Genomic DNA, 58,100 nt, shown 5'->3' with positions numbered 1-58,100 from the left:
AAGGTCTCCCGATCTGACCCCCTTAGACTTTTATCTTTGGGGTCATCTGAAGGCAATTGTCTATGCTGTGAAGATACGAGATGTGCAGCACCTGAAACTACGGATACTGGAAGCCTGTGCTAGCATTTCTTCTGCGGTGTTGCTATCAGTGTGTGAAGAGTGGGAGAAGAGGGTTGCATTGACAATCCAACACAATGGGCAGCACTTTGAACACATTTTATAAGTGGTCATAAACTTGTAAATAACTCATGAAAGAATAAAGTTACGTTAAAACCAAGCACATCATTGTTTTTCTTGTGAAATTCTCAATAAGTTTGATGTGTCACATGACCCTCTTCCTATTGAAAAAACTAAAGTTGGATCCAAAATGGCCGACTTCAAAATGGCCGCCATGGTCACCACCCATCTTGAAAAGTTTTCCCCCTCCCATATACTAATGTGCCACAAACAGGAAGTTAATATCACCAACCATTCCCATTTTATTTAGGTGTATCCATATAAATGGCCCACCCTGTATATTGTATTTGACATTGCAGTTTTCAAACTCATTTAGACTGGTTTACTGTGTTCATGCATACATGTTTGTTTTGAACATGATTGTGTACTTGTAATATTTAAGGGTTGCCTCAAACCATGTTTAAGCCTGCATCTCCTTAAGTATTTGCTCACATCAACAAATTAGTTTAATTTGAGTGGTATGGAAGAATGGTTCCCTAACTGTCTGCACAAAAAAACACTTTATTTAAAAGAACTCCTTCAGGTATCTCCTAAAAGTTGTCTAATGTACAACTACACGACACATTTATAAACAGTAGTCTTAAATATGGTTCTGATAGGCTCCTTAAACTGTTCCAGTTTATCTCAAAATTAACAGCACTCATAATGTTTGTGTTATGAAAATCAAGGTGGTTTCCTGGGATCCTGGATTCATCACTGTTTAAATCTGTATCAGTTTGAAGATAATGACTATTTTGCAAAAGGGACAATTACTTTCTTACAGCACTGTAGGGGCATTTGTATTACTGATTGTTACTAATTTGTTGCTATATACAATGTGCCACATCAGCTGCACTGTACAATGTAAAATGGATCATCACAGGAACATGAGTGATTGGGTATTATTTACTACACCAAATCAGAAAAACATATCATGAAATATTCTGGGTTCATACTGTCTGCAATTAAATAAAAGTCAACGTAAGAAACACTGTCCCAACTTGTTTAGGATGGCAATCCATTGCAGGGCCTCAGCCATCCCCTTCTCAAACAGAGCCAGCCATATCTGTATGTAGATGTCTGACCGCTGATAGCAGTGGAGGATATTTAAACCCAGGATCCCTACGGTAGTGATAATTTATTGCTGTGCCATAGAAACACCTCAGAAACTACTCAAAATACTACATAAAAACCCATCATATTCTTCTATGCAGAATGTTATGTTTTAACCCAGGAAAAAATGTACTGTGAAATTTCATAGTAAAACTGTGAAATATTTTACAGTTCTACTTTGAAATTTTGATGGTAATTTGGCCACTTCATGGTTCTACTGTGAAATTTTATAGTAATCTAGTTGACAGTTCCACTATCAACTTTCACAGTAAAACCATGAATTATTTCACAGTTTTACTATAAAAAAAAGTTCACAGTAAAACTGAATTATTTTACAGTTCTACTATGAATTGATGGTAATTTGGCCACTTCATGGTTCTACTGTGAAATTTTATAGTAATCTAGTTGACAGTTCCACTATCAACTTTCACAGTAAAACCATGAATTATTTCACAGTTTTACTATAAAAAAAAGTTCACAGTAAAACTGAATTATTTTACAGTTCTACTATGAATTGATGGTAATTTGGCCACTTCATGGTTCTACTGTGAAATTTTATAGTAATCTAGTTGACAGTTCCACTATCAACTTTCACAGTAAAACCATGAATTATTTCACAGTTTTACTATAAAAAAAAGTTCACAGTAAAACTGAATTATTTTACAGTTCTACTATGAATTGATGGTAATTTGGCCACTTCATGGTTCTACTGTGAACTTTCATAGTAATCTAGTTGACAGTTCCACTATCAACTTTCACAGTAAAACACTGAATTATTTCACAGTTCTACTATAAACAATTTCAAAGTAAAACTGTAAACCTGATTAATTATTTTACTGTGATGTTTAAAAGTTCCACTGTAAACTTGGTAAACAGTTTTACCCTGGACTTCACAGTTTACTTTGTAATTACTGTACTTTGACATTAATTATACAATACAATACAATACAATGTATAGATCTCACAACTCCATTTATTCAGCAACGGTATAATTTCAAACACGCACAAAAACAACTGGTAAGAATTCCTTCTAAATGGTAAACTGATAACACATGTACCAACTTGGCATTCTATAATGTAATGTTAAATGCATTAAAATAATAGTAATATAAAAAATAATGGTAATAGATTGTATTTGTTATATAATAACATAATTATATTACACTTAATAATTTATTTTACGATGGTAATTATACAATAATATAATTTTATTATACAGTAATATATACAATTATATAACTGAATAATGTATTGTGGTATAAATCTACAGTATATATAAACTCTATACATACATAATGAAAAATCTAATTCATAAGCATTCCTTATGCATTTAATTATGGCAGTATTGGGTGCTTGGATGTGTCCTATGTCTGAGTGTGTGTGGGGGTGTGAATTGTGACATGAATTACACCTCTTGTTTTCCTAGCTTGTCCACATTGTTGAATTTGCTGGTGAAGTACACTTTCTGGACCTCCTTCATGGGGAAAATCTGTTCGGCCACCTTTAAAAATGCAAAAAAAATAAAATAAATAAATAAATAAATAAAAATAATCAAACATTTGCCGCCATCACCTCTAAGCTACAGGGGCCCTAATATATTTCATCAGCAATGTCTTACATCTGATGTATCATAAGGCATATATTTGGTAAGCGTATCATTAATTACCATTAATTGTTATGGTGCAAAAAATATTTATTGCTGAAAAACATGACTTACCTTCATCTGCACTAAAGCACTGACGCAGACAGATCTTCTCTCTTTTTAATTTCATTATTTTAATAGCTCAGACTGCCTTAAGATGGATTGGCATGGCCCGTCTGATTCACTTTTTAATTTCATTATTTTAATAGCTCAGACTGCCTTAAGATGGATTGGCATGGCCCGTCTGATTCACTAGTTACTAGAAAAAGAATCAAACAATTAATATCAGCAGCTATGCAATCAGTACACAGTTTAGCATTTAGTAACACACCCAACAGAAGTTGAAAACAGTCAGGGCTTTAAGCATACAGTGTATCACAAAAGTGAGTACACCCCTCACATTTCTGCAGATATTTAAGTATATCTTTTCATGGGACAACACTGACAAAATGACACTTTGACACAATGAAAAGTAGTCTGTGTGCAGCTTATATAACAGTGTAAATTTATTCTTCCCTCAAAATAACTCAATATACAGCCATTAATGTCTAAACCACCGGCAACAAAAGTGAGTACGCCCCTAAGAGACTACACCCCTAAATGTCCAAATTGAGCACTGCTTGTCATTTTCCCTCCAAAATGTCATGTGATTTGTTAGTGTTACTAGGTCTCAGGTGTGCATAGGGAGCAGGTGTGTTCAATTTAGTAGTACAGCTCTCACACTCTCTCATACTGGTCACTGAAAGTTCCAACATGGCACCTCATGGCAAAGAACTCTCTGAGGATCTTAAAAGACGAATTGTTTCGCTACATGAAGATGGCCAAAGCTACAAGAAGATTGCCAACACCCTGAAACTGAGCTGCAGCACAGTGGCCAAGATCATCCAGCGTTTTAAAAGAGCAGGGTCCACTCAGAACAGACCTCGCGTTGGTCGTCCAAAGAAGCTGAGTGCACGTGCTCAGCGTCACATCCAACTGCTGTCTTTGAAAGATAGGCGCAGGAGTGCTGTCAGCATTGCTGCAGAGATTGAAAAGGTGGGGGGTCAGCCTGTCAGTGCTCAGACCATAAGCCACACACTACATCAAATTGGTCTGCATGGCTGTCACCCCAGAAGGAAGCCTCTTCTGAAGTCTCTACACAAGAAAGCCCGCAAACAGTTTGCTGAAGACATGTCAACAAAGGACATGGATTACTGGAACCATGTCCTACGGTCTGATGAGACCAAGATTAATTTGTTTGGTTCAGATGGTCTCAAGCATGTGTGGCGGCAATCAGGTGAGGAGTACAAAGATAAGTGTGTCATGCCTACAGTCAAGCATGGTGGTGGGAATGCCATGGTCTGGGGCTGCATGAGTGCAGCAGGTGTTGGGGAGTTACATTTCATTGAGGGACACATGAACTCCAATATGTACTGTCAAATACTGAAGCAGAGCATGATCCCCTCCCTCCGGAAACTGGGTCGCAGGGCAGTGTTCCAGCATGATAATGACCCCAAACACACCTCTAAGACGACCACTGCTTTATTGAAGAGGCTGAGGGTAAAGGTGATGGACTGGCCAAGCATGTCTCCAGACCTAAACCCAATAGAACATCTTTGGGGCATCCTCAAGCGGAAGGTGGAGGAGCGCAAAGTCTCGAATATCCGCCAGCTCTGTGATGTCGTCATGGAGGAGTGGAAAAGCATTCCAGTGGCAACCTGTGAAGCTCTGGTAAACTCCATGCCCAGGAGAGTTAAGGCAGTTCTGGGAAATAATGGTGGCCACACAAAATATTGACACTTCAGGAACTTTCACTAAGGGGTGTACTCACTTTTGTTGCCGGTGGTTTAGACATTAATGGCTGTATATTGAGTTATTTTGAGGGAAGAATAAATTTACACTGTTATATAAGCTGCACACAGACTACTTTTCATTGTGTCAAAGTGTCATTTTGTCAGTGTTGTCCCATGAAAAGATATACTTAAATATCTGCAGAAATGTGAGGGGTGTACTCACTTTTGTGATACACTGTATATAGATATGCAGGCGGGCACAAAGGTGGATGAATGGATGGATGAAAAGACATTGTCAGCACCAAAACTGTAAAGAAGTGAGTTGTTTTACATATTTTAACACAAATTTATTTTAAACACAATCTGTTTTTAAAAAATCAATTAGCACCTACTTTAAGTTTCCGAGATCCAGGCCTCCTTGTAATTTTCTCTTTTACATCATAGTCCTAGAATGAAATGATTTAGAATATGTAGTTATCTGAGTTATCTTCAAAAACAGTAACATTCTGTGGATGTGGTTGTAAAGCAATGTACTGAAACTTGCTGCTACTATCATGAACAAGAATATGAAAAACCCATCCTTATGTGCTGATGTAAATGTAGGCAGATACTGTTATCTACAATACCCGGGTCTTCTCTGTCGGACACTGAGACTCTCTCAACCTCAGCAGCCCTCCTTGACGTGGTCATTTTCCTGGAATAAAAATACTGTTTTTAATTTCATATTTAAAATCTGTAGTTAACAGAATGCTACAATAGCTTAAACACAGTGGCACAAACGCAGGGTTTTCCCTGGGTTGTTGGCAGGCTTACGTGGTGTGGTCACTGGGCTTGGGCTTAGGTGGTGCCCAAGTTTTATAGGGAGTAGGGAAAGAGTAGGGAAAACCTGAAATGTGTGTTAATAGACATTTCCTGAATAAATCATATAAACTTTGATCAACTGCCCCAGTTTCACAGCAATAATTTAAAGCACACATATCACCCATCATTCCAAAGAAAATGCTGGACCTCCACTATTTTAGGAGCAACTTGCAGGTTAACGTCCACATTTAATTAAGACGTGTATAAATAAGACATAAAAGGTGAATTGTCTTGTAGGAAATATTAAAAGCATTTATATTATCTGTACACTTAGAATTATAAAAAGTGATAGGTTTATTATAGTGCAGTTTAGCACTGTAACAACACTATAAACTAAGTAATTGTACCAGTCTTAACGCGTTGCAAGTATTACTACGCATTTAAAAAGAGCACAATCAATTACCGTCAGATAACAGACTGTTTATGCTAATGGTTTAGCTAACGTCCCAAGTAACTCATTTGAAGACATAGAATCCTGAGACCTGTGTTATTTTCGGCTTTCTAAAATGGCCATTTATTTTTAATAACATTTTAGGCATAGTAAATATATTATTGTGTATTATTATAAACTGTTTAAGTTAATGACTTACCATCGAACTTCAGGGTTTAGCAGGGCGCCGCTTCACCAACGTCTTTTTATCCATTTCTCACTTTCCAGGTAACAGTTTAGCCGTTGATGAGATTTTCCGTCGTCAGATTCTTGTCCTTTAATAAGTTCTGACTCAATAACACATGTGGCAGGAACTTTATCTTTAAGCAGATACACAGCGCGGACTTTAACAGACTCGTTTTTGAGAATTAAATCACTGAAACTGAAACAAAATTTGTATTTCGCGCGGTTCACCTGACGCGAAGCTCGAGACGCTTGGTTGAAATAACGGTCTCAAATCAAGTGCGCATGTGCGCATGCCCAGCTGTCCAGACTGACATGATGTCTGACATGATGTCTGTAGAAGAGAGGTTTGCGCAGAACAGGCATAATAAAAGGCGCTATAAAGTCATCTGTCTGATGTAATATTGATGTAATGTAATATTTGTCCTGTCTGCATGAGGTTATTTGTATTTTTGTAATATTATAAATATGTAAATCTGTGCTGTATTCTTTTTTTATTGGAATATTGTTAATCATCTATTTTTTTTTAGATGTACAGTGTATCACAAAAGTGAGTACACCCCTCACATTTCTGCAGATATTTAAGTATATCTTTTCATGGGACAACACTGACAAAATGACACTTTGACAAAATGAAAAGTAGTCTGTGTGCAGCTTATATAACAGTGTAAATGTATTCTTCCCTCAAAATAACTCAATATACAGCCATTAATGTCTAAACCACCGGCAACAAAAGTGAGTACACCCCTAAGAGACTACACCCCTAAATGTCCAAATTGAGCACTGCTTGTCATTTTCCCTCCAAAATGTCATGTGACTCGTTAGTGTTACTAGGTCTCAGGTGTGCATAGGGAGCAGGTGTGTTCAATTTAGTAGTACAGCTCTCATACTGGTCACTGAAAGTTCCAACATGGCACCTCATGGCAAAGAACTCTCTGAGGATCTTAAAAGACGAATTGTTGCACTACATGAAGATGGCCAAGGCTACAAGAAGATTGCCAACACCCTGAAACTGAGCTGCAGCACAGTGGCCAAGATCATCCAGCATTTTAAAAGAGCAGGGTCCACTCAGAACAGACCTCGCGTTGGTCGTCCAAAGAAGCTGAGTGCACGTGCTCAGCGTCACATCCAACTGCTGTCTTTGAAAGATAGACGCAGGAGTGCTGTCAGCATTGCTGCAGAGATTGAAAAGGTGGGGGGTCAGCCTGTCAGTGCTCAGACCATACGCCGCACACTACATCAAATTGGTCTGCATGGCTGTCACCCCAGAAGGAAGCCTTTTCTGAAGTCTCTACACAAGAAAGCCCGCAAACAGTTTGCTGAAGACATGTCAACAAAGGACATGGATTACTGGAACCATGTCCTATGGTCTGATGAGACCAAGATTAATTTGTTTGGTTCAGATGGTCTCAAGCATGTGTGGCGGCAATCAGGTGAGGAGTACAAAGATAAGTGTGTCATGCCTACAGTCAAGCATGGTGGTGGGAATGCCATGGTCTGGGGCTGCATGAGTGCAGCAGGTGTTGGGGAGTTACATTTCATTGAGGGACACATGAACTCCAATATGTACTGTGAAATACTGAAGCAGAGCATGATCCCCTCCCTCCGGAAACTGGGTCGCAGGGCAGTGTTCTAGCATGATAATGACCCCAAACACACCTCTAAGACGACCACTGCTTTATTGAAGAGGCTGAGGGTAAAGGTGATGGACTGGCCAAGCATGTCTCCAGACCTAAACCCAATAGAACATCTTTGGGGCATCCTCAAGCGGAAGGTGGAGGAGCGCAAAGTCTCGAATATCCACCAGCTCCGTGATGTCGTCATGGAGGAGTGGAAAAGCATTCCAGTGGCAACCTGTGAAGCTCTGGTAAACTCCATGCCCAGGAGAGTTAAGGCAGTTCTGGGAAATAATGGTGGCCACACAAAATATTGACACTTCAGGAACTTTCACTAAGGGGTGTACTCACTTTTGTTGCCGGTGGTTTAGACATTAATGGCTGTATATTGAGTTATTTTGAGGGAAGAATAAATTTACACTGTTATATAAGCTGCACACAGACTACTTTTCATTGTGTCAAAGTGTCATTTTGTCAGTGTTGTCCCATGAAAAGATATACTTAAATATCTGCAGAAATGTGAGGGGTGTACTCACTTTTGTGATACACTGTAAATAATGTCTTTTTGACATGTTTTTCATGTCATGTAATTAATTTACCCCCACACACATACATTTACACCCTTCATTCACATACCTACTTTAAATAATACATAAATATTATATACATTATTATTGTCTTGATATTTGTATCTTGTCGTTTACCTATATGGCCATAGTTAAACTGTAAATTACTGTAAACATCAAACATTAGAAGAGGTGACTATGAACTATTCCTAGTTGAACTTTAAACTGTAAGTTGACTGAATTTAACAATTCAACAATATCATGTTTACAGTTGAACTGTAAACTTCACAGTCAACAATATTAAACACCAGAGGAGGTGGCCATGAACTTCATGGTAACATGAGAGTTCACAGTTGTACTTATGGTCAAACTGTAAAAATGACAGTAGAACTGTGAACTATTATGGTTCAACTGTAAACTTAACAGTTTTACTGTAAACTTCACAGTCAATATTATTAAACACTGAAAAGGTTAGAATGAACTTCATAGTGACATGAGAGTTCACAGTTGTACTCATGGTCAAACTGTAAAAATGACAGTAGAACTGTGAACTTTTATGGGTGAACTGTAAACTTAACAGTTTTACTGTAAAACTTCACAGTACATTTTTTCCTGGGAAGCAAACCCAGCTTTACCAATATGTCGAAACATAGCTCTGGTCTAAACTGTTTGTGTACTTTACAGTAGGTGGCAATGTTCTCCTGCTGTAGTTGGCAACCTACCAATCAGTCCGGGAACAGAAGAAGACGTGTCTCGTACGTCAGCTTAAAGTGTGTGATTGTAATCCAGTATATAAACCATTGTTACCATCATGACCAAACCAAAAAACATTAAAAGGGAAAATATAAGTGTTGCGACTGAGGTGAGTCTCATATGCATCATACACTATTACTACTACTACTACTACTACTACTATTCATACATAGACCGATCAGCCATAACATTATAACCACCTCCTTGTTTCTACACACTGTCCATTTTATCAGCTCTACTTACCATAGAGAAGCACTTTGTAGTTCTACAATTACTGACTGTAGTCCATCTGTTTCTCTGCATGCTTTGTTAGCCCCCTTTTATGCTGTTCTTTAATGATCAGGACCCCCACAGAGCAGGTATTATTTGGGTGGTGGATCATTCTCAGCACTGCAGTGACACTGACATGGTGGTGGTGTGTTAGTGTGTGTTGTGCTGGTATGAGTGGATCAGACACAGCAATGTTGATGGAGTTTTTAAACACCTCACTGTCACTGCTGGACTGAGAATAGTCCACCAACCAAAAACATCCAGCCAACAGTGCCTTGTGGGCAGCGTCCTGTGACCACTGATGAAGGTCTAGAAGATGACCAACTCAAACAGCAGCAATAGATGAGCGATCGTGTCTGACTTTACATCTACAAGGTGGACCAACTAGGTAGGAGTGTCTAATAGAGTGGACAGTGAGTGGACACGCTGCTGTGTCTGATCCACTCATACCAGCACAACACACACTAACACACCACCACCATGTCAGTGTCACTGCAGTGCTTAGAATGATCCACCAAGTAAATAATACCTGCTCTGTGGGGGTCCTACAAAGTGCTCCTATATGGTAAGTGAAGCTGATAAAATGGACAGTGTAGAGTGTAGAAACAAGCAGGTGGTTTTAATATTATGGCTGATCAGTGTATGTTATACATGTATGTGTTTATATATAGACATACATACATACACAGATACACATATAAGTCATATTTGGCACATTTTGTATTATTTACTAAAAAACACAAAAAGTTAAAGAGCATTAATGTATGTTAAGGTTTTTATTTTTGTTCAGGTTTTTTGTACAGTAAGAATTATTTGATCTCAGTAAAGAGCAATGGAAGAAATCTTTGAAACTTATGAACTGAAATTTGTTTTATAGATTGATCGGATAGAAGAGCAGCGAACGCATATTCAGGACAGGCTGGAGATAGCAGAATTCAGACATCGTCGAGAGCAACTCTTAGATGAGGAAAGGTAAGAATACATGCTTAAACTAATAAATGATCTATAAACCTTTATAATTATGTAATAATAGTCATTTGTTAACAGGAAAGCCTTGGAGGATGAAATGGCAATCTTGAATGAGAGGATACAAAAATTTGGTAAATAATATTACTAAAACAAAACTAGTCACATGTCATTTTTGTGTGGAACATATACGCTTATAAATAATAAAAATGTGTCCTTCAGATAAGGAGCTTGGGATTCTCAGAGGGGAGAACAGAAGAAATATGATGCTCTCTGTAGCACTTTTGGCGATCAGTGCTCTGTTCTACTATGCCTTTGTTAACTGAGGACTGGTTTACTGCTCTATGAGTGCAATCCTGTATGCTTAAGCACATCTGCAAATTTAGCCACTTTTTGATGAGTGTCCTTTTGCCAAACAAACTACCATAACATAATTTTGACACGCTGTGCCATCCTTCCTTAATCCCAATTTCACAACACTATATGCTTAAATACTGCTTTTTACATGTTCTGTAATCACTGTGCTACAATTTAGGCGGGTAATCTATTTTATGTGAAACAACAAGGCAATGTAACTGTTAATTGTGAAATTTTGTTTGACACAGTACTCTTTTTTTTATTAAATGTTAAATTAAACGTACTTGCAAATTTCATGCATCATTACATCATACTATGTAGCAACTGTATTATAGATCACAATAAATGTGTATACATTTGATATTGTATTTACATTGTAATTTTTTGCCATTTTTCATATTTTGTTTATATGTGTACTGAGAAACATTTTGTATATATGTGTTAAATACTTAAATAAATATGCCCTAGACTATACGATTAAAACACAAACTTGTGGATATCGCTGGATATTGCTTTAGTGCACACTAGACTTTGTAATAAGTAAATATTGTTATTTAAAACAGTGTTTCCTACGGAGCCCCTTAGGGGTCACTAAGGAAAAAAAATATGTGAAGACAAAATCCGTACCCTCGGTTTAGTAAACCGTACCCTCGGTTTAGTAATCCGTACCCTCGGTTTAGTAAACCGTACGCACGGATTGTCTGCGCTACAAGTTTTACTGTGCGCCCACACCCCGTTTTACGGTAATACAGTTGCGAAGCATTGAAGAGAATAAAGCATCTTTTTACAGCTGGGGTGATGGGATAGCAAACTTATTAAAAAGTCAAATCAAAATCTTATCAAATGCCCCCCCACAATCATAAATAACACGAGTACTCAGCTTGTGATTTGAGAGTATTTTACCTTAGGAATTTAGAATAATAGGATTGCAAACTAACGTAAAGTGAAATGTACAGTATAAATGTCTGAGACTCATAAAGTCAGTAAGTAGAAGTATTCTTTAAGAGTCTGATGGGGTGATTTGATAATAATTTGATTTGCATTTTACTTTACGTTGGTTTGCAATCCTATTATTCTAAATTCCTAGGGTAAAATAGTCTCAAAATCACAAGATGAGTACTAGTGTTATTTATTGATTTATTTATTTATTGTTTATTTATTGTTATTGATTTGACTTTTTAATAAGTTTGCTATCCCATCACCCCAGATTACTACAGTAAAGATGTCTGAATTGTATTCCATTAATAAAAGAGTTAATGCTCTTAAAGAAAAAAGTGGAGTGCTCTGATAATAATTTGATTTGCTTATTTTAGACCTTTCAAATTGGTCTGTAACAATTCCACTTGTTTTAATGGAATTTTAAAATTTTACATTTGAATAATTTTACCATGGTATGTCTTTTGTTGCCTCTATATATATATGCAGCAAAACAGATGGACTACAGTCAGTAATTGTAGAACTACAAAGTGCTTCTATATGGTAAGTGGAGCTGATTATTATCTAACAGCTTCCACTATCCTGTAAAGGCTTTCCACATGATTTTAGAGTGTGTCTGTTGGAACAGATTGGCAATTCAATTCATAATGTGTTCAGTGGGGTTGAGGCCAGGGCTCTGTTTAGCCAACTGATCTCCTGCTCAATTGATCCAATGCACAGACTCTGAGTGGCTTTTCTTGCGCTTCATGTTTTCTTTTAGTTTTTTCCTGGGAGAGCAGCACTGGGGCTTTCAACTGCACGCCAGTTGAGTGGTGGATTAAGTAGCCTTTGACCATGGTTCCATATAGCATATACATCGATGAGGCATAACATTAAAACCACCTCCTTGTTTCTACACTTAAAATATTATCGGCTTCACTTACCATATAGGAGCACTTTGTAGTTCCACAATTACTGACTGTAGTCCATCTGTTTCTCTACATATTTTTTTAGCCTGCTTTCACCCTTTTCCTAAATGGTCAGGACCCCCACAGCAACACCACATAGCAGGTATTATTTAGGTGGTGGATCATTCTCAGCACTGCAGTGACTCTGACATGGTGTGTTAGTGTGTGTTGTGCTGGTATGAGTGGATCAGACACAGCAATGCTGGTGGAGTTTTTAAATCACTGTCACTGCTGGACTGAGAATAGTCCACCAACCAAAAATATCCAGCCAACAGCGCCCTGTGGGCATCGTCCTGTGACCACTGATGAAGGTCTAGAAAATGAGCAACTCAAACAGCAGCAATAGATGAGCGATCGTCTCTGACTTTACATCTACAAGGTTGACCAACTAGGTAGGAGTGTCTAATAGTGGACAGTGAGTGGACACGGTATTTAAAAACTCCAGCAGCACTGCTGTGTCTGATTCACTCATACCAACACAACACACACTAACACACCACCACCATGTCATTGTTACTGCAGAGCTGAGAATGATCCCCCACATAAATAATACCTGCTCTGTGGTGGTCCTGACCATTGAAGAACAGGGTGACAGCAGGCTAAAAAGATATGTAAAGACACAGATGGGCTACAGTCAGTAATTGTAGAACTACAAAGTGCTTCTATATGGTAAGTGGAGCTGATAAAATGGTCAGTGTGTGTAGAAACAAGGTGGTTTTAATGTTATGGCTGATCAGTGTATATATTGGTCGGTAGTAAGTGTCTAACTATGTCACAAGATGTCACTGTGTACCTCTCCACGCCAGTACAGTTGCTAAAATGTAGTAGAAAAGCTTCCTAAAGTGTCAGAAATGAAATTAATTACAAGTGTTCATGGAACCACAAGTCTTACCTAGATCAGTACACTACGTAATTAGAAAAGTGAGTGAGAAACCAGCAGTCATTAAAAAAATCGCAAGACAATCTAAAAATCCAGTGAACAACAACAAATGAATTTCACTGCAATCATCCATTTCTAAAATTCATCTAAGCACAGATGTCATGCATCATGGACTCACACCGTATAACTGTATTATGCCACAGACCACAAATGTGTGTTTTTTCTATGATAAAAGTGTAGATTAGAATGTAAAATATGATGCAACATACTTGTCCACAATCCATCCATTATGACCCGCCAGTTGAGAAACACTTGGCAGTACTGACGTTGGCTTCATTCCAGAGAGGTAATTTTTTCAAAATGGCAAAAAGTCTATTGAATGTATTTTGTCTCCAATTTTAGTGACCTCACTCACTCAGTGACTCCTGTTATTCGAGGTAAATGTTTATTGCATTTAACAGGACTCACATGCGCAGAGGAGAAGTGGGACAGAGGGGTTTATTTCATTCAAAAATATGATCCATCAAGAAAAAAAATCTAATCAGCACAGCCACAGTTCATATAACATTATTCCACGTCTCAACAACCACTTTATTTTACATTTTTTTCTTGCTATAATCAAAACAATCGATCAAAACATTAAACAGCCAGTGTAAATTCTGTTCAGCCTAATGGCAGGAGTTTTTGTAATTATTGTTGATGCAGTTACAAATATCTTCAAATCTGACTCTGGACACAAGTAATAAGCTGTTGTGCCACTGTAAACTACCACTACCACTACAAGGAGCCATTATACAGAGCTAAACTGCATTCAGGTGACAGAAATACAGGTGTTTTTACAAGTAGAAATCATTTGTACCAGTTCTTTAATACAATGAGTACTTCCAACATAACTAAAATAGATTCTGATTTTCACCTCAAAATAAATACTAAAGATAAAATACTCCAAAATGCATATTCCTTGTCAATAGGCCTGGTCGAATTTTGCATATCACATATCAACACTTGAAGGTGATGAAAACAGGTTATCAGTAATAACAGAAACAGATACAATACTAGCGTCTATACATCTGTTTATGTTACTGTACGTTCATTCATGTGTTTTCATAAGTGGTATGGCTATGAGCTAGACAACTAATACTTCCATGACACAGAGTAAGCCCAGGACCGGCCAGTGATATGTACCACACCAAAACATTATGTTTTTCCACAGAAAACATGACACACCTGTTTGGGTTTCCCACAAAACAGCAGCCAGGAAAACAAAAAGGAGCACACATCCACTGGTGCTGATGTACAATGATGCATCCATCAATACATATCTGTAGGTTTGTCTTTTTAAATATAGATTGGAAACATTACAATACACACACATATACAGAATCACTTTCACAGATTCTAGTACAACATTAGACAAATAGAGAGCAGAAGGGAGGAACGGCAACCCTGAGGCTACCAATCGGAGAAGAGAAATATCCACATCCATTTCCAGAGGGTCATAGTCGCTGACTTGCTATAATGCACACACACACACGGGTAAAATATTTTTAGTGCATTTTTAAAGTTAGATTATTTTTTAAACAATATTACTGCTGATAGGCAGATTGCTAATGCAATACAAGTGATCTTTTTAAAGTTTTAAGTGTATAGATCTACACATACATACAGTCAAGCTGGAAAGTCTGCACACCCCTTTCACCTTCTCCAAATTTTCCTACATTACAGACTCATTCTATAATAGACTGAGTAAATTTTTTGTCACAAAATTCTACACAAAATAGAATAGGGCAGTTGTAGCCTAGTGGTTAGGGTACCCTCAATTGCTTAGACTGTAAACTGTAAGTCGCTTTGGATAAAGGCGTCCGCTAAATGCTGAAAATGTAAATAGCCCACAATGACAAAGTGAAAGCAGGTTTTTAGACATTTGTGCAAATTTATTAAAAATCTAAAAGTAAAATATCATATGTACACAAGTGTGCACACTCTTTGATAAGACACCCAAAAGTGAGCTGAGGTGCATTTTGTTTTCACTGATACTGCTTGAGATGTTTCTACAGTCTTACCTGTGGTAGCCACTCCTTAGTAAAAGGCACATGACAGCCTGCTTGGAGTTTACCAAAAGGCACCTAGAGGACTCTCAAACCATGAGAAACAAGATCCTCTGGTCTGATGAAACCAAATTTAAACTTTTTGGCCTGAATACCAAGCGTCACGTCTGGAGGAAACCAGGCACCGCTCATCACCTGGCTAATGCCATTCCAAATTGGAGAAGGTGAAAAAGGTGTGCAGACTTTCTGGCTTGACTGTACATACATACATACATACATACATACATACATAAGTATAGATCCTGATGCTGGCTTATAGGAAGTCTTTGATGTTTAGGTCTGCAAGAGGATCCTTGGGAGGGGGAGGTTTTCTGGGACTCTGGGCCATTCCAGAAGACATCTTTATAAAGAGAGAAGAAACACAAGGTAAATTGTGTGTATGTGTGTGTGTGTGTGTGTAGGGGTTGCATCAGAATGGACATCCAGTTCAGAATGATCAACTGTGGTGACCTCTAAATACAGAAGCAGCAGAAATTCAATTAAAATATTGTGGCATGTCCTGCCTATGCTGGAAACCTATAAATTATTTCAGCTTCCTCCTTATTAACCAAAGTCTGGTCAGCAGCTACACAGATCCTACCTGGATACAAGGGTTAACATTTTTTCCAGCATGGACTGTGATTAAATAATAGTTTTAAAAAATGTATGTATTTTAAGGCACAATATTTAAAACAATTTTTATTATTTGAATAAAGATCTGGCCATATTTTATTAAGTAGCTTTGAAAAGGGGGTCAGGTTTCTATTGTCTCTGTGCTCTTCTGCATTGAGTGTATTTGTGTGTGTGTGTGTGTGTGTGTGTGTGTGTGTGTGTTTTACTGGCGCTGCAGATGCCCCCGCTGCAGGAAACTGTGGTCTCATCATAGGCTGCTGGGGGAACATCATGGTTGACCCAGGCATGGGTGCTGCTCCTGGCGCTCCCGGCTGTGTGTGACAGATAGAGCATGAGACACACGTTTGTACTTCCGCACACAAGTACTCACAAATACACACATACACACTCTTACCATGCCGAACGGCAGCTGAGACCCCATGAGATGAGAGACCCCAGAGGGAGCAGGCTACAAGGGTTGTGTATTATAGGGGGAAGGAAGGGGGGGATTAACACAACATAGACACACCCAAATCAATGTGCACAAACACTGACGAACAAATAGGGATCAAGCATCTCTACACATCTAAACCATTTATTCATATACTTAACTAATTAAGAGCAAGAGATTATTTATAAATATTTATAAACCCCATTTCCTGAAAAGTTGGGATGTAAAATACAATAAAAAGAAGAATCTGTGACTGGTTAATTCTCTTGAATCTTTATTTAACTGTTAAAGCTGGGAGTTGGGACAGAGCCGTGTTTACCCCCATGTTTCTTCACCTTTCCTATTAAGAAGATATTTTAATGGTTTGGGAACTGAGAAGACTTAATTGTTGTAGTTTTGCAAATGGAATTATTGTCCATTCTGGCTTGATATGAAACTTTAGCTTCTCAACAATCTGTAGTCACTGACGTGTGATTCTCATCTTCTTCCACAGGAGACAGATCTAGACTGCAGCCAGTCAAGCACACGTATTCTGTGTCTATGAAGCCATGCTGTTGCAGCACATGCAGAAATCTGGTTAAATTATTCATGGACTTCCTTTGTTTGTTTGTTTGTTTATTAGGATTTTAACGTCATGTTTTACACTTTGGTTACATTCCTGACAAAAAGGGTAGTTACTCATTACACAAGATTCATCAGTTCACAAGGTCGAACCCAGGTCGAATTCACATCACTTGCATGTCTGTGGACTGTGGGAGGAAACCGGAGCACCCACAGTAAACCCACGCAGACACGGGGAGAACATGCAAACCACACAGAAAGGACCCAGACCGCCCCACCTGGGGATCGAACCAAGGACCTTCTTGCTGTGAGGCGACAGTGCTACCCACTTAGCCACCGTGCCGCCCCGGACTTCCTTCGCCTTGATGGCATGTGTCAATGGTACCTACACACATAAGCAAGCAGGTCATGTCCTGGACACCCACAAAACACCCCCAGAGCATGAGAGACATTGGCTTTTGCACCTTTTACTGATAACAGTATGGATGGTCCTTTTCATCTTTGGCAAAGAGAACTCACCATCCATTGTTCTAAAAATAAATAGCTGACCATGGACTCATCTGACCACAGCACATATTTTCACCATCTTTCGGAACATCTGAGATGAGCTTGGGCACAGAGAACTGAGGCATTTCTGCATAGAATTGATGTACGACTTTCTCTTTGTGAACTTTTTGGGAGTGTTGCAGGCATTCAATTTTAAATGTGTTTCTATTTACAAAATACAGTGAAATTGAAATCAGTAAATACATTGGAAATCTTTTCTTACTTTTTTAGTTAAACAAATATTCAAGAGAATCTACAAATCACAGATTCTTCATTTTATTTTGTTTTAAAAAGGTCCTAACTTTTTGGGAAATGGGGTTTGTAGTCTTAATGGCTGCTATTTTATATGTGTCAAAAATATATATTTTGAGCATGCATATTGCACAATAACCGTTGATTAAGATAGAGGAAATAATGTGCAAGCCAAAGTCAGTTTGAAAAGTCTGTTCAGCAACTACCATGATTTTACACATTACACAAAACTTAAGACAAGTATCTATAAGCTGATACCTGACTGATGCCCAGTCTGTATTTGAAATGACATGCTATAAATACTCCACATACTAAACACTAAAGCCCAAAAGCAATATGTAATACAAGTTTGGAAAGGCTGAATTTTGCAGTCTGTTGTCAGGGGTATTTTTATCCTGCATTTTATATTACACAGCCAACAGTTTACTCTTGCGAAATCTAATACTTGATATAGCTTAAAAAATAGATAATTTTGTTCTTGGTGCCTTCTCACAGTATGTTTGGTTTTAAGGACAATTTAACTAGGGTACGAGTTCATTTTAAGCTTTTTTTCATAGTGAATTTAACTGTCAGGTTTTTATATAACTATGAAGTACACTGATCAGCCATAACATTAAAACCACCTCCTTGTTTCTAGACTTACTGTCAATTTTATCAGCTTCACTTACCATATAGAAGCATTTTCTAATTCTACAATTACTGACTGTAGTCCATCTGTTTTTCTACATACTTTTTAGCCTGCTTTCACCCTATTCTTCAATGGTCAGGAGCCCCACAGGACCACCACAGAGTAGGTATTATTTGGGTGGTGGATCATTCTCAGCACTACAGTGACACTGACATGGTGGTGGTGTGTTAGTGTGTTGTGCTGGTATGAGTGGATCAGACACAGCAGCGCTGCTGGAGTTTTTAAATACCGTGTCCACTCACTGTCCACTCTATTAGACACTCCTACCTAGTTGGTTCACCTTGTAGATGTCAAGTCAGAGATGATTGCTCATCTATTGCTGCTGTTTGAGTTGGTCATCTTCTAGACCTTCATCAGTGGTCACAGGACGCTGCCCACGGGGCGCTGTTGATTAGATGTTTTTGGTTGGTGGACTATTCTTAGTCCAGCAGTGACAGTGAGGTGTTTAAAAACTCCATCATCACTGCGGTGTCTGATCCACTCATACCAGCACAAAACACACTAACACACCACCACCAGGTCATTGTCACTGCAGTGCTGAGAATGATCCACCACCCAAATAATACCTACTCTGTGGTGGTCCTGGGAGAGTCCTGACCATTGAAGAACAGCATAAAAGTGGGCTAACAAAGCATGCAGAGAAACAGATGGACTACAGTCAGTAATTGTAGAACTACAAAGTGCTTCTATATGGTAAGTGGAGCTGATAAAATGGACAGTGAGTGTAGAAACAAGGAGGTGGTTTTAATGTAATGCTCCACAATGTAACCACCACAGATTATAATGCATACTACTACCATCAATAAAGTACAATACTAAGCAGTGTACATTATATCCTGGTGTAAGTATGCCATATCTCAGTTTTAAAGATAGTAAGCACCACACAATTACTTATTGTCTCACACGCTTGCTTTGGGTCCTCATATGAGCCATTTCTAAGTTAAGTATATTTAGCCAAAGAAACCACAAAACAGTACAGCATAAGGGTTTCCCAGGCCGGTGGTTTTAAAACCCAAAATATAAATGTAAATATGAGAGATAAACAATTGTGTAACACAATAAGTATCAATAGTCCAAAAAAGTGCTGATTTATCTATAGGATAAATTACTTAGCATATGCATAACTTAAATTGTGCATTTTACCAGTTTAAAGGTGCCAGGTACATACTGGATCATTATTATTATTTAAATGTTTTTTGTCATAATGACTCATCCTTCTATTATTCTTTACAAATTTTAAAACACTATTAATGTCACATAACTAAGTCTTCTATAACCCAACCTATCTGTGAAAAGCTTGTAGAAGAAGTCACAAAATTCAGATGAAGGAGGGTGCCATTTCAAGCCACTCAAAGCCATGCTGCTCCACACCATGCTCCAGGACTACATGACAACACAACATTTACCATGGGCATGCCCCAGCTAGGGGCTGCTACCTGCGATTGCCAGTTCGTCCCTCCAGCTGCTTCACCCCTGAAAGACCAAGACAAAATTAATGAGGAAAGAATGGTTTTTAAACACTATGTGGGATAGTTGTAAAGAAAAGTTTAAGAAATGTGAAATATTCTTACGGTTTCTGAGTCCCCATTCCTAGATCTGAAAGAGCCAGATTAAAACACAGATTAAAAACTGTACATCTGATTTGACATTTTAATAAATAATGCAAATGCTGTTCTATACACCGATCAGACATAACATTATGACCACCTTCCTAATATTGTGTTGGTCCCCCTTTTGCTGCCAAAACAACCCTGTGCTGTGGTATCTGGCACCAAGATGTTAGCAGCAGATCCTTTAACTCCTGTAAATTGTGAGGTGGGGCCTCCATGGATCGGACTTGTTTGTCCATCACATCCCACAGATGCCCAATTGGATTGAGATCTGGAGAATTTGAAGGCCAAGTCAACACCTCAAACTGGATGTTGTGCTCCTCAAACCATTCCTGAACCGTTTTTGCTTTGTGGCAGGGAGAATTAACCTGCTGAAAGAGGCCACAGCCATCAGGGAATACCGTTTCCACAAAGTAACATCCACATGGATGGCAGGACCCAAGCTTTCCCAGCAGAACATTGCCCAAAGCATCACACTGCTTCCGCCGGCTTGCCTTCTTCCCATAGTGCATCCTGGTGCCATGTGTTCCCCAGGTAAGCGACGCAAAACGTGATTCATCAGACCAGGCCACCTTCTTCCATTGCTCTGTGGTCCAGTTCCGATGCTCACGTGCCCATTGTTGGCGCTTTCGGCAGTGGACAGGGGTCAGCATGGGCACCCTGACTGGTCTGCGGCTTTACTGGTATTGCATCTCAGAGGTAATGCGCTGCAGCTGGGAGATGTTAATAAAAGCCGTTCTCGCTGGACTTTTGCCTGCTGGCTCATTGGTTTCGTGTTGTGCGGTGTCCATGCCTCAGTGGCACCTCCATGCTCTGTGAGGCCGGTATCTTTTGTTTCCAACGGCTCAGATGAGGAACTTAGCTGGTGTGGCGCTGTTTTGCCCTTCACAGAGTAACCACCCTGACCGCACCCTTTTGACCAGAGCAATGTTTGTTTGTTTTTTCTGTATTCTGAACATTCCCCAATGTAAGTAGCAGAATACCTGGGCCAAACAGGGGCCAAAATGGTTAAAAAATCTTCTACCACTGAACTTCATTAAGTTTTAATAGAAAAGTAGGAAAGGAAAGTAGTAAAAGCTCTGCATTTTTAAAAACAAAAAGCATTATAGCAGTATAAAATTTAATCATTGCCATTGTTGACATCTGACTACATGACTTTGCTTTTAAGCCCTCTTAACTTACCAGTAAACTAGATTATGTATTGTTTGTACATCCTGATTGACATTTTGGTTTTTTCCCCCACTCTTTTTACACTAATGTTCAATGTCAATAATAATATTTATACCCTGCTATGTTAAAACTCACTTCCAGCAAGGTTCGCCATGGTAGAGTCCAAATCACCTCCTGCTGGTTTAACTGGTGAGGCCGCCATGGCTGCTGCTCCAGCTGCCTGAGGAGCCATGGCTGGAATAAGCATGTCCCCCAAGCCACCAAATGCTAAAGATGTAAGGGATGAATGAAACAGAAAAAAGTAAAAAATAATTTTGTTTTCTCATACCAAATATATCTATAAACAAGACACTTTATTTACAAAATCTATTCACACAGCAAAATACAGCACAGTACAACATAAACTTTACACTGCACGATACTTCATCAATACACCGTAATTACATATTAATACAACACCAAGCGTGTATAAAAACAACACAAATAATATTTTCCCTAACAGACACCAAAAAGATTGAATCCTTCTAATATGCAAAACAAAAGAAATGACATCAATTTTGTGGAATTTACTAATTGAGTATGCAATTAGAGCTGTTTACACAGAAGCAAGCAAAACACATATCAGTGTCAAACAGATTGGTTAAGCACCTGCAAAAAATAGAAATTGCATGTATATATTGTCTATGACTTAGAGGCAGGTACTAATCTGATGCATGTTTTGCACCAAAAAATAAACACAAGTCTTTAACATTTTGGCACTAAGCAAGTGAAACACATATCAGTGTCAAACAGATTGGTTAAGCACCTCCAAAAAATAGAAATTGCATGTATATATTGTCTATGACTTAGAGGCAGGTACTAATCTGATGCATGATTTGCACCAAAAAATAAACACAAAACTTTAACATTTTAAGATTTTGGCACTAACTCTTCTACCATGTCCAATGAAGTTGATCATTCAAAACACAGCTTTTCTTTCTACTTTTTAACTCCTGCCCCTAAGACATAGCCAATCACGTCTGCATACACACATGACTGGCTAGTGTATTTTACCAATGCGCCACCTGAACTACCAAGTAGATATGAAGACAGACAATTAAGAACTGTGTAAATGTTTATGAATTTTACAGGCCTAAACAAAGCCTAGTGTAACAGCCTGGTTTTCCACTTGTACATATACAGCAACAATTTCATTTGTTTACCCATGTACTTTCACAATCTATTTAGCTGTTGTCTTTATATTTTTTATTTCTCCATCCATCTGTACTTCTAGTCTAACCAATTCACTTGATTTATTTATTTCATCTATTCTCAATATTAATAAATGTATCCATTTAACCACGCATTCAGAAAATCCATATCTCTCATAATCTGTCTGTCCAAGCACATCATCCTTTAAATCAGTTTTCCATTCTCTTATTTAGTTCACTTAATTTATATATCTATAGGCCAATTTAACTGTTCATTCACCCAATGCATTTAATTTACTTTATACATACATCCACCCATCCATACCATTTAACCAGTCCAGTCATCCTCGAACCTTTGCAATTTAATGTAACTATGCATCATTTGAATTCTTTTGACCGTTCATCTACACATCTGTCTATCCATCTATATAATTACTAAAAGACTGTCCAGCAATCTATCCACCCTGCCCATCTATTGCATCCATCATTGCATTTAGTCATCACATAAATCCATCCATACTTATTTATGTAATTTAACCATCTCTCATGTAATCAATTCATATCAGTCAGTTCTCCACCTAACATTTGAATTCATAAGTTCATTAATCCATGTAATTCTACATTACATTCATTACTGTCCTCTAGCCCAGGGGTTTTCAACATTTTTGGACCTCTTCGGTGTGCCAACCTTGAACTTGTGCTCCCCCCCCCAAACCAAACCCCCGCAACCCCCCCATACGGCCCCATCAACTTAGCTTTTATTAGCTTGACAAGCTAAAATAACATTAACAATATAATAATATTATATTATAATAGAAAATAATATAATTAACGTTGCGACCTCATACATACACTGCAATTTTGTGCATATAATACAACCCTATGTTATTCAATGCGACGACTGAGCCTATTTTGCGAGCACATTATAGAAATTTGTGGTTCAATTTCAGTTACAGCTAGTCGTAAATCGTAAGCGGCACTTGCTTTTGATGTAGATGAGAGCAGAAAACATTACTTCACAGAGCCAAGTAGAGGCAAAAGTACATCAATTGCCAAGTTCGCTAGTTCGCTGACAGCCAAAACTCAGATGAGCTAACTTTTAGCTCTACAGGCAGAACGAGTCTGACTTGGCTACCGCTCTGTGGTAATAGCCAGTTTAATTAAGCCTCGGACCAGTAAAGAAAGCGAGTCACACAAGGTGTTCTCTAGTAGCTGGTGTTTATTTGAAACCACAGCATTCATTAATAACATTAAAAATGGAGAGCTGACTGAGGAGAGGTACAATGCTACATTGCTTCATATGAATCGACTCCTGACTCACTTATAGCGACACTGTGAACAAAGCCACTATACACTCCCATTATACACCTCTCTTAAAGACACACACACACACACACATGTCCTTTAACAGCAGTCATTGCTTTTGTCACCGATTTATCTTCACTGTTAGCCCTAGTTTTAAGTTTTGATATTTTTCAGACTGAACTTGATAACATTAAACGTGCGTGTGTGCGTGGTCAGCGAGAATAATTAAAATATGTCTCCTGTGGGTGAAAAACTACATTTTTTTGTTTTAGAACTAAATAAAAATCTTGTAATGTCACGCCCCCTCGACAGATACTTGCCCCACAGGTTGAAAACGCCTATTCTAGCCAATCCCATCAGTCAATGTGATCTATCTACTCCATCTGTCTGTCTTTTTCCACATACCCATCTATTTATTCATACACTATTTTAATCCATTTATAAATCCATCCATCCATACATCCATCCAGTGTGATAGACTGTTAGTCACATGTTTACTACAATCTGGCTAGTCTGACACCCAGTCTTACAGTCCCATACCCCTCCTTTATACTGTATTGACAAAGAGCCAGAGCTGAGTATCTTACTGCAATGCAGTCATACACTGTGGGATAACAGCTTGTGTAAAAGCGTCGGAACTCACCGTAAGCACAGGAGGAAGCAAGCAATGAGCCAGACCAATAGCAAAGGGAGAGAAAGAAATGGGAGAAGTGAAGAGAAATAGTGACAGAAGGATGGGCGATCATTTAATCAATGAAGCATTGATTGACGAAGAAGAAAGCATAGTGATGTGGAAAGAAAGTAAATGTAGTAAAAGCATTAGCAAATAAATAATTAAGAAATAGTAAGAAATGAGAATACAAGTGAAGTGAAAAGAAAAAGAGCAGTACAGAGGAATTTAGCATTAAGCAAAAAGTATTTCAAACATTGAATACTTAGAAGGCAAAGAGTGGCAAGAACAATGCCAACCTCAATTCATTTAACACAACATAAACACAGACAGACTACAACACACCAGCTGCGATGTCCCAGTCAACCAGTTCTCACTCAAATTAAACTTAAAAAAAAAAAACATTATTCACACACAGGACGGTTACTCTAAATAACAACACCAAACAGTCCAGCTTCACTCAGTCAAATGTAATGCATGGTATGTCACATATTAAAACACATGGGTACAACGCAGTAGCTAAAATACATGAAAATAAATAAATGTTACACTGGTAAGAAAGGCAAACGTGGCGTACCTCCCATTAAATCTGCTCCGGATGATGCTGGTGCTGAAGCTGCAGGTTGGCCGTTGGCTGCACCTGCAGTGTCTGGAGGACCACGTTACACCAAGCCAGGTTTACCCGTGCCATATCAGGCACAAATGAGCATCCATGCAGCATGGGAGCACAGAACGGTTATAAGTGAGTCATCAGCGACAAACTAAAAGGAGACCTCCAGAAAAAGAGAGTCAGTTAATAGACATATAGAAATAGACAACCAAAGATTTGGGTTTAAGCACTATTTCTCTATTTCACATCTTAAAGTTGGTATCATTATAGATACACAAATAAGTCAGCCACACAAATGCAAGAAAAGTTAAAGTGAACAAACACAAAGATCCAAAGTTCTTCACACCTTACAACTAAAATTCACAGAAAGAGGAGAAAGATTAATGTTTGCAAATGCATACACATGCAGAATCCCAACAGACAAAAAACTTTTATGGTTAGCTTTTTGTGTTTTGGGTTTGCACACAGTGTCTAAATTGACAGAAATATCCTGTGAATAAAAAAGCATCTTTTAGAATGGAAGTCATTAACATGTTACCTTTACTGAACGTGTTCATCTTAGTCACTTGCACTAAAGCCTATCTATAAAACATACCTGGTTTTAACTTTTTACACCTTTGAAATAAAACAGGCAATTAATTATTGCCAATTAATCAAACCTAGGTTTATCAGCTGCATATTCTATCTAATGCCAAGTTCACACTACACGACTTTCCAATCATCAGGTCGCTGTACAGTTCACACTACACGACTGGATCTCTTGTAATCGGGAGACTTTCAAGTCGGTGTGGCTTTCACACTACACGACTGATCGGCGATAGGGGGTTTCACACTACCTATCTACCACCAACTGGAATCACAGGCGAGTCTCTCTGGTCTCCCAAACTACGTTTTGTCACGAAAACAAATGCAAGAAGTGACGAAAGGTTTAATGATACCACATCCAAAAATACATGTCAACAAGTAAATAGCAATTAAAGTTTGTGCGCTAATGTGCAGCGTAAAATCAAGGAGAAAAAATAAATGAATCTGAGTGGATTTGGCTACATTAACAGCATGGGTTGTTATATAGTGAGTTGGAGGTTAATAAATATTTTTTGCAATGTAACGTTGTTTTGTACAGAACAATAAGGTCATAAAACATACGCTAGAGCAGCCAACACTTTTATACAAAATTTTTCCGATAAATGATAAGGGCTTTGGTCCTTGTTGTGGCCAGCTGTAGCCTGGCTGATAATAAAGGCTGATAAATGAGTAAATTGAAGTCAGTCCGGCAGTGTACCTGCATTCTGGCTCTGATTTCAAACATAATTCCATCCAGGTAAATTACCAGTAAATCCACAAATTAAAATGTATGTGTACTTAAATTTCACTCCTAAAACTGACATCCTAGAAAACCTCAGAATCAACCTCTACCAAAAGCACCTGAGCCTCTTTCTCAAAACTCAGTACCCACCCCCGACCAAATCCATAGCCTTTCCAGTGTCTAGCCAGTTCACAGGGGCAGAGAGAGCAGCAGTAGGTGGGCTGAACACATCTGTAGCAAAAGGATGGCAATTAATGTTGGTTAAATACTAAATAACCACATACGATGAGAAATAGAACATCTACAGTGGGGCCAAAAAGTATTTAGTCAGCCACTGATTGTGCAGGTTCTCCTACTTAGAAAGATGAGAGAGGTCTGTAATTTTCATCATAGGTACACTTCAACTATGAGAGACAAAATGAGAGAAAAAAAATCCAGAAAATCACATTGTAGGATTTTTAAAGAATTTATTTGTAAATTATGGTGGAAAATAAGTATTTGGTCAATAACAAAAGTTCAACTCAATACTTTGTAACATAACCTTTGTTGGCAATGACAGAGGTCAAATGTTTCCTGTAAGTCTTCACCAGGTTTGCACACACTGTAGCTGGTATTTTGGCCCATTCCTCCATGCAGATCTCCTCTAGAGCAGTGATGTTTTGGGGTTGTCGCTGGGCAACACAGACTTTCAACTCCCTCCACAAATTTTCTATGGGGTTGAGGTCTGGAGACTGGCTAGGCCACTCCAGGACCTTGAAATGCTTTTTACGGAGCCACTCCTTCGTTGCCCGAGCGGTGTGTTTGAGATCATTGTCATGCTGGAAGACCCAGCCACGTTCCATCTTCAATGCTCTCACTGATGGAAGGAGGTTTTGGCTTAAAATCTCACGATACATGGCCCCGTTCATTCTTCCCTTAACACGGATCAGTCGTCCTGTCCCCTTTGCAGAAAAACAGCCCCAAAGCATGATGTTTCCACCCCCATGCTTCACAGTAGGTATGGTGTTCTTGGGATGCAACTCAGCATTCTTCTTCCTCCAAACACGACGAGTTGAGTTTTTACCAAAAAGTTCCATTTTGGTTTCATCTGACCACATGATATTCTCCCAATCCTCTTCTGGATCATCCAAAGGCTCTCTGGCAAACTTCAGACGGGCCTGGACATGTACTGGCTTAAGCAGGGGGACACGCCTGGCACTGCAGGATTTGAGTCTCTCTCGGCGTAGTGTGTTACTGATGGTAGCCTTTGTTACTTTGGTCCCAGCTCTCTGCAGGTCATTCATCAGGTCCCTCCGTGTAGTTCTGGGATTTTTGCTCACCGTTCTCATGATCATTTTGACCCCACGGGATGACATCTTGCGTGGGGCCCCAGATCGAGGGAGATTATCAATGGTCTTGTATGTCTTCCATTTTCTTACAATTGCTCCCACAGTTGATTTATTCACACCAACCTGCTTGCCTATTGTAGATTAGCTCTTCCCAGCCTGGTGCAGGTCTACAATTTTTTTCCTGGTGTCCTTCGACAGCTCTTTGGTCTTGGCCATGGTTGAGTTTGGAGTCTGACTGTTTGAGGCTGTGGACAGGTGTCTTTTATACAGATAACGAGGTCAAACAGGTGCCATTAATACAGGTAAAGAGTGGAGGACAGAAGAGCTTCTTAAAGAAGAAGTTACAGGTCTGTGAGAGCCAGAAATCTTGCTTATTTTCCACCATAATTTACAAATAAATTCTTTAAAAACCCTACAATGTGATTTCCTGGATTTTTTTTCTCATTTTGTCTCTCATAATTGAAGTGTACCTATGATGAAAATTACAGACCTCTCTCATCTTTCTAAGTAGGAGAACTTGCACAATCAGTGGCTGACTAAATACTTTTTGGCCCCACTGTAACTAAAAACAACTTGTATTTTAATTGAATTCTTCTTTTAGTATACACAGAACAAGAAGAATCACAGGAGCAGAGTTAAAGCTGAAAGTGATGAATAAACCATTAGTCTCAAGCTGGATCCCCAAAACAAGTCAATTCTATCTATTTGTGTGTATGCAAGGAAAATGGGTGTATGTGCTTTTGTACACCCCAAGGAAGAAACATTTTTAGCTTATTGTCATCAGCCAGTGGAAGAGAAAAAACAATAAAGAGAGGGGTTGAAGGAGGCTTGAAAAAGTCGAAGAGGAGAGATATTTGCACGACAAAGTAAAAACAGCATACCTGATGAAAACAGGTCTAGACTGGAAGCATGGTCTGATTTGGGAGCAGCTAGCTCAGGTTTAGAATCAAAAAGATCTATGGGGCAGGGACACAGAGACACATATGATATGTACAGACAAAAAAAACATAAGAACAAAAATTCAAACACAAAATAAACTTAAATGTAAAAAAAAACTGAAAATAACAATGAAAGAGAAATAAATGGTTTTAAAGTATGTAATGGAACAAATCTTGTAGGTTCTTTTGTTTATCATGGATGCAACAATGTATAATTTTCCATATTTTTGCTGCTGTGTTGTCGTGTCATGCACCTCTTAGATTATGCAGAATTAATTTGTGGGTGTTAAGTTTTTCCTGATTTTTCCCAATTTTACTGATTATTATTAATTTGTTGAATTAGACCACTCGATTTTAACACAGACCGGTCAAACACAGATGCAAAAATTACTTCCAGGTAACAAACTAGATGAATCCATCTCATTATGATGCATCTGCTTGTAAATCAACTGTCTGTCAAACAGCAATAGCTTTTTCTTACCACTGTCACCCCAGCATGCATCTGTGTAATTTAAATAAATGATTAATTTGCAGTTCCAACTTTCTGTGTCTGCACAATAGTGTTTAAATCAACACTAGTAAAAGAAGAATCTTTCTATAAAGCGTACAGTATTTCACTCAGGAGTTTCCATGCAGGGCCACACAGTAAGCATTTACCACTGAACAGATCTATCGTAGGAGCTGCTGAGGCTGGAATAATTGGGTTGCTGGAGCTGAGTGAAGTCTGAACTGCAGAGGTTGATACAGAGCCAAATAAGCAGGTACTGCTCTCAATAGGTTGCATAGAAAACAGGTCCAGCTGTGAAGAAACAGCTGCACAATCTGGAGTTGGGGCAAATGGGTCTTGATAAAAGAAGAAAGGGTGACAAAAAATATCAGTGTAACTATAACTGCAAAATGAATAAAAGTAAAATGAGCCACACAAAAAAGGCATCTTGGTCTTATTTCATGTGCAAGTAAGTACTGTAGGATCTAAAGGTTTGAGTAAACTAATCTGGTATTAGTGAACTCTGCTCATACACCAAGTGAAAACTGGACCAGACCAGGCCTAATATCAGGATTTCAACAAAACAAAAAAACATGTACCAGACAGAAACTGGCAAATCTGTGTGAGAGAAACCGTGGACTCCCACCTGAAGTGAATTAACACAAATGAGGCACAGATGTCTGTCAATTAAAAGGAACCAACACATCAATTATCTGTGCCACTGTGCTCCCTCTGTCTGTCAAAAAGGGCAGTGCAGAAGGAAGGACAAGACCCCAACCTGGCTCACTGCCGACTTCCTTCAGCAACTGAGCCATACATACTTTGTGCTTATGTGCTTATGATCAATTGATTATGAAGATGTTGGGACCTGAAGTGCCAACTGGCAGCACGTATCATGACTTTTGATTTATAATCTGCTTTCTGAAATCTGTACAGAGACCACTACAATATGCGTGTGGATTAGTTCATTAGTCCAGTCAAACAACCCCTACATATATGGAACTGAGAAGTCACCAGATGTAGTCAGTTGCAATTACTAACAAGGAAGAAGGCCATGCCACAAACTTAACAGACAACAGAACTTCCTTCACCACCAAGTCATTAATGCATGTGTCCTATGATTTATAATAGTTGTTGTGTAATTAAGTGTTGCAAAGTTGTGGTGAGAGTTTAAAAAGGGGTATCAGGTGACACTGTTTATAAAGACCGATTTTTCTCTCTTTTGGAAATGTACCGAGGGGTAGCATGTACAATTTTGCCCAGGGTGCCTGGTTAGCACAGTCTGGCCCTGGATCACAAAGGACACATAAATACACAATACACACACATACACAAGCAAATACACTTTACATAAATACACAATAACACAGACACACAAAAGTGTGTTAACAGCACCCACCATTTGCGGCAGGGGTTTCACTGGCTGAAGTGGCAGTGGTGGCTGAAACCCCGCTCTCTGCAGCGGCTGCACTCTCAGCTGCTGGGTTTGCAAATGCACCTGAATCAGAAAAAGGCAGTTAGGAAAGAGTAAAGCAAAAATCAGTGAGATAAAAGAAGTAAGATAAAAATGAGTTTCCTAATATCTTTGGTGATACTTAAGTTACAAAAAACAAATTAAAAAAAATTATTAAACCTTTATTTAACCAAACCAAACACTTGATTTTAATTTAATACAAAATGTAATTCGCTCAGGTGGCGCTGTTCACCAGAGCTGAGATCTCGAATACATCGTATCGAATCTCGGCTCTGCCTGCCGGCTGAGGCTGAGCGGCCACATGAACAACAATTGGCCTGTTGTTCAGATAGGGGCGGGATTAAGCCGGATGGGGACTCTCTCAAAGACTAGTGCGATTAAGACCACTTCTGGCTGGTTGGTGGCGCCTGCACGGAGATGGGAAAGGAGTGCGGTAGAGGGTGTGGCTCTCCGTGCACAGTGCTGTACTGCACTGCACTCGTCAAGTGTAGGTGATAAGATGTTCGATTGCTGTGCACGTGTCGGAGGGGGCGTGGAGCAGCCTTGTCCTCCCCAGCATTAGTGAGAGGATAATTGACAGGCTTGGATAAAGTGGATAAAGTGGGAGAAAAGAAGATAGAAGATATCCTTTATTTGTCATATATACAGTGTATCACAAAAGTGAGTACACCCCTCACATTTCTGCAGATATTTAAGTATATCTTTTCATGGGACAACACTGACAAAATGACACTTTGACACAATGAAAAGTAGTCTGTGTGCAGCTTATATAACAGTGTAAATTTATTCTTCCCTCAAAATAACTCAATATACAGCCATTAATGTCTAAACCACCGGCAACAAAAGTGAGTACACCCCTTAGTGAAAGTTCCTGAAGTGTCAATATTTTGTGTGGCCACCATTATTTCCCAGAACTGCCTTAACTCTCCTGGGCATGGAGTTTACCAGAGCTTCACAGGTTGCCACTGGAATGCTTTTCCACTCCTCCATGACGACATCACGGAGCTGGCGGATATTCGAGACTTTGCGCTCCTCCACCTTCCGCTTGAGGATGCCCCAAAGATGTTCTATTGGGTTTAGGTCTGGAGACATGCTTGGCCAGTCCATCACCTTTACCCTCAGCCTCTTCAATAAAGCAGTGGTCGTCTTAGAGGTGTGTTTGGGGTCATTATCATGCTGGAACACTGCCCTGCGACCCAGTTTCCAGAGGGAGGGGATCATGCTCTGCTTCAGTATTTCACAGTACATATTGGAGTTCATGTGTCCCTCAATGAAATGTAACTCCCCAACACCTGATGCACTCATGCAGCCCCAGACCATGGCATTCCCACCACCATGCTTGACTGTAGGCATGACACACTTATCTTTGTACTCCTCACCTGATTGCCGCCACACATGCTTGAGACCATCTGAACCAAACAAATTAATCTTGGTCTCATCAGACCATAGGACATGGTTCCAGTAATCCATGTCCTTTGTTGACATGTCTTCAGCAAACTGTTTGCGGGCTTTCTTGTGTAGAGACTTCAGAAGAGGCTTCCTTCTGGGGTGACAGCCATGCAGACCAATTTGATGTAGTGTGCGGCGTATGGTCTGAGCACTGACAGGCTGACCCCCCACCTTTTCAATCTCTGCAGCAATGCTGACAGCACTCCTGCGCCTATCTTTCAAAGACAGCAGTTGGATGTGACGCTGAGCACGTGCACTCAGCTTCTTTGGACGACCAACGCGAGGTCTGTTCTGAGTGGACCCTGCTCTTTTAAAATGCTGGATGATCTTGGCCACTGTGCTGCAGCTCAGTTTCAGGGTGTTGGCAATCTTCTTGTAGCCTTGGCCATCTTCATGTAGCGCAACAATTTGTCTTTTAAGATCCTCAGAGAGTTCTTTGCCATGAGGTGCCATGTTGGAACTTTCAGTGACCAGTATGAGAGAGTGTGAGAGCTGTACTACTAAATTGAACACACCTGCTCCCTATGCATACCTGAGACCTAGTAACACTAACGAGTCACATGACATTTTGGAGGGAAAATGACAAGCAGTGCTCAATTTGGACATTTAGGGGTGTAGTCTCTTAGGGGTGTACTCACTTTTGTTGCCGGTGGTTTAGACATTAATGGCTGTATATTGAGTTATTTTGAGGGAAGAATAAATTTACACTGTTATATAAGCTGCACACAGACTACTTTTCATTGTGTCAAAGTGTCATTTTGTCAGTGTTGTCCCATGAAAAGATATACTTAAATATCTGCAGAAATGTGAGGGGTGTACTCACTTTTGTGATACACTGTATATATACAGGTGTACAGTACAATGAAATTCTTTCTTCGCATATCCCAGCTTGTTTGGGAGCTGGGGTCAGAGTGCAGGGTCAGCCACCTTATGGCACCCCTGGAGCAGACAGGGTTAAGGGTCTTGCTCAAGGACCCAACAGTGGCTGCATAGCAGAGCCTGGATTTGAACCGCCAATCTTCCGGTTGATAGCCCAAAGCTCTACCCACTAGGCTACCAATGGAAAAGGGGGGGGATGTAATCAAGTAAATAATAATAATAATTGAAGAAATAGTATTTTGCAGGATAACTCATCACAAGGGGTAGAAGCAGGTAATGTGGCTGCTACATAGCTTTAGGTTCCTAGGAAATTAGGTTCAATACTTGCCTCCAGTCACTATCAGTAAGGAGCTTTCTATTTTTACATGTGTTTTCTCCAGGTTGTTAGGTTTTCCTCCCACCTTTTAAAATATGCCTATAGCCTTTCTGTCTATGATTTATTTCCTCTAACTCAGTACGTGGGTGAGAATGTAATGCCTGGGAGTGAATTTCCATCCCGTCCAGACCCACTGCTACTTTAATTAAGATGAAGTGGTTACTAAAAAAATGTATTATTTAGTAAAAGTCAGCTTAGAGTTGAGAAAGATTACAGAGGGATAAGAGGAGAATCTCATGAGTAGAAATGTGCAAAAGAAAATCTGAACAAAGTGTTTACTGTTTTAGAACATGTCCAAGCAATTTACAAAGTAATTCTCCTAAATCTTTATAAAACTGACAAAAGAAAACATTTTTAATGTTTTTACTGACCAACTTAACTGTTTTTTAATATATACAAATGTAGAATTTTATGCCTGCAACAAACCCCTAAACAGTAAGGATAATAGTAAAATAATAGTGAAATTTCAACATTCAAGCTACACCATTTTGAAAAATTACATATTAAGCAATTAAATTGGTAACAGCCACCAAAGGCTTAGTCGTTGCATGCAAAGGCTGTGGCTTATCACTTTGTGCCAACTTTTATGACAGTTTAGTCAGTTTAGAAAGATCATTTCTCAATGAAATATTGCAAATAATTTAGGTCTTTCACCATCTGCTATACATAATATTGTGAAAAGACTCAGGCAATCCAGTGAAATCTCAGTCTGTGTAGGACAAAGGCGAGGGTGAATCTGTGTGACCTTCAAGCCATCAGATGGCACTGCATGGAAAACTGTCATGCTCCTGTAATAAATATATATTCATATGGGCTTGGAAGTACTTCAGAAAATCATTGTCACTTAATACAGTCCAATGCGGTATCAGGACATTTAACATGACACTATATTACATATAGTTATAGGTTATAGGTTCAACATTTTAAGTAGTATTTCAGACAGGAATTTTAATTAAGTAGGTCAGTAAAAACATTGGAGATCTTTTTTTGTAATCTTCTTCAGTTAAATAAAGGTTCAAAAGAATGTTTAATACATTTACAGCATTTAGCAGACACTTTTGTCCAAAGCGACTTGAATTATCAGTGAATACAATTCAAGCAATTAAGGGTTAAGGGCCTTGCTCAGGGGCCCAACAGTGGCAACTTGGTGAAGGGGGGGCTTGAACCGGCAACCTTATGATTGCTAGTCCAGTACCTTAGCGTCTGAGCTACCACTGTCCCTATTTTGTCCCTATTTCACTGTCTTTATTAAAAGACTTTAAGAGATTTTTTATTGTATTTCACAAAATTGAAACTCAATAGGTAAATCTGTAGTCAACAGAACATAAGATTCAAAATAATAAACCTCAACAGTATGAGTACATGTAGTGCACATGCTGAAGTACATAGCGTGCATAAGACAACATTGTTTTCCTTCTACTGAAGGAAACGATTCTACTGACCTCCGAGGAGATCTGCTGAGCCAGCAGATGTAGGGGGAGGGGCTACAGAGGTGGCACCCTCAGCAGTTGGGGGACTAGGTACAGCTGTCGCAGAAGAGTCTGCAGCAGGGGAGGGGTCAGGGAGGAGAGTCTCCGTAGTGAGAGAACCAAATTCTACAAAGCCATTGCACCGTCCGACCAAAACAGAACCGCAAAATAATGCACAACGGCAACACAAGGGTAAAACAGCAGACAGGAGAACATTTAAAAGAGAAAGAGAACAAGAGATGTAAAATGAGACAGGGTTTGAGTAAAGGCAGCAAGAAAAGGACAACTAGGGAAAACTACTGGTAATCTACCAGAATGCTGACTAACATGAACTTCACTAATGCACGAGGTGGCCTTGGAAATCAAACACAGGTTTAGGAAAGCGTCTGTATAATACTATTTCATGCTAAACACAATGATCCAGAATTATGAAACAAATTATATATGTAATGATGCAATAAGATTGAAGAGCTTCTGGCAGCCATTTTTTCACATTAAACACAAAGTAAAGCTTAACAGAAACACGCCTACCTGACCCCAGAAGGTCTGCAGCATCACAGCCAAACCATGGAGAAAACAAATGAGAAACATACACCTTGTTAATTAATATTTAAACAAATATTTATGCATTTAATACTTAGCATGATATCATTAACACTTGGTCTTGTCTTCTTTTAATTTTTGTTAATGTGCAGTGGAGATCCTAACCTCCCCAGGATGTAGGAGCTGATGAATCAGGTGGCCCTGAAGAGGATAATGGGTCCAAGTCCAACAGAGAACTAGAGAAAGGGCAATAAAGAGTTTCACACCAATTTAGTAATAAATCAGAACAAGAGCATTTACAAGATATAGTGACGTGATATAAGATGTAATATTTATTTAGTTAATAACACAAGAAGTGGTTACTCACTCAGTTGCAGGCTCAGCAGAAGCAGGTGCAGCAGCAGGCACAGCACCAGGTGCAGCAGCGGCTTCAGTAGGCGGAGGCTCCAGTGTTGGTACAGAGGCTGCTGATTTGGCTGGGGTTGAAGTTGGAGACACATTGTTGGTAGGTGATCCCTGCAATATGATACAAAAAGGATGTGACAACGTGTTTGTGGCTATTTAAACAATAACTTATACAAAAATGATTATGAAAAGAAAACCTGCCTTCGTAGGAGACCTAAAGAATGAGGAAAAAACAGTAAAATGTTTTTTAGACAACAGATATTTTTATAAAGATATAAACAATGCAAAAAGGATGTGGGCACTTACCCTTCTCTGAAAGTCCACACAACACACAAAAAGAAAAAAAGAGTGTCATTGTATTTTCTTTTTGCATAATCCCTTCCGGTATCCACATACTGTATGTTTATAAGAATATACACGCACATATACTGTATCTGCTTTATATATCCACAAATATACAGGCTTACAATGCATATTTAGCAGACATCTGACTATAAACCTTACCCTTTCTTTCCCTCTAAGCTGTTCATGTGTGTCTCCAATGATTCCAGAATACTACTTGGGGCCTATGACACACACACACACACACACACACACACACACACACACATAGATTAAGTACATAGATTGATCATTATTATAAGCCACACACATAGATTGATCATCATTATAACAGCAAAACAGCCCAAACACCAAACAGCAAAAAAGAAACAGCACACCTGAAAACACTGTTATAGACTTACCTTAAAAATCATCAATGCAATTTGTTACACCCTTAATCACTCTACCAGTCAAAGTCAATCACACTGCAAAAACTAAGAGCAAAGCCCACAACCAATGCTACACCTTAAATTACTGCTTGTATGTATTCAGCCAGTAGTTAATATGTCAGTAGTAAATACTATTTCATGCTAAAAACACAATGATCCAGAAACCAATCCACCATCACTATTTCTTGTTATTCTTCTACTATTGTTTTAAATGTACCTTTTGGTTTTATGTAATTAATCAGTAATTCATCACTATTCCTGATTCATTGAACAATTAGAACTGTGAATCAGTGTTACCAACTAAGGCAGACAATAAATGCCTCAAATACCTTAAATTCACAGCTTTCTACTTGCAGTTTTGTTTTGGGTTTAAATATTATTATACATGGACATTTATTTTCATTATACAAACCCTATTTCTGAAAAAGTTGCCATAAAAAAGGAGAATCTGTGATTTGTTCATTCTCTTGACTCTTTATTTAACTGATAGAAAGAAAAGAGTTCCAGTGTTTTTACTAATCAACTGTTTTGTAGTTTGTACTTTGAATTTCATGACTGCAACACACTCAAATAAAGTTGGGACAACAGCAAAATAAGAGTGAATCAGTTGAAGAGACAGTCAGTTCAAAATGCAAGACTGCAAATAATTTAGGTCTTTAACCATCAACCATATACATAATACATAATATTGTACAACGATTCAGGAAATCTGGAGAAATCTGAGTTCGTGTTGAATATGCATGACCTTAAAACCACCACATGGCACTGCAAGAGAAACCATTATGCTACAGTTACTTAACACACTTAACACAGTCTGAAGCTGTATCAACAAATGCAACCCATAAATCTATTATGCAAAAAGGAAGCCAAACATCAATTCTATACAAAAAAAACTGCTGAGTTATCAGCAGAGAACTAAGATCAAGTGCTTCATGCCAAAGATTAAAAGAACTAGCTAAACTGTCATTGTATAGGGGGTGCATCAATGCCCACAGCTTAAGTGACTTGCATATGTGTAACGGTACCACTGACTGGATGGTGTATATTGAAATTTTAAAGAGACACATGCTGCCACCAAGGCAACATCATTTCCCTGGGACTCATTTTGCAGGATAATGCCAGGCCTCATTCTGTACATGCTGCTACAGTGGAGTTACATAGACACAGTGTTTGTGTGTGTGCTTGACTGACCTGCTAAAATCTTTTACCAAGCATGAATAGAGAAAAAACTGCAAAACTGCAACAATTAGTGTCCTTAGTTCCAAACCATTATAGTCATAGTGCTTAACATGCCTCTGTCCCAACTTCTTTGAGTGTGTTGCAGGCATCAAATTCCAAATGTGTTTATATATTACACAATACAGTAATCAGTGAAAACACTGGACATTTTTCTACTTTTGTCACTTAAATAAAGATCCAGAAGAATTAACAAAATGACAGATTCCTTTTTTACTGCATTTTACAAAATGTCCCAACTTTTCTAAAAATGGGGTTTGTATGTTACAGTCTCGACTGCCTTTTAATTTAGGACACACAGTCACACATAAATTTAGGTCAAAAGATCCTGTTAAACTTGAACAGTGCTACTTTTTATGACAAAAGCAATGCATTAAGTTGTAGCTTGGGCAGATCCTCTACTACACAGGATTACCGGGCCTTCTTCCCGGCAGTTGTTAAATATGCAGTCCTCATCATCCGAGTCTGCCAGATCTGAGACCATCCCAGGATGAAGGCACTAAGATTGCCCATTAAATGGACAAAAAGGATTGAGCACACAAAAAGTGAAAATGACATACTGGTATTTAAAAGGCCTCTTTTTTACATGTTTTAAAGGTCTTTATATAAAAATAAATATTTTAATATTCAACAGGATACAAAGTTTGTATAGTGTTTTGGAGGTTACAAGCTTTTAAAAACTTTATCTACACCCCATTAGCTTTCATAATATAATACTGGTATATGCATATATGCATTTACACATAGAACACATCAGTGTAATTCCTCATTTAAAAGAGAGAAGGATTGTAAACAAAAAAAAGCTGATACAGTAGTTAAAACGAAATAGGACATAAATAGGACGAAATAAATGGATCACATAGACATGTCTTTGCTGTTACGAGATTCTGGAAAGGTAATGCAGATCATATAGATATATTTTATGTGATATTTGTATATAATGCTGTACTGTGCGGGCAGATATTGTTTGTATGAGTCACCAACAGACCTCTGACATCATAAGAATAGAATAGAATAGAATAGAATAGAACGCCTTTGTCATATATACATATACAGGTGTACAGTACAATGACATTATTTCTTCGCATATCCCAGCTTGTTTGTAAGCTGGGGTCAGAGTGCAGGGTCAGCCATTGTACAGCACCCCTGGAGCAGGCAGGGTTAAGGGCCTTGCTCAAGAGCCCAACAGTGACTGCATGGCAGAGCTGCGATTTGAACTCTCAACCTTTCAGTTAATAGCCCAAAGCTCTACCCACTAGGCTACCACTGTCCTTCAATGCACTAAGCTTCAAATGCAACCAACAACAAAGCACATGCACTCAATGACTTACTCTCTCTATAATAAAAAATTCATTTTTATCATGGACCAAGGATTAAAATAAAGTTTGTAAGTACCGTATATGTTTTACCTGAGTAACAAAATTCAATTAATTTAAGTTACAAAAACAAGACCAATCTGCTGACTACTATTCTTATAAAAAACGCATAAACTACTGTAACTACATGGTTTTTACATGTTTTTTTTTTAATCAACATTGCAAATGAAGTGAATTAAAATGAACAAAGAAGTTATGGTTAACTTACATAAGATATGTCAGGGATGTCATTTTTGTCCACTCCGACTTGCTAAAAGAGAAAAGTTACATTTTAAAAGTTAAAAATGCACTGCTTTAGAGACAAGTAAAAAAACAAGTATAATTTAAAAAATCTATTTTAATGTTAGTTGATACATTTGTTTAATACCTCTGCAATTTTTATAAACTCTGAAATCTTGGTCACTCTGGTCAGGAACTTCTTGTAAATCTCAAGTGACTCTTTGCAGTCAGACTTTTTCATTTTAAAATATTTCTCTGCATAAAGACAGATCAAACAAGCACTTTAAAAAAAATCTATATTTCCAAAAATAAATTTTAAATTCATGATCATGAAAAAGATGTTTTATTAAAATGTCTCATGCCTAATAGATTGATAATTCCATCATTGTAGGAAGCAAACAATTTAATCAGATCCTTGAAGAGAAGCATGAAAGCTGCATTGATAATGCCATTGTTCAAATCTTTGGGATGAACCTGCAAGAAAACAAAAAAAATAAGTCGAAGCCAATAAAAACAGACAAAATCCCTATAAAATCACATAACTCCATGTTTTATCTATATAAATCGAAATGGAAGATGTGGATACTACATTTTCACTACAAATGTATCAGCAGTCCAGTAGATTAAAACACATAATACATACAATAAAAAATATTTATAAGATAGCCAGAAATAAAGTGATCTCTTTAAGTCACGTGTCAAACTCAAGGCCCGTGGGCCAAATCCGGCCCGCCACGTCATTTTATGTGGCCCACGAGCTTAAAAGACATCTGATTGTCTTAAAATACACTGTAAAATCAACATAAACTGCATCTCCCACAATGCATGCCGATTTTGTGACCCGCAAAGTGACCTCATCCCGCCACTAGATGACAGTGTTTCCACATCAGCGTTTAACTGAAACGGTTTTCCAACAAGTGAAGTTGAGAAATATTTACAAATAATCAAAAAATGTACAAGAAGAGAAAATTTAAGCAGAAGAAGGTAATTTAATGAAAAATGGGAAAGTGAATACAAGTTTGTGCTTCAAGAAGAAAAACCTGTACATCTCTTGTGTTACGAGGCCGTGTCTGTGGTAAAGAAGTACAATATAAATGTAACAATAATGTATACATTATGAATATACAGTATAAATTTAGAATTTTGACACCAAACACAGAATTTAGCCTCCAAGAAAAACAACAAATTGTCCAAGACTTAAAAGGCGGACTGCAATCACAGCAGGATACGTTACAATCGGCTCTTTTAGGGCCACCGTAATGCAGATGTGGCCCTTGGTGAAAATGAGTTGACACCCCTGCTCTAAGTGGAAGTCAGTGTGGATATAAATAGTAATTTGGATATGCAAAGAATCTCAAAACATATTTTTGTGTGATGTTTTGCATTTGTTTTTATTTGTGCAGTTGTTCTATATAAATCTCCTGCATCATAGTGACTAACAACCAGCAAAACTTCAAACAAACTTAAGAGAGTGCAGCAGCTAACCCACCACTGCAGAGAGCTCAAGCTCTCAGTGCTACTGGCCTGGTTAGATGCTCAACAGACATGATTAGGTAAGAAAAACCCAACTGTGTCACAATTACTGGCAGCCCAAAAGTTACTTACATCAAATTCCAGCAATGTGTCCACCTGGGTCTGAAGGGCAGGCATAGCTTTTAGCAGTTTTTCAGGAGCCATAGTCCTCATCACACCATCAGCACTGATTACACATATAGAGAGGTGCAATTTAAATACAAATACATCAAATAATAAAATCTCTGTAATTGCCTGACCTTCTACTCTTACTGTATATTTAAAAGTATAAAAAGTACTTAGAACCTTTGACTTAATACATTCTTTACTGTGTTGTGTATTTAATCTTAAATTAATAGTATTGCAATTTTTACCCATTAATCTACGAACCCCAGTTCATGAAGTTCACTCACTCACTTTCTTAACCGCTTGTCCAATTAGGGTCACAGGGGCACCAGTGCATCGCAGGGCAGACACACATACACACACACACCCATTCACCTATAGGGCAATTCCATGTCTCCAATTAACCTGACTGCATGTTTTTACTGTGGGAGGAAACCGGAGCTCCCAGAGGAAACCCATGCAGACACGAGGAGAACACGCAAACTCCGCACAGAAAAGTCCCGGACCGCCCTGCCTGGGGATCGAACCCAGGACTTTCTTGCTGTGAGGCGACAGTGCTACCCACCGAGCCACCATGCCGCCTTCATGAAGTTCATTTAGTAAAATAAAATAAAAAAAATAATCTATAATTTGTTAATTCTCTTGAACCTTTGTCTAACTGACAAAAGAACAATAAGATTTCCTATATTTTTACTGACCAACGTAATTGCAACTATAAAGAAATTACAGATTACATCACTACTGATGATCTTTTTTAAAAGTTTGTAAACTAAGGACACTCTCAACAGTCATGGTTGTCCTTTTTTAACTTCTCAAGATGCACCATATAGTTTTAGTAGGTGACAGATCTGTACTGCAGGCTGGCCAGTCAAGCACAAAGCATGTATATTAATCACGATCAGAGAGAAAAAAACAGCTAGATTTATCACATACACAGTTCCTGGCAGCTAAAAGATCCCTAAATAAGAGACCAGACTAACATACCCTTTTTTGACTCGAGTAAAATCGAAGGCCATTGCACGGTAAGCATATGCTTTTTCATTCAGGTACCGTCCATATCTTCTGATGAATGTGGACATGTCATAGCCTTGTTATCCAGAAAAATAAAAAATAAAATTAGGTACAGACCCACAATCAATAATAACATATTTTATGTACAGGCAAACATAAATCTATAAACACACTCACCATGGGTGCCAGTTTTGTCAATAAAGTTGCTCAGATTGAACAAGGAGGTCCTGGAGGCCAGGTACTGGATAAACCTCTACAGTAAATAAAACACAAACATGAACACTACAAATCTAAAACAAAGCTTCTTGTTTACTACATCTATACATCACTAAGGAAAGATCGACCATTTAAAGTAAAAAAATACATCATCCTTTGTACATAATAATTCAAGAGTTCTTGATGTCATATACACTGTTAATACAAACTGAATTGACAGCTTGCTCATTTTTGGCCACTGACCTCATTGCCATGAATACACATGTGGTGGGTAGTCACAAGAGCTTTAAAAACGACCACCCAGCTGGCATTCATGGCCCTCTCGAACAAAGTGTCAGCCATCTGCGGGATGTTCACATTGGTCTCGTTGGTGGCAGAGATCAGATCTGCAAAAGGAACACATAACAGCAAAGATCATAAAGCACTCTACCAGACAGAAATTTGATTAGAATAACATTTGAATGTTCATCTTTAGATGTAACTTGATAGGGCACCCAGAGTCATGCTGGAACAGGAACTAACCTTCATTAAAATGCTGCCACAAAGCTGGAAGCATGTATTTTATGTAATACATAAATATATCACACTTGTTATCACCGGGTGTGTCTGAAACACCTGCACTTAAGAGTTCACATACTTTTTAACATATAGTATATAAATGAATTTTATTTTAAGGTTTTTACTGCAACATCACTGTGGCCTAAGACTGTAAGAATCAGTGTGATCAAGTTGGCCCACTAACATATGAGGCCCTACCTAATTCACGGCCGTGAAAATCGTGTCATGGACCATGAAATGAGCCATATCCTATGAAATATGCAATTTGCTGTAAAATTAAAATGTACAATTTATTTAATTATTAGGATTTTAACTTCATCTTTTATACACTTTGGTTACATTCATGACAGAAACGGTAGTTACTCGTTACACAAGATTCATCAGTTCAATATCAAACACAGTCATGGACAATTTTGTATCACTAATTCACCTCACTTGCATGTCTTTGTACTGTGAGAGAAAACCAGAGCTCCTTGAGGAAACCCACACAGACACGGGGAGAACATGCAAACTCCACACAGAAACCCAGGACCTTCTTGCTGCGAGGTGACAGTGCTACCCACTGAGCCACCATGCCGCCCTATTTACAATTTAAGGTTTGTGTTTAGCGATTTAACTTTTTTCATTCGAGTAGCATATGAAATATGAGCCGCAATATGCAAGATTCAATACTAACTTAATATAATTAAGTTAGTGTAACAGACTTTTCCGTGGTGTAGTGTGCTGACAATGTCTGATGTATGTGTTTACATATTTAGTGCATTTTGTCCCTTTGGGGATTCCATACAGTGTGATTCTCCACACATGAGCATCTCTCTGTAGTTTGTGCTCAAAAGAACAAGCCAGTAAAGTATTCTGCTTCCGATAATTTGTCTATGTACAGTTTATTTATTTCTTAAGAAACTCAGCAAACTCTAAAGACCAACCGATTATGTGGACGCAGAGGATGGTATGTCAAAACACGGACGAATATTTTGGTCTTTGAGAGGGAGAGGGTCTTCATTGATTCTATCATTCCATTTATGAGTGTTATTTAATGACCGCTGTGAAATGTGGCGCTTCTCTTTAAAAATCCGTGAAATCAGTGATTTTTGAAAAAGGTCTGTGTGATAAAAATGTGTGATAAGCACATTTTCCCCTGAATTTAGTAGTGTCCTAGATGCTTCTTATATGTTACATAACATATAACATACTTCTCTGCTACCTGTGCCCCTCCTTACATATTTATTAACAAATGCTGAAGTGCTGCTTTGATCAACAGAGAAGACTGAAATTAGAATTATGTTACCTAATGGTTATGGCATTTCTGAAACTCAAAGTTGTAATCCCTGTAAGGTAGAGGTAGAAAAGGTGGTTCACTGAATTAGCACCAAGTTGATTTTAAACCCAAGTGCAGTGGGTGAACAGAATTAGGTACTCTAGCTATTTGATCCGATGTGTTGCCACACAATCACAGATTGATGTTGCTCCTTCTAACCTTAAGTACAGAACTAAGTCCTATTAATCAAATCACTGATCAATTTGCTATTTGACTTTGCCATACATTTAGAGAGCTCTCTTAAGACAAAATAAGATGCATGCAACACAGATCGTCTACTTTACCAGTTGTGTCACTTATCAAGCAAAGACTCAGCGCTGAGCTGAATTTATTTACTGTAGCTCAGAATTAAACTGCAGTGCATACACAGATCAACCATAACATTAAAACCACCTCCTTGTTTCTACACTCACTGTCCATTTTATCAGCTCCACCTACCATATACAAGCACTTTGTAGTTTTACAATTACTGACTGTAGTCCATCTGTTTCTCTGCATATTTTGTTAGCCCCCTTTCATGCTATTCTTTAATGGAAAGGACCCCCACAGGACCACCACAGAGCAGGTATTATTTGGGTGGTGGATGATTCTCAGCACTGCAGTTACACTGACATGGTGGAGGTGTGTTAGTGTGTGTTGTGCTGGTATGAGTGGATCAGACACAGCAGCGCTGCTGGAGTTTTTAAACAGCTCACTATCACTGCTGGACTGAGAATAGTCCACCAACCAAAAATATATCCAGCCAACAGCGCCCCGTGGGCAGCGTCCAGTGACCACTGATGAAGGTCTAGAAGATGACCAACTCAAACAGCAGCAATAGATGAGCGATCGTCTCTGACTTTACATCTACTCTACAAGGTGGACCAACTAGGTAGGAGTGTCTAATAGAGTGGACAATGAGTGGACATGGTATTTAAAAACTCCAGCAGCGCTGCTGTGTCTGATCCACTCATAACAGCACAACACACACTAACACACCACCACCATGTCAGTGTCACTGCAGTGCTGAGAATGATCCACCACCTAAATAATACTTGTTCTGTGGGGGTCCTGACCATTGAAGAACAGGGTGAAAGCAGGCTAAAAAGGTATGTAGATAAATAGATGAACTACAGTCAGTAATTGTAGAACTACAAAGTGCTTCTATATGGTAAGTGGAGCTGATAAAATGGACAGTGAGTGTAGAAACAAGGAGGTGGTTTTAATGTTATGGCTGATCAGTGTATATATCAGCATAAAATCAGCAACTCAGTTTTCCTCAGGAAAGTATTAAAATGTGCTGCTCAAAAGTATTGATCTGTGTGGTCTGCCTCACACCTTAGGGCCTGAAAAAGTGTATGAATTACAACAACCACATTCTGTTATTCAGTGGATTATCAGAATTTTCACTTAAAAAAACAAGTAATAAACAGAGGAGGACAAATCTATCCATCAAGCAAGAACATAAACTTTATTTATTAAAATTAGACAGGTGGAGAAGTTAAATACAAATCCAATTTAATAGTGATTTTTTCCAGGTATGTAATTGAAAACAGCACAAAAAATGGCTACTTAATGTTCAATCTCAGAAACACTAATTCCTAATTTGATGCCTGAAACACATTCCAAAAACGTTCGGACATGGACAGTGTAAAACTGGGATGTTTTGAAGAATCATGAAAAACACTTATTTTGGAACTTTTCACAGGCAAACTGTCAAATAAGTAACAGGTTATACTATTGAGATTAGGTTTAAAAAAGCATTAACAAAAGGCTTAGTTGTTTGCAAGCTGGGATGGGTTGAGTGTATATTTGTGTCTGTGATTGTTGTGTGGTGGTAAAATAGACAAGATTAAACAGATGCAGGAACACATAAAGGCAGTGGACTTTTTAGAGCTGGTTAAACTGAGACAAACTGTACGTTTGTGGGTTAGTAAAGATTGTGGGTTAAATGACCGTTTCTGATGGTAATCAAACCTAAATTATTTTACAACCCCAAATCAGAAAAAGTTGGGACAGTATGGAAAATGCAAATAAAATAAAGATGCAGTGTTCCTTACATTTACTTTGACTTTTATTTGATTGCTGACAGGATGAACCTGAGATGTTTCATATTTTGTCTGGTCAACTTCATTTCATTTATTAATAAACATTCATTCCTGCATTTCAGGCCTGCAACACATTCTAAAAAAAAGTTGGCATAGAAAATGTGTGGAGAATTTTGAAACGAAAAATGTGACAATGACGACCCCGTACTGTTGCACATCTTAGGACGTGTTTGCCGGAAGAATGGGACAAAATAAAACCTGAAACACTACATCACTTGGTATCCTCTGTGCCAAAGCATCTTTTAAGTGTGGTGAAATGGAATGGTAACATTACAAAGTGGTAAATGCTTTACTGTCCCAACTTTTTTTTGGAATGTGTTGCAGGCCTGAAATGCAGGAATGGATGTTTATTAATAAATTAAATGAAGTTGACCAGACAAAACATGAAATATCTTGGGTTCATCCTGTCTGCAATCAAATAAAAGTCAAAGTAAATGTAAGAAACTCTGTGTTTTTTATTGTTTGCATTTTCCATGCTGTCCCAACTTTTTCTGATTTGGGGTTGTATATCAGAGAAGGCTTGTCCATTAAATGAGGACCTTTAAACAGTCTTTCTGTGTCAAAATAGCAGCAGCACTACCTTCCACAAACAAAAATTACTGTAGGGAGGTTCAACCTCCCTAAGCCTCCTATTAACTTCCATAATAAAATCTTAGTACCCCAGCGGCTTGTGAAACCTGGATTTTTGAGGGTGAATGGCAGTATGGTAAGACAAACCTCACTTTGGGAAAGTCTAATAAGAGTTTGGAGGGAGGAATTTGTCACAACTGCCAAAAAACTTTCATTAGAAACAGCACAAAATGAAAATAAATTGTCTTGTACATGACAAGAAAGAGAACACAAATGTTTAGAAAACAAACAAAAAAAGCTCTAAGACTGTAATTATTTCTTAATCAAAATATAAGTCAAAAGGAAGCTGCACAACAACACAGTAAAACAAAGAGTTTGGAAAGAAGAATGAAGAAGAAGAGAAGACAGAACAGAAAATAGCAAACAGTCAAAATTGTATGCATGCTTGAGCTGGAGTGACAATAGAAGCGGATGTAATCAAAAATCATAAGTGCCCATGAAATGGAAAGACAAAAATGTTAACAGACAAAGAGGAATGGAGGGGAGAAGAGAGTGCAGGAGAGGAAAGAACAAAAAAAGAGCAAGAACAAGTCAAATTTAGTCCTTTTAATGTTTATTGTATTACTATTAAATGTTTTAACTGAGATCTGACCACTTGAAAATGTAAGAACAGCTTTCACATCACAAAAGTGCCAACTATATCCCCAAAAGTCACTAATTACAACACTAGAAAGCTTTTATCAGTGATTGCTTACAGTGCTGCTGTTGCAAATTCTCCTTAATTCTCTATGGTTATAAATATTTCCCTAATGAATTTGCAAAATCCTGCATACATTTTAAAGTATTCAAGACAGCACCTTAACTCCTTCACCACTCCCAACTTGTTTTGACTTTATGTTTAGGGTTGTTGTCTTGTTACAAAATCCAATTTTTTTTTGGCTAATGTTTTCCAGTACATAACTGTACTGTATGTTTTCTTTAATGATGCTGTCCCTAGTACCATTTGCAGAAGCTTGGACCTACTTTTAAAAACTCCCTTAACTTTCGATCAAAACAAGAATCTGTGATTTGTTAGTTCTTGTAAACCTTTAGTTAAGTGAGGAAAGTACAAATAAAACATTTTCATTGTTTTCACTGACCAAATTTTGTTTATGCCTGTAACGTTTGTATCACCTTTCCCATTAATTGCACTGTTTGATTGTTTGTAAACTGAGGATATTGTCAGAGTTGTGCCCATTCTTGTTTGATTAGAGACTTCAGCTGCTCAACAGTCCATGGTCACCATTGTTTAATTCTCCTCTTCATGATTCGCCATACATCAGTACAAGAAATCTGGACTGCAGGCCATGACTACAGTTTTCCAAAGTACTCCAAAGCCCATGTGGCTATATTTATTACATTCACATGACTGATTCTCATCCAGTGCCATCTAAAGGTTCAAAATACATGCATATTCAACAGTGGTTTCCAGCCTTGCCGAACACAGATATTGCTCCGAATTTCTTAAACCTTTTACAATGTTATGTATGGTACAAGGTGAAAGACTTTGGGTTACACTACACAACATTTTGGCAAAAGCTGTGAGGTGAGACACAACCCATCTTTGTTTGCAAAGACTGAGACTTTGGTGGATCCTTTTTGTGTATGACACCCCCACTTTTTACCAACTTTATTATTGTGGAATGTGGACATTTTTAAAAAGGTGTAATTTCAATATTCTATAAACTTTTTCAGATTTTGCCCATCTCAACCGTTTTGAGTGTGTTGCAGGCATCACATTCTAAATTTGTTTATATTTACAAAACACAACCAAGCTGGTCATCCAAGATATTAAAAGTCATTTATTTCTTTATACCTTTGTCAGTTAAATAAAGATTCAAAGAAACATGTTACTGTGTTTATTGCATTGTACAAAATGTCCCAACTTTTATGAAAATGTTTTTGTAGTGAAATAACATTAAAACCACCTCCTTGTTTCTACACGCACTGTCCATCAGCTCCACTTACTATATAGAAGCACTTTGTAGTTCTACAATTACTGACTGTAGTCCATCTGTTTCTCTGCATGCTTTGTTAGCTCCTTTCATTCTGTTCTTCAATGGTCAGGACCCCCACAGGACCACTACAGAGCAGGTATTATTTGGGTGGTGGATCATTCTCAGCACTGCAGTGACACTGACATGTTGATGGTGTGTTAGTGTGTGCTGAGCTGGTATGAGTGGATAAGACACCGCAGCGCTGCTGGAGTTTTTAAACACCTCACTGTCACTGCTGGACTGAGAATAGTCCACCAACCAAAAATATCCAGCCAACAGCGCCCCGTGGGCAGCGTCCAGTGACCACTGATGAAGGTCTAGAAGATGACCAACTCAAACAGCAGCAATAGATGAGCGATCGCCTCTGACTTTACATCTAAGTTGGACCAACTAGGTTGGAGTGTCTAAAAGAGTGGACAGTAAGTGGACACGGTATTTAAAGACTGCAGCAGCGCTGCTGTGTCTGATCCATTCATACCAGCACAACACACACTAACACACCACCACCATGTCAGTGTCACTGCAGTGCTGAGAATCATCCACCACCTAAATAATACCTGCTCTGTGGGGGTCCTGTGGGGGTCCTGACCATTGAAGAACATGGTGAAAGCAGGCTAAAAAGGTATGTGGAGAAACAGATGGACTACAGTCAGTAATTGTAGAACTACAAAGTGCTTCTATATGGTGAGTGGAGCTGATAAAATGGACAGTGAGTAGAAACTGAAAGGAGCTGGATTTAATGTTATGCCTAATTGGTGTATGTACAACATACTTCTTCCTTCTTAAAGTATCCACCTTAGATCAATGCTTTACACCTATCAGTTATTCAGGATGCTAATTTTATTGTAACATTATTCTCAATGTAATATTTATTTCACATCTTCTCGCTTTGTAAATAACACTGGGTTGGATAAAACTGAATGTTATTATCTATCTGGAGACACTGTCACTCCGAACACATTACATTACGAAATAGGATTACATCAGAATGATAAATGCAAGCTTTGAGCACTTCCTTAAGAAACAAATTACATTTATGCAAGCCACAAACCACTGTCTGGCCCCATGTAAAGGACTACTCCAATCAATACACAAGTCATGCCAACTCACCACTCACCTTTAACCTTTTAACCCTATTTTCTTATTCCTGTTTCTGTGAAAAGGCATTGGGACCTCTGTCAGCTGTTATGTTACTGACAATTGGCTTGTTTTCCCTAGGGCACATTACCTATACAAAAAGAAATGTCCATTGTTTAGCATATGTCATCTGAAGCCAATGAGACCCTTTACAATGGAGCATTATTTAAACAAACCATTGAATAATCTGTCCAAAATAATGCACATACCTTTTTATAATAGTAAATAGTGACCAATTAATGTGACAGAATAAGTCACTTAGTCACATCATTGTGTTCTCTTTTCATAATCTTGTTTAATCATACAACATCAATACAAATCTTACTGATCTTTGGTAGCTATTTTGTTCTTGTTTCACTGGATAACAGACTTGGACAGAGCACCAGTCGATTGCACTTAATCACTTATTCACACTTATACACACCCAGGGGCAATTTAAAGTAGCTAGCCAGACAGAATGTGGAAAGAATCAGAAAACACTGGGGGAGACTAGTTATTTCCATAAGGCTTATAACATATTATCAGTCATCCTGTAAATGTTAAGAGGTTTGGTTAAAAACCTTTTAACCTCTATCCAATTAAAAACAGTAATAACACAAGATGTACACTACTGATTTACTCTATTTTTGCTCATTTGTCATATGTTTCAAAACTAATCTTAATCTAAGATAGAGATGCACGAGTACCGATACTGGTATCGTGTATTTGCCCGATACCGCGCTCATTAACTTGTACTCGTACTCGCAAACGAGCCTCCGATACTAAACATCCGATACCGTGTGCCTAGTGCACGTTGCTGCTTTATGCCTGGTTCACACTACACGATTTTTGCCCTGATTTTCGCTCGGCGACTGGTTGGCGCTAGATTTGCCGGCTCGGGAGCAACTCGGCGTTCGCTCGGCGATCAAAACTCGTTAAGGTACATGTCTAGTATTTGGAAGGTTGCTGGTGCCAGCCTTCCACTGTTGGGCCCCAGAGCAAGGCCCTTAACCCTCAATTGCCTGCAATGTATACTGTCTCAAAAGTAAGTCGCTTTGGATAAAGGCGTCTGTTAAATGCTAAAAATGAAATGAAATATTTGTTTAAAACCTATATCACCCATGTGGAAAAGTAATTCCCTTCCTAAACCTAATAACTTGTGCCATTCTTAGCAGTAACAACTGCAATCAAATGTTTGCACAACTTGCAATGTTTTTCCATCACTGTGGGGAATTTTGATCTACTCTAAAAGAATTGTTTTGATTTGGCTACACTGAAGGGTTTTCAAGCATGATCTGCCAGTTTAAGGCCTTGCCACAACAACTTAAATAGATTTAAATGGGCACTTAAGATCACAAAATAAAGCGCGAACATTCTTCTTTAGGCTTTTCTGAATTATGACAAGTAAAGCAGCCCCAGATCATTTCACTACCACCACCATGTTTGACTGTTGGTATGATGTTCTTATGGTGGAATGTGATGTTAGTCCTATGCCAGATGTGATGGGACCCGCTGTCTCCCAAAAAGTTCCACCTCTGACCCATCAAGTCCAAAAAATATTATTTCCAAAGTCTTAGAGTCTTAGGTCATCTAGATGTTCTTTGTCAAATGTGAAATGAGCCTTAGTGTACTTTTTGGTCAGCAGTGTTTTACGCCTTGCAACTCCTCCATGGATGCCATTTTTACCCAGGGTCTTGTTGCTGCATTCTTGGTGAAATTTTGGTAGAACGCCACTCCTAGAAAGACTTACCACTATTCCAAGTTTTCTCTCTTTAAGAATAATGGCTCTCAGCACGGTTCACTGGAGTCCCATAGTTCAGCTATGGCTTTGTAACCTTTTTCAGACTGGTAGATTTCCGACTTTTTCGGACCTGCACTTGAATCTCTTTAAATCATGCCTGGGTGTGGCTAGTGACATTACAGCTGCAAATCTTCTAGTACCTTCTATCTACAAGCCTCATGCAAATGGATTGGGGCAGTTCCCATTTTCTTGGCAGATCCTCTCCAGCATTGTCAAATTGGATGGTAAACAAAGTCTAAAATAAAGACTGTCCCAATGTAGACATTCCTTTCTGTCCTAGTAGTGGTGCCATCATCTTTAGCTCTTAATAATGCATGTAAGCTTTGGCTGATTTATAATTTAGCAGGCCTTGTCCTCTAGGCTGGAGTGCTCTGTAGCTAATACAGCCCTAAAGACACAATGCAGTGACTTCAAAAGTCACAATTGTTTACCATAGTGTATCAGAGTACATCAGATTCTACCAAAACAAAATGTGTCATATAAGTCTAGACATTTCCAACCAAGCAAATTATATTCTACAAAAAAAAACATGTTCCATGCAGTTGCACATGGTTATGTCAGCAAGACAACACCAGGCATAATTCTGCACACACTACAAAAGTGAGACTTCATAGACATCGAGGGTGTGTACTTAAAAGTCCTGCCTGCAGTCCATATCTGTCCATCACTGCAAATGTATGGCTCAGAATCAGAAAATTGTGGCCACTGACTGGTAAGTCTTGTATTATCCAAGAATTCAGACATTTTCACTTGCAAAATGTATTTGGGGCAACACAGTGGCTTAGTGGGTAGCACTGTCGCCACACAGCAAGAAGGTCCTGTGTTCGATCCCCAGGTGGGTCCTTTCTGTGTAGAATTTGCATGTTCTCCCCATGTCTGCGTGGGTTTTCTCCGGGTGCTCCGGTTTCCTCCCGCGGTCCAAAGACATGCAGGTAAGGTAAATTGGAGATACTAAATTGTCCACAACTGTGTTTGACATTAAACTTGTGAATTGATGAATCCTGTGTAACTACTGTTTCTGTCATGAATGTAACCAAAGTGCAAAACATGACGTTAAAATCCTAATAAACAAACAAACAAAATGTATTTCCTAAATTCTAAAAAAGTGTACTTAATAGAAAAGGTGATGTCACACAGTGGTGAACATGCTTATGTCCTATTTTTAATGGTGTTGCAGGCAACAAATTCTAAATTGGTTTGTCCAAAAAACAATAATCAGGTACACCTCAGGTTGGTTTCAGCCAAACCAACTTCTTGCAGGCAGTGTTATAATTTAACAAAGTAATAATACTTCGTTACTGTATTTAAGTATTGTTTCACTTTTACTCCACTACATTTTCTAAATAGAATGTATACTTTTACTCTGATAAATCTTCCTATGCAAATTAGTCACTCATTAAGCAGGTGTGGCAAATTTGTGATCTGTGCTTGTAAGTTAGATCAATGGTTAAGCATATTTATGCGCAAATGCAAAGTTCTCTAAAAGAGGTGGATACATTTTGATTTTTACCCAACTCCAAGCATGTCAGATGCTAGCAGCAACATGAGTCATATGCAACTTCACGATAAGACTGATTTTATAATGGAAGCAGAAATAGCGACCGCACCTGCCACTCTGGCAACAAACAATGATAGTGACAGACAGAACACTCATGGTCATATTTACAAGAAATGATTTCATATGTCGGAGTGAAAGATTCTTCGTATCGGAGGAAGCGCCTCTTACGTTTACCCAAAGATAGGGAAATATTGGCATTTAGAACTCCCCATCCAACCTTAAGAAACACATTAATGTAAGTTAAGAATTATGAAGCGTCATCACTTTTTATTTCTAATGATTAGCATTAAGATTGTTTAGATAGCTAGCTAACATTTTCGATTACATTTAAATCACAAATATAATGTTCCACTAAATTTTGTTGGAATTAATTTAGTGCAAAACTCACCTGCCGACAAATATTCCTTCAGGTAACTTCTGTATTACACCGACAGAGGAAACTGTTCAATGTTCATGGTGTTCAGGACAATGCACGTCTATAAAGTGCCATATGTATTGGTAAAATCTCATGAGTATTTCTTCAAATTAATTCTGTCAAAATTCAGTGGTCATAGGTTACTGGGATATATTTATAACTTAATGTACAACCCAAATTAGAAAAAGTTGGGACAGAACAGAAAAAAAGACAATGTTTCTTACATTTACATTGACTCCTATTCCATTGCAGAAATAAACCCAAGATATTTCATGTTTTGTCTGGTAAAATTCATTTAAACTGTTAATATACATATACATGAATTTCAGGCCCAGAACACGTTCCAAAAACGTTGGGACAGGGCAATTTAGGGTTAGAAAAAAAAAAAAAAACTAAATAATGACATGATTTTAAACAGGTGATTGTAATCATGATTTGGCACAAATCGTGTTCAGAAAATGTATTTTGTTCTATAAATGCTTATGTTGTGAAGACCTTATTTTTCTGTAGGTGTAGGCTCCATTGTTAAGGTGGTTTACAGGCTTAAAAGAACAACCTTCATATTTTTCAAAATTCTGACCGCTTTCGTTATTATTGACAGCATTTACTTGTACTTCTACTTTTAATACCTAAGTACATTTAATACCAGAAAATTACTTTTAGATACTTAAATACATTAAACATCAGATACTTTTACTTATGTAATACTCTAAAAAAACTTCTATCAAATTAAATTTCTGGTAAGATACTTTTACTCAAGTATGGCTTTCAGGTACTTTATCCACCACTGCTTGCAGGTGTTTAACAGAGATAATATGCCAACAGTTTAGGGAAAGCATGTATTAGACCATGTATTTATGCACCTTACTTGACCTTACCTGATGAAATAGGAAATGGCCTCTCCAAAACTGTTGTCACAAAGTTGGAAGCATAACATTTAATTAACATATTTGTTTTTTTACACCTTTTAGAAATGAGTGTAGCTAACTCACCTGAACTCAATAACAACAGGGATGTTTACATGCTTTTGGCCATACAGCGTACCTGTACTTAATATGAACAATTTATTGAATTAGAATTGTAATTTCACAAGTTTGTGCTATGCACCTTAATAACGCATAAACTAATGTCACTGTGTAAACTAGTCAACAGGGACACTGAAATTAATTCTTATGGGTCATTTATGAATGAAAGTAAGGCTCATTTTATTTTGATTATTATTATGTACATTATTTTAATGCTCTACTAATAAATGTTTTTGTATGTTTAATATGCATTAAATAAATTTATTTAAGTTTAGGACACGTGTCAAACTTAAGGCCTGCAGGCCCAAATCCAGCGAGAACTTAAAAGACATATGATACACTGTAAAATCGTACATAAACTGCATCTCCCACAATGCATGCCAATTTTGTGACCCGCAAAGTGACCTCATCCCGCCAATAGATGGCGGTGTTTCCACATCAGCGTATAACTGAAACGGTTTTCCAACAAGTGAAGTTGAGAAATATTTACAAATAATAAAAAAATGTGCAAGAAGAGAAAACTTAAGCAGAAGGAAGGGAATTTAATGAAAGATGGGAAAGTGAATACAAGTTTGTGCTTCAAGAAGAAAAACCGGTACATTTGTGTTATGAGATATACGTTATAAATATATAGTATAAATTTGGCATTTTGACACCAAACACAGACTTTAGCCTCCAAGAAAAACAACAAGACTTAAAAGGCAGACTACAATCACAGCAGGATACGTTACAATTGGCCCTTTGAGGGACAACATAATGCAAATATGTACACAAAGGCTATTGTCAACTTTACTCTTATTTGGATCCTTGCATAAGGCATAAGATCTGGCAATAAAATGCATTATATGTGACTATGAAGGTTTTATCACTGGGACATGGAGGGCAGGAGCTTCAGTCACAAAGACTGTTTAACTGGCTAATACTTCAGTAGTAATACTGACTAAAGGTCTTTAGATATTGCATTTAGATCATTATGGTTGAAAGTGCACATTTAATAACCGTGATGCTTGTGCAATTATTGTTATATATAAGTAATAACATAAAGGTGAATATGATTATTAGAATAAAAACATTTTAGCATGGTGGTCGACATTGTCATTCTGGAAATGGTTTCCTCCAGAATGACAATGCCCTTATCCACAGGACACAAATGGTCACTGAATGCTTTATTAACTATACAAATATATCATATGCTTTGACTTATTTTAGTCATCAGATCTTAATCTAGCTAAACATCTTATGGAGATATTAGGTTAGGAAAGCATTCTCCACCATCCCTACAAAAAAACACAAAAACTGAAGGAATATCATCTATATTTTGAATAAATGACTTTCCATTCTTCCAGTACAGCGCTACAAACTTATAGAATTTTGGTCAAGAAAGATTAAAAGACGTTATGTTAGTATTTGTGTATGTATATAGGTGTGTAAATGATTATGTGTAGTCCTGTTCCAGCCATACTGATTCAACCCCCTTCATGATCGTGATTCTGTAGAGGGCAACAGTTCACAATGGCGTGGTGCTGAAATGGACAGCACATGGTTCTACAGTACACAGAGCTACTGACACAGTACGTTCTCAGTTCTTAAAACCATACTGCTGACTGGGGATACTGTACTGACCACATAGTATGACAGTACGGTGGTAAGATGTTATATATAAATTCACTTACAGTCCAGGTGCTTCTTCTTGGGCGCCATGACTTCATGCGTGGTAGCTTTACACACAGCTCGGGCCACGTCCGAGCCGGTGAGCTGGTACTGCGCGGCAGCGATGCGATCTGTCAGCGTCTGGCCCGACATCTTTCTCCTGAAGCCGTTTCACACTAAAGAATGGGCCGGCGGATTAAGAACATAGGCTGTTAGCCGATGAGCAAGAGAAATCGAAGCCTGCCTGTTAGGTGGTGAGGGTGATGATTACGATTCCACTTCCCAAAGCATAAAAACGCCTTGAAATATCTGCAGCGCTTTGTTAAATCCAAGAAAAATCACAATGCAGCTTGGCTGTGCTTCTTGACATCAGGGATACTGCGCAAGGTTGCGCTCTTCGTGTTCAGGCTGCGTTACGTAACGGGAGGTACGTCGGTGACGTAACGAATTTACCGTACCGTACGCAAAATGAGTAATAAACTGTAATAAACAGTAATTATACCGGTCAGCCACTAATGTTTATCTTTAACCGTCAATGGACACAAAACACGATAAGAATCCTGAAGGAACTGTGAGCCAAAATGGAAAAAAAAAACCGTCGCCGTCTTTTCCTCAGGATGACGCGCAGTGTCCTCAATGGCTCGTGGACCTATCTTCGCTATCCTCGCTGTGTGCGTTTCCACGCAAAAATATATATATATTTTGCGTACGCTTCGTCTTAACAGTCAATAAAAAAGACAAAAGACGCCGGTATTTTCCAAAATGCGAGTCTATTTTGGTTGGGTTACGGTTACGTGAGTTACCTGTCTGTTTCCGACAGCCCCGTCAGAGTCCTTCTCGCTTTTCAGCCGTTGGTGGACACCGTCACGTGATCAGGCTAGTGCAAGCCAGCCACACGGGGGCTTCTTGACGCAAAGGGGGTCGCACCGACCATACAGGGATAACCTACTTCACCCTCTCTCTATTCCCAATGCATTATGGGTGCTGTGCATGCAGCTATACCATGTGCCTATGGCCACTTCCATAACCACAACAAGGAGTACATTACACCCCAAAAAGGAGCACATGACCGGGGTAGTGAAAATAGTGTGTACATCAGACAAAATTAAAACCTTAATTGATGGGGTAGTATTGTCACCTTACAGCAAGAAGGTCATGGGTTCCCAGGTAGAGTGTGTGGAGTTTGCATGTTCTCTCCATCAGTGGCGTAACTGGGAGCTCATGGGCCCCAGTGCAAAAAAAACAAATTGGGCTCCCTCAACAAATTTTATTTATTTTTATATATATATATATATATAAAAATAAATAAAATTTGTTGAGGGGGCCCAATATATATTGGGGACACACACACATATACAGTATATATACAAACTCATTTTTGCAACTTGGGAGGTAAGAACAACAAGAAGAAGAAGGCAAGAACCTCCAAAGGGAAAAAAAGAAATAAAAAACCTCTCACACACACCAAAGGATATGGGTGACAACAGAACTCTTAGGAGCTGCTAACTGGTCTATTAAGCTAACTGTTCGCGTTACAAACACATTAAAGTTCCCTACATAGTGCACTAGATTGTGAATTAGACAAT

At 38.4% G+C, this 58,100-nt stretch overlaps 2 protein-coding genes and 1 long non-coding RNA gene across 3 annotated transcripts; 1 reads left to right on the top strand and 2 right to left on the bottom strand.

The window, feature by feature from the left end:
• Nucleotides 1-2,295: 2,295 nt before the first annotated feature.
• Nucleotides 2,296-6,444, bottom strand: LOC134323428 (uncharacterized). The gene is made up of 5 exons (XR_010014051.1): nt 6,195-6,444; nt 5,370-5,437; nt 5,136-5,189; nt 3,047-3,230; nt 2,296-2,830 (listed from the first exon to the last, which is right to left on the bottom strand). It is a non-coding gene; the product is annotated as an uncharacterized LOC134323428 (long non-coding RNA).
• Nucleotides 6,445-9,136: 2,692 nt separating this feature from the next.
• On the top strand, nt 9,137-11,160 carry ccdc167 (coiled-coil domain containing 167). Its single transcript, XM_063004841.1, has 4 exons — nt 9,137-9,261; nt 10,300-10,394; nt 10,470-10,522; nt 10,611-11,160. Exons 1-4 carry the CDS (start codon nt 9,211-9,213, stop codon nt 10,712-10,714), a joined length of 303 nt encoding a protein of 100 aa, XP_062860911.1. The 5' UTR covers nt 9,137-9,210; the 3' UTR covers nt 10,715-11,160.
• A 2,771-nt stretch (nt 11,161-13,931) lies between these two features.
• snap91b (synaptosome associated protein 91b) lies at nt 13,932-57,305 on the bottom strand. The gene is made up of 25 exons (XM_062994701.1): nt 56,538-57,305; nt 42,624-42,766; nt 42,342-42,417; nt 42,138-42,240; nt 41,121-41,214; nt 39,878-39,989; nt 39,664-39,770; nt 39,505-39,546; nt 36,419-36,480; nt 36,221-36,226; nt 36,116-36,128; nt 35,877-36,025; nt 35,675-35,745; nt 35,498-35,512; nt 34,940-35,092; nt 30,719-30,817; nt 28,776-28,850; nt 25,228-25,299; nt 21,621-21,752; nt 20,277-20,301; nt 20,142-20,178; nt 16,623-16,676; nt 16,435-16,539; nt 15,846-15,956; nt 13,932-15,021 (listed from the first exon to the last, which is right to left on the bottom strand). Exons 1-24 carry the CDS (start codon nt 56,665-56,667, stop codon nt 15,870-15,872), a joined length of 1,962 nt encoding a protein of 653 aa, XP_062850771.1. The 5' UTR covers nt 56,668-57,305; the 3' UTR covers nt 13,932-15,021; nt 15,846-15,869.
• Nucleotides 57,306-58,100: the final 795 nt, after the last annotated feature.

This window comes from Trichomycterus rosablanca, chromosome 1 (assembly GCF_030014385.1).
Source record: "Trichomycterus rosablanca isolate fTriRos1 chromosome 1, fTriRos1.hap1, whole genome shotgun sequence".
NCBI lineage: Eukaryota > Metazoa > Chordata > Actinopteri > Siluriformes > Trichomycteridae > Trichomycterus > Trichomycterus rosablanca.
Note: the sequence above shows the minus strand (reverse complement) of the source record. Positions and strands in the feature narration are given on the sequence as shown.

Bases quoted from the DNA above. Each gene is read 5' to 3' on its own strand.
- snap91b (XM_062994701.1), bottom strand. From the start codon at position 56,667: ATGTCGGGCCAGACGCTGACAGATCGCATCGCTGCCGCGCAGTACCAG. The intron at 39,990-41,120 runs GTAAGTAACTTT...GTTTTCTTGCAG, and splicing joins ACACATTGCTGGAATTTGAT to GTTCATCCCAAAGATTTGAA. The intron at 20,179-20,276 runs GTAAGAATATTT...TTGGTCTTTCAG, and splicing joins GGAATGGGGACTCAGAAACC to GGGTGAAGCAGCTGGAGGGA.
- ccdc167 (XM_063004841.1), top strand. From the start codon at position 9,211: ATGACCAAACCAAAAAACATTAAAAGGGAAAATATAAGTGTTGCGACT. The intron at 9,262-10,299 runs GTGAGTCTCATA...TTTGTTTTATAG, and splicing joins ATATAAGTGTTGCGACTGAG to ATTGATCGGATAGAAGAGCA. The intron at 10,395-10,469 runs GTAAGAATACAT...ATTTGTTAACAG, and splicing joins CAACTCTTAGATGAGGAAAG to GAAAGCCTTGGAGGATGAAA.